Here is a 72089-nt window from a genome sequence, read left to right as displayed (position 1 = left end):
TGAGACTAATGGGGAACTAGAATCCAACAATCTCTGGAGGGCACTAAGTTGGGGAAGGCTAAGGTTATGAGCTACCCTGAGATGGTGGGATATTTCACACAATGTCAGCCTCATCCCCGAGTACCTGGACTTTGGCAGATGTCTAGCCTGGGGCTTGCCTAACCCTTGGCCCTCCAGATGTAGTTAGATTAAATTACTATCAACCTATCTAGCATGGCCAAAATTTGGATGGTAACAGGTTAGCCAACGCAGCCAGGGATGAAATACATGTGGTCCTTCAGTTGTTTGAGGCTCCCATCAAACCCAGCCAACACAGTAACGGGTGATGGGAGTTACAGTCCAATGACATCTGGAGGACCAAGAGTTCCCCTTTCTGCTCTAATCAAAAGTTGAAAGGAAGCCACAAGAAATGTTCTGTCAGCTGCTGTCAAACCATAAGTATGGGTGGTAAAGAGGGCACTTCCAGGGAAATTAAATATATCAATGGGAACATAGGAGAGGCAGCAGTCTTTCAGGTTACAGTTTAAAGGTTTACAGGTCAAAACCTAGTTGAATTGAGCCCATCAAACAATAGTGAGCCAGTACAGAAAGCCAGAGCAGTGTAATATACAACCTGTGGCCTAGCCTTGGCAGGACCAGAGCCATAGCATTCAGTTAACAGTTCATGGTTCCAGACTCTCCAAGTGTCGCTATTTTCCAGGGAAAGTACTGGATTTAGAGAAGCCATCCCAGTTTCTGATTTAATCCCAGAATGTCCCACTTTTCCTTAGGACATCCCTATTTTCATCGGAAAAACGCTGGAGGGTATGGAGTTATATGACACCTAAGCCAAGAAGATAAATAACTATACAACCTTTAAAAGACATCAGAAGGCTGCCCTGTATAGAGAAGTTTTTTTAAAAAAAATTAATGTTTTATTATGTTTGTATGTGTTGGGAGCTGCCTAGAGTGGCTGGAGCAACCCAGTCAGATGGGCAGGGTACAAATAATTGCTGTTATTGTTAATACTTCTTCTTCTTCTTCTTCTTCTTCTTCTTCTTCTTCTTCTTATTACTATTATGCAGTCAGAGATTCCTATTTTCATTGAGAAAATGTTGGAGGATATGTGGTTCTGAATTACCATGACAGGCAGCCCCACAAAGATTATATTCCAGTAGTCTAGCTTCAGGTTTATGAAGGTATTAATGACAATACCAAGGTGTGAGTCTGAGAGAAAAAACCTGCAGCTTGAGTCAATGACTTTATTCCAGTCATGTTGGAAAACAAATGTGCAAGAAGAAGCAGCAGCTTGAAGCCTTTAGTACTTTGGGGGAGAGGCAGGGACAGGTCAACACTGATATAAGAACACCAAATGGAACAAAATATTTATAGCCCCATCAGACATTTAGGATCTCAGTGTCTGAAAGATTTCATCACATGCACGCTTGACTGCTAGGCAGTTTAATTGGATGCAGGAAGGAAAGAAACAATATATGGTTTATGGCAAAACCTTCAATATCTTTCAATTTTTTAAAGCAAAAGTAATTGCCTTTGAAGAAGTGGCTTTCAGTAATTCACCAACATGAGTTGCAAACCCACCCCACCCCCCAAAAATAAGCATGCCTCAATCCCATGGAAATCAATCACATAAATTCCATTGGTGTATGGAGGACTAAAATGCACTTAATGGTTTATGGGCTGCATCCACTATTATCCAACAGGCCCAGTGGTAGTTTTCAAATGTCTCATGGAAGTGTAATGGAAATAATAGCTCTGGAGAGGCTGGAGTGCCCAGACTATTCATACATTGTGTCAAGTACTACTTCAGTTTTTTCATAGACAAGGAACAAAGAGCAACCAACTTGGCAGCGTACTAGTAAAGCAAGTCACAGGACTCAATCTTTATTTTTCTGTAATTTTTTCTTGGCTTTTTCAAGCCAAGTCACCCAGTGTTGCTCTTGGCTGGCTATTACTTTTTGTTAACGTCCACACACACAAACACACAGCCCTGGGACATTCTTTTCCTATGTGCCTGATTGCCTATATTTTTCACCAAGCACATTCGCGATCACTCCTGTAATATAAATAAATACATGAACAATGAGGGCATTTAATCAACCTACTGCAGAAGTCGTTCCCTTTATTGCATCGGTGGGGCTATTGCATGAGCTGCCATTGATCCAGTAAAGGTAATTGGTTCACTTCAAAAATGCACGTCTACATGCCATTTGCAACATGTCAAAGGCTACCATCCAATGGGACTTAGCATTTGAATAGAAAGTTGCCTGTACAGGATCATCTCCCTTCCTGGGAATTTATTCACCACTATCAGCACCTACATGTGCAATGCACACACAGCAGGAACCTCCTACATATAGCATGGTGTGGTTCATTAATGTGATCTATCATTACTTAAGTATTACAGTTATTTAAAGGTGGTACACATTGTGTACACTGAATATGTGCAGAGGAAAGAGAATGGCTGCCTGTGTGTCCTGGCCCTGGCCCACATTATATGCACACAGCGTAATTCCTAAATAAGCCTCTGCTTTCTAAATGTACATTCAACTAGGGATCCTCCTTTTTAGTATGGCTTGGAAGTGCACAGGCTTTTTAAGAAGTTGTTCTGAATATGTACAGGGAGTGTCCCCCCCAGTGGGTGTAATCTTACTCCAGTTTATTTGTTTGTGAAGTGTGCACACTGTCAACTGAATTTGTGAATTATCTCCAGAGGAAAGAATTGTCTCTGAGCTAGCATCTGAAGATATTAATATGTCCTGATTAATCTTTGATGGCTCATTCACTTTTGGAAGTCATCGCTTGATGTCATGATCAGCTGGTAACAAACATGCCCATGGAAACCATCTCCTTAAAAGGTTTAAGGATTTTCATATTTCAACATGTATGCATACACTGACTATGGAATAACATGCAGTGTCCCAACTGGGCACTGACCCAAGCGAGCCTGTTCAGCTTCAGCAAGGTGACTACATAATATGCATTCAGACCATGCATTGGGACTTACATGCTGGATTTGTGTGTACGTACGCTGTATATACCAGCAGTGAACAGCAAATTGAGCAAGATTATGAATTCCAGTATGGGCACATGCTGTCACCCACACTAAATCAAACTACAGTGAGTTTATGTTAACTTTCATAGAATCACAGAATTGTGAGTTGGAAGGGACACCAAGGGTCATCTAGTCCAACCTCCTGCAATGCACACATGACAAATGGCCATCCAACCTCTGCTTATAAACCTCCGAGGAAGGAAAGTTCACCACTTCCCAAGGGACTCTGTTCCACTATCAAACAGTAGTCAGACTCTCCTTTCTTATAACTTGAAGCCATTGGTTCAGGTCCTAGCCTCCAGAGCAGGAGAAAACATGCTTGCTCTATCTTCCATGTGGCAGCCCTTCAGATATTTGAAGTTGGCTGTCATATCTCCTCTTAGTCTCTTCTTTACCAGGCTAGACATACCCAACTCCCTGAACCATTCCTTATAAGGCTTGGTTTCCAGAACATCTTGGTTGCCCCCCTCTACACACATTCCAGCTTGTCAACAGCCTTCTTAAATCGTGGTGCCCAGAATTGGACATAGTACTCTAGGTGTGGTCTGACCAATACAGAATAATGTGGTACTATGACTTCCCTTGTAGACGCTAGGCTTCTGTTGATGCAGCCTAGAATAGCATTAGCTTTTTTTGCTGCTACATTACACTGTTGACTCAAGTTAAGCATGTCGTTTACTAAGACCCTGAGATCCTTTTCACATGTACTATTGGCAATCCAGGTGTTCCCCGCTCTATTTTTTACATTTGTACAGCTGGTTCTTCCTGACCTTTCACAGCAGTGTTGTCAGTTGTTATAGGTTACCTGGACTGTTCAGTCTCCCAAACTGAGGGGAAACCTGACTGAGGTTTTCAGGACAATGGCTGCCACAAGTTGCTGTGCACTTTACAGATTGACAATGGGCTATGCTGGGCCCAGATCAGGGAGCTTTGTATAAGGATATCATCATAGAAAATTATGCAAAATAGTTAGTTTAGGATTTCTGCTGTGCAAGCTGGACCTTATTGCCTGGATGGAATGAGGGAGAAAGCTGTGGGTGCCGGACTCTCTGGGATTTCCAGGTGACAAGCCTGACCTTGTTGCCTACCTGAAATGAGGGGCCAAGCCTTGGGTGCCAAACGCTCAAGGTTCAGATGAAATGCAGACTCCTGGCCCCAGTTCAGTGGACTTTATACTCTGACAAGGAGCCAGGAACTTAGTGGCAGGGCTAGTCTTGCATACTTCTTTACTAAAATGACAAAGGAACTGAAAACTGCTGTCCACGGTGCTCCTGGCTGTTGATTGGATGTTGATTGGAAAAGTCCAAACAAAAGAAAACCTACAGAGAGACTCTAAAATGATCCAGCAGAAGTCAGCTTCCTCAGCAAGGGAGTGCGAAGAAGGGAGAAAGAGCCTTGCCTTCCCCACTCTCAGTCAAGTCCAGCCGAGCAATAGCCTCTCCCAGGCCATGACTTTAGCAGCTGGGAAGTGAGAAGAGGATTTGAGGGTTTGTTTGTTTTTTAAAAAATATTAAGTTGTGTGTCTCTGTTTCTCAATTTGATCTTTTTACATGCTTTTGAATACCGTATATTGTGGTATTTTACACATTGTGACTTGCAGTTATAGTTTAGTAATTTTTTAATTGTAATTGATAAGAGTGAATTTCTGTTTCATTATTATTTGCTGATGTGTTCAAAGTTAATATCATTGCGCACTATTATATTCTATTGGATTATTGAATATTACTTTATTTGATAGAAGTTGTTTCCATTTTAAAATTATTTTTTGTATTGATTATTATAAGGTGCGTGATCTTTGCTGTATATTTTTTTGCTGCAAACTGCCTTGTGTATAGTAATATAGAAAGGCGGTCTACAAATTAAAAGTGAAATGAAATGATAAATGGCATGAAGAAAAGGGTTGCATCCTGTGGCAATGGGGATAATGACTGGCCTCAGTGGCATAGCTAGCCACTTAGGTGCCTGGTGTGTTGCGTGTGTCCTGCAGCCGGGGGTGGGGCAAGCCAACCACGGGGGTGGGGGGTGCTGAGTGGAGCCTCTCCGCAGCATCCCCCTCAGCTGTAGGGTAGCTGAGGGAGAGGCGATGGGCAGACCAGTGGCGTAGCGTGGGGGGTGCCAGGGGGGCCGGCCACACCGGGCGCAACATGGGCGGGGGGCGCGCTCGCACTAGCAGCTCTCTGCCCCTACTAAAATCCACGGGTTAGGGAGCCCGCGCTCGCTCGGCTTGGCGAGGAGGTCGCGGAAGGGGGAGAGCGAAGCCTTCTGCCGCGGGCAAAAAAAGGAGAGGAAGCCGGGTGGGCGGGCGGGCGGGCTGGCTGGTGGGGGTCTGGCTGCGCCTGCTGCCGCCGGTGCAGGGCAAGGCAAGCAGAGCGAGGAGGAGAGAGAGGGGAAGGGGGGGGGAAGCAGCTAGGAAACGCTGCGGTGTGGAGGAGGAATCAATTAAGGAGAGAAAGCGAAAAGCCTTGGAGAAAGGGAAAAAAGGAAAGAAAAGAGGCAGCTCCAGGAGAGCGCGGGGGAAAGAGAAGCCTCGCTGCTGCTGCTGCTTGGGAGAGTAAATTACTGTACTTGCCTTGCCCCGGGTTAGGGGGCGCAAATTATTTGCCTTGCCCCGGGTTAGGGGGCGCAAATTACTTGCCTTGCCCCGGGTGCTGATAACCCACGCTACGCCGCTGGGGCAAACACAAGCTCCACACTGCCGTTTCAGGCAGTGCCGAGCCTGCAGGCGCCCAAGCCACCACGTCACTCCCAGAAGAGACGCGTGGCTCAGGCATGCTGCAGGCCCCGCAGTAAGTGCCGACCCCTGCGGTGTGGTGCACAATGCTAGCCACATTTCGTTGTGTTTGTTGACTGAACTAAAAAGTTTCGTGAGCCCAACTTTATTATTTATTTTTTTAAAACCTCATATTTTTGTTATTTTGTCACACCCCTCAGTGATGACACCCGGGGCAGCCACGCCCACCGCACCCCCCTTCCTCCGCCACCGACTGGCCTCTCAGTGGGCTTCATGGTTGTGCTGATATGCGGACCTAGGTGCCTCACACACATTCTGATCCATGCAACACACTAGCACACAACATGGGCTATAACATTTTGCATACAGAATGGCTGGTACTGAAGCACACGTCACAGTTTAAGAATATATTTCTAAAAAAAAACCCAGACTTGATCAGAAATTAGCAACAGCATGACTACTCTGGCGAACTTAACATTAACTGAAGAGTGGTAAATCTGGGCAGTTGCATACTTTTGGATCAAGGAGTCATAAAAAGCCAGCCAACAATTACATTCAAGCAAGAATGGTTATTTACCTTGTGCAGTCTTGCATTCAGTTAGGAATATAAGCACTTGTAATGACATTTCCCTTGGAAAACAATGGTTTGGCCAATTCCTTTCATAATGAGTCTGATGAAATTTGGAAGCGTTTGCAGAAATCCAAAGCATACAGAGTAAGTGAATTAGATGAAACCCAAAGAAAAATGCCCAACCTCAGTCCTCAGTAGTAAAATTGTGTAATGACCACAATTAGATGAATGGAATAAGAAATCTGAATCCTGAAACAGAATGCTACCTTAAATTGCTGGGTGGCTAATGCCACGTTTCACACAGACAGAAACAAATGAGACTTGATGCTGTGTTGTTGTCAATAAAACCTGACTAGGGATGGGAAAATCTGTCATATTTGGTACCTCACTTTTCTAATCTGAAATTCAGTTCTCTTTTTCGCGGCAGCAACTTGAACTTTTTTAAAAAAAGCTCCTCATAAAAATTCTCATCATTGAGCAGGTTTCTCCTAATAAACACATTTTTGGATGCAGGGCTGACTAATATGCACAATTCTGCAAGCAATTTCCTTTAATAACATGCATTTTTGTGTTATTTTCACTAGTAAATCTATGTGTGTGCGCGCGCGCGTGTGTGCATTCCCAAGTATATCAATTTTTGGCTGGAGAACTGCCTTGCAAAATTCAGAAAAGAGCAATTTTTGAAGGTTTACATATTGGTTCAAGCAGTGCAAACTAGGTTGTTTCTCAATAAAATGCAAACAAAATCAAATACCCCTTCACAGGGCAGTATTCAGACACACACACAGAGTGAGAAAAAGCACTTGCTTGTTATTTCTTGTTGGCTCCAAGTGGCTTGGCTTTGCTTTGCCTGAGCAAACATGATTTTGGAGGCAAGAAATGGGAAGGAAAGGGCTAAGCACACCTCCACTGTTCTTTGCTGATTCTCTGCTCTAAATCTCCTGTCCCAGAAACATCACACACACACACACACACACACACACACACACAGACACACACCAGAACTGAGTTAAATGTATCCCAGAACAGATTGCAGCCTGCTGGGTTTTTGAAATGCAAGAACAAATCTAAAATGATGAATTCGAGACGAGAGTTTGCACCTAACTTAGGCACTCTGAAGCCTGTCATAACTGAAGAGGCAAAACTGAAAATGCTTCACATCCTGCAAGCACCAGTTGAGCATTTAGCACAAATAAATGCACGCTGTCTAAAAGTGAAGGGCACTCTCGGAGAGGTTATGAGATGATGAGACCTTGTAGCCAATGTCACCAAAAGCCTTAAAAAGCTGAAAAGCGAACACATTTCCCACTTAGTAACAGACATGAGTAAGAATTGATATAGTCTGCAGGAGACAGAAAGAGAATGTGAAAGTATCTCTAACGTTGACAGGATGTTCCATTGCAGAATTTTAACAAGGGTTTCTAACGCAAGGGGGGAGAAACCTTTTCCCCTTGTAGGCATCTTTCCAGAGATCTATGCCAGTGCTGGGTAGGGACAGAGGCAAAATCAAGCATGGCAATGGATGCAAAGCTTATAGTCATGCAGAAGGCAACATTTCACCCACCCCAAATCCAAATATTTCTATGCTTGACTACCCCATACCAGCAACATCCACACACCTCTCTATCCAAGCAAGCAAAAGGCATTATCAAGGAGACCTTCTAGCCAAACTAAAGCACTCAAGGGAGGTTCAGAAGAGGCTGGTCAGAAAGTCCTTGGCTTACAGACCACTGTTCTAAAGCTGTTCAAAAAGTTTCTGTGGGATTCGATAGGGGAAAGGGAGAGGAAGGGAGGCGTTAAATAAAGCACCATTGTAAATAAAATATGGCTAATAACTTATATAAGTGAAGCTGATTTGGTATTATGATTTTATTCCTCATGCCAGAATGTAATTTGTCAAAGAGACTAAATTGAGACAGATGGGAGAGCAACTGGTAATGTATAGCTTATTCAAGTGGATTTGAAAAGACATGAAAGGAAAATACTTTTTACAGTAAAAAGCATGAAAGTAAAATGCTAGCTGTGATTATGTTTGCTCTTAGTGGCACATAGATGGGATTTTGGATAACTTGTCTTCACAAGAGCAGATCTGTATGCTAATAGTATGCAAAGCAAGCAAAGCAACTTCTTGATTAGAATGGTCAAAAGTTCAAAATGAGATAGAGTTAGCATGCTTTAGAGACATTCCCCCCACTTTAAAAAAAATAAAAATAAAGGGAGTTTTGAAAGGGCCATGCCTTGCCCACATAGCTGAAGACAAGAAGGGTAAACAAAACAGAGTGGATATCAAATCCAGTCAACTAAACAACATGAATGGTAAATGTGATCTCTTTCTTTTTCTTTTCTTTTTTTCATTCTTCCAAGTGTGTGGATTCTACTGAGCTAAATCTCGGCTGAGGAAATAGGCTAGCTAATCATACATTGATTTGTGCATTGATTTATGCATTTATGGAGGCTTTTAGCCTTTACTTTTTGTGGCAAACGTGTCCTATCTGGAACCTAAATCTGGAGTAGGACCAATATACCAAAATAGAAGCTAAAGAAGTTAGAGCTAAAGCTCAGGGGTTGAAACCAGGACTTTCAAAGGGGCTGGGTGGGCTGTGATTGATGGGATGATGTTTCCTCCTCTGAACAGGTCTAGAAATACTCTCCCCCCCCCCCCGCACTACTTTTTGTTAAAGACACAGCTGCAATATATTTCCCCCACCCATCATATCTATTGCATACCACCAATTATTGGATAGTGTGCATCTTATCACACTGATCACACCTTTGTGACTTTCAGGCTTGTTGTCTCTGACATGTTCTGTGCTGGAACTGCTCCTTGACAGTTTCTGGCAGTGCAATGGGGAAATTTGGACAGCCCCTTGTTGTGTTTTCTCACAGTGCCTACCACTATCCAAGAGGAATTCAAGGTGACTTCTGAAGGCCTTCACAGTGTGGGGAAACCTCAGTATTTTAGAGGCTGCCTTTGCCCTGCATGCCACCACCCCGCTTCCTACATTCTCCCATTCAGGCAGGCACCTACTATAAGGTGTTTCCGTCACAAATTCAACGTGCACATTAGTACTGGTACCTGGTGTCAGTATACAGAGAGCAGAAGTCATTTTGTGCTCTGTTACTGCTCTGATGGCACTGAGAATGAGTCCAAGGTTAACTGGTAACAACAAAAAAGCAGGTTTGGCCTGAAAACCATTTTAAGAATTCCACATTTTTATTTACCTACCTATATTTACTACTTGATGAAACTGAAAAAGAAAAAAAATGTGATACAAAGTAGGTAACACAATCAACAAACATGAAGAATGAAAAGTAAACTGGTATTTCGAACCAAAATAGTGAAGCACTATGATGCTCCAATAAATGACCCACTTTAAAAACACAACTTTTTGGCTACGGGCAGGGCTTTTTTAAAGCCACGGATCAAAAGGCACAACCCATAAAGCAATAACTCAATTCTGGAGTATTTTGAAATTGCAGTAAAGAGTTCTGCTTCTGATTATATGCAGCACATCATTTCATAAACTCTTAATAGCTGTCATCCATTCACATACTGATACTTCTAGGATTAAGAGTCAAGTGCTTTAGGCCGAGAAACATAGAAGGCTGAGCCACCTCAGTTTTCTGTTCAGCCATTTGCCTCTAGTTACTCCTTTTCCAATGAAAATTGACCCATGCAGCATTTTAACAGCTGTTTGTTGATTTAAGGAAGCTGATGGGTATTGTATATATTTCCATAGAAAATTCATCAGTGTGTGGTCATGAGAAACCCCCTGTTAGAAACAGACAAATCTATCAACTTCAGTTTCTCCCAGTTTCTCATTTTCCCAGCCTTAGATTCTGTGCACATTTCTGCAACAGTCTGTGATTTTTAAAAAAAAGTCCTAATGAATATTCATCAGTGTTCCAGTGCAGTTTTTTTGAAATATGCACATTTTGGTATGCATTTTTGTGTATTATACACAGTAATATATACATTTTTCTGCAACCTTCCCCCAGTTATACACATTTTTGCATATATTGCTTGGCTGTAGAACTGCACTACAAAATTTGGAGAAGTGCAAATTCTGAAGGATAGCCTTTAGGATCACTTATTGTTTAGGAAACTGCAAATTAAGCAGACTTTAGGAATTGTAAAACTTGTGCTGTTGAACTTCACTTTTTTGATTCTTATTAATTTCATAGCCTAATGATCATCCCCCTTTTTTTTTACTAAAAATAAATAAATATTGCCTCACTATATACTTACACAGTGACTGACAAATGTGTGAGTGGTAAGGAAAACAAATGAAAAATGAATGATCTGCTACCACATGACTGATAAATGGCCTGGCTGACATTTTTTAAATCTGTCTTCCAGTTTTCATTTTAAGAAGTTCTAATTTTTTAAACAGGAAGTAAAATTAGATTAAATGTAGGGGAAAATGTTTAAAGAGGAAGAAGTGGCAGAATATTAACTTCTTATCCTCCACTTTACCCACACAGTGCAGTGTAGGGATAATCGCGGAGTGGGCAGTGGAGTCCGGAGGGAGCACACTCCCCACCAGCAGGCAGCCACAATCTGCCTGCACGCGTGACCCTGGGGTGCGGTGTACACCCCCCCTCAGACAAGCCATGGCTGTTGGAACATCGTTCCCTCTGTCTAACCTTTTGCGGTCTCAGTAGTCGGCGGTGTCCTGTCTGTAACCTTTGTCCCTGAGACCTTTTGTCTCCTTCGTCATACACTGTGCAAGGGGAAAATGACGCTGTGGAAACAGGTGCCAAAATAACTTTGTACTACCTCTCGATCTTGGGACGGAAGATGTGTAAAGGTCACAGCCCAAAATGTATTTGCCTGACTTGCATATTTGTCTCAGTAAAAGGAGGCTCCACCATCAGAGCACTCCTCACATCAGCCCACCTGTGCGCAGCTCACATGATGATCAACATCTGTCTTGTGCCTTCACTTCAGCTCAGCATCTTTCAGTTTGCTTTTCAACTACCATTTATTTTTAGGTCCCTGAAAAGTGCTTAATCCAGCTTCATGTCTCTGTCTCTGTCTCTGTCTCTCTCTCTCTCTCTCTCTCTCTGTGTGTGTGTGTGTGTGTGTGTAGGGAGAGAGAGAGTTATGCTACCCCAATTGCTGAGTGGTGTGAGATTTTAGGGGTCCAGGAGCATTCATGTTTCCTTTGGCATGAGGTACAATGGAGACTGTGGTGTCTTTATGATATATGGTTTATTTACACATATATGACCCTACGATGGAGGGGTTCACAGCAACACCACAAAAGGGTATTGCCTCTTCCTTAGCCATAGCTAGAAGAAATCAAGCATGGCTCTGAATTTCTGCCTTCCCAGCCTGCTGCCTTGCTTCCAGCTTCTAGTTTCTGCCTTCTAGCTCACATCATTCCACTCTCCACTCTGGCCTTTGTCTTTCTAACTACGAGTGACTTTGCTATCTGGCACAGAGCCACTCCCTTTGTTTCCCCAATGGCTCATGACCTCACCAGGAATCTAGTCTGGCTATTCCAGGAATTAGAAGGGTCTCTGCACACAGTTTAACCCCCAGACTCCAAAATCATAACAATATATGTATTTATGACCAGATTAATAAAAACCCTGGATGTAGTCTAACTCTTTCACAGTGGTATCCATTTTTTGATTATTTCATGAAGACAGCATTTGCACAAAAATTGCATTTCTAGCTAAGAGAGAACCATTAAAATGCTGTAAGGTAGCATATCTGTGTCAGCCAGTCCACAGCCAATGTCTCTGTTTGAGCCAATTTAGCCTCATTGAAAAGAAAGAGGTTTAAATCAACTTAACTGGCCTGTGGAGCAGGCTGTAAAAATGATGATAAACGTAATAAACAACCACTGTCTAGTAAGCCTATGGGCTACCGATTGCCTTTCTTGCTTCAATGTGTAAAACTACAGAGAAGTGTGTTTATGTGGAGGGTTTTGGGGTGGAAGAGACGAAGGAAATACTGAATAATTTCTTAACAGCAGGACATATATAATATTACTTTGCTGAATTTAGCTATAAACCTATAGCAATTCCCTGTCTCCACACATTAAGAAATCATTTGTCTTTGAGTGTGCCTATGTAGCATGGTATGCAGATTGGTTTTAAACTTTTCTGTCTGCAAGCAAACATTTATGCTGAGTTAAGCATTAATATGCTTTCTTTTATAGATAGGGCTATGGCATAGTTATGCGCTTTAGCCGGGGGGAATCTCCCCCTCCCCCCCAAAAAGGTACTTGGCAATTTGGATATGTACTCATAAGATTTATAGTATTAAAATCAATTGAGTCCCTTCCTTTGTGCTACTTAATGAAGGCAACTCTATTGTGAGTTAAAGTAAAAGTTCCAGCTCGAAAGCTATTTGCAAATGGGAGAGCTTCATTAAGCAGGCATGGGCAGTCATTAGGAAAGACACCCATTTTCACCCCCTGCCTGGGCATTTAACTCACTTTCATCAGCCCTAGAGGGCAACTGATGTATACAAGGTAGCAAGTGCACCATTTCAAATTTTAGTGTGTTGCTGGAACATGGGATCTGGTGTTAAACCAAGACAGTCCATTGGTCAGTCCAGCTCAGGACTGCCTGGGTGGGCTAGGTGGCTGGGTGGCAGTATCTCTCTGGGGTTTCTGACTTTCCTGGATCTACCAGGAGATGCCAAGGATTGTTCCTTCATGCAAAATGGGTATTATATCCTATTGAATTATATGACCCTTCCCCAAGGGGACAGGTTGAGTTTTGTGGCAGACACAAAGAGTTTTCAGAAGGGGACACATATAATTTTGTTTAGATGTAAGCAAAGAACATTGTTAAGATAGATATATTCAAGATTACATGGGTGGGGATTAAGAGCATTTACGGTGGCTATTTTTATACTTCATAATACGTTTAGCAATGTCATACCCTCCAACATTTCTCCGATGAAAATAATATTTTTACTACTTATAGCCACACATTTCATTGGGTTGCCCCAGCACTCTGGGCACCTTCCAACAAATATAAAAACATAATAAAACATTAAACTTTTTTTAAAAAAAACTTCCCTATACAGGATTGCCTTCAGACAGCTCGGGGGTTGGATAACACCATACCCTCCAACATTTCTCCAGTAAAAATAGGGACATCCTAAGGAAAAGTGGGACATTCTGGGATCAAATCAGAAACCGGGATGGCTTCTCTAAATTCATGGAAAACAGGGACACTTGGAGAGTCTGCAATGTTATCACAACAAATGGATCTTTGGCATATCTAGTACTGTGCCTGCTTAATAATCTGTAACAGCATTTACTTAGGCCATGATTCTTTCTTGTGTGCAGCTTCACCCAGAGATCTCCTGAGGGCTCAATATATTCTCATTTCCCCCTGCTCCCCTTGGCATGTGTACACATTACTGTACAATATGGCACTAAATATGTCTATGAAATGGGTCGTCTGTTCACACTTCCCATCTGCATATCTAGCACCCTGTCTAGGTGTGTACTGAAAGTTACTTGAGCCCCAAATTCTGTGCATAATGGGCAAAGATGTGAAATGGGTTTGCTTTAAGTTCTATAAGAGATGCCCTCAAAAATTACAACCAGTGTGTTGATCAGCTATGGAAGTGTTCCTGAGTGATAATGAGATGTGGCCCAAATCATGGGATCCGAGCGTGGGGTTGGGCCTTTTTAAATGGCAGCCCTACCATGCATTACTCAAGAGGGAGGGAAGTTCTGGTAGTTTTTCAAAGCTATCAGCTTTCAGCTTTCACTCAACTTCCCAAGCACTGACTGGAACACAGGAACTGGAACATGCAAATCAGCCCACACTGCACAGCAGAAGTTTAAGAATCGGCATTACTTTTATTTTCATATCTGAATATCAAATAGGAAGGCTGAGCAGGCTTTACCACAGGAGTTAACCAACTGAAAGGAATATGCAAACACAGAGAACTCTGGAATGGTGGTACGTGCTCAGCATCCTCTGCCTCCAAGCCTCTCTCCTGCACCCTGCAGAGTTTGGCATGAGGTTCAAATATAGATTGCATTTGACCGAGGGAATTACAAAATGCAGCAGAATGGTAGAATGAAACATACAAGACAAAATCCAACAGGAACACTTCAGTCACCAAAGGACTGTAACTACCCACAACTGTAGTCTAGGGACAAAGATGCAACACCTTCTGTGCAGCTGTAGCAATATGTACAAGTTGCACAAGGTGAGAAGGTCTCATTGGAGTAAAATTGGAGGATCAGAATTAAAGAACACTAGTCTACTCACCCGCTCCTCTCAGAAACTCTGGAGGGAGGGTGGAGCCTTGCTGATGGAGCAATAAGGGCATAGGATCCAAAAAGATTGAAATATTCACCTACGAAACACTCTTTAGGCTTGTTCCTGCTGATCTCATCCTCCCTGTCTGCCCCACAGAAGCATGAAGAGCCCAACATGTGCAGCAAAGGGCAGAAGGCATATGGGTCTGAGCAAAACATATGCAAACATTCATTTTCCTAAATGAATAAAGCAGATCCATTAACCTGGCTAAAATGAATCTGGGCAGCCCAAGGATAAACTAAACATAGAGTTGTCCCATGGCACAAACCTTTGCCTGGGGAATTCTGAACTAAGTCTATGTAAACTTCCATTTCTTTCCTTTGCTCTTTGTATACAGGATGCCAAGAGCCCTGTTCTCTCCTCACTTTGCTGTATCCAGAATAGAGCCAATGCCTTTATGCAGAAAAGTCACACACAGTCCGAGGGTGTGGGAAGGATTTGCACAACTGCTCCAAAGGTAGCATCTGCAACAACACTGAGACAATTTATTAGCGTCCACTGCTGCCAGAGAAAACCTTCATCTTGTTGGTTCTATGTGTTTAGATGAAACAGCAATTCAACTGGGAGATAAGTCCTCAAATGCATCAGGTCTTGTTAATGATCTCATGGGAGAGAAAGAACAGCCAAAATGGAATGGATTAAAAACACACACACACTCCCACAACAACAAAACACCAAAAGTGCCAAACTGGGGGGGGGGGGGGAGGAATCAAGATCCCTTTTGTATGACAATTGGCCAGTTCAAACAGAGAACTGAGCAAGTGAAACATCTGTCCACCCGGCAGCAGTCATCACAACAGGTGGTGACAGAGGAAGAAAAAGAAGGTGTAATGTTATCTGCTTAAGTGATGAGTAGGTCAGAGAAGCTGAACAAAAAATAGTTTATTGTAGAGCTGTGTACAACAGGTCTTCTCTCCTTTAGCTACTTTCTCTCCTGCTTGGGCCTAAACTAGATGTTGGAGGTGCCCTTGAAATTATACTCACATTTATCCTTAAAGAAGGGATGGAAGGCCACCCAGCAGAAGCTCTGCTGAGAAGCAAGGCTCCTCCACCCATCACCTGTCACCTTTCATAGACCATTACATCAGGCTACAGCAAAGAAAAGCTGGTCCATTAGAGTGAATGGGGAGCTTTCCCACCAAAGCTAGTCTGCTTGCAGCCAGCCCCATCTGCCTGCCTTCTTACTTACAACCAATCCAGGTGTGGAACTGCCTGCCAGCTTCCTCCTTCTCCTCCTTAGTCTCAGAGTTCTGCAGCAAGGAGGAGGAGGAGGAGGAGGAGGAGGAGGAGGAGGACAAAACTGGAATTAGTTGGCTCTGCCTGTGATTGGCTGTGATCCCACCTACTGTCAGAGGAACAAGGAACAGACCCAGCAGCCTTGGGCTTCTCTCTTTGGTTTTCTACTCCAGCTGATCATTAGGAAAAACCTTGTAACTAAGAACTTGTATCCAAGCCCGTTTATTTCATTCTCCCTCCCAATCCGTTTCTCTTTCCCATCATGTCTTTTTTAGATTGTAAGCTTGTAGTGATCTGCAAGCCACTGTGGGACCCTTTGTCTCTCTCTGTGTGTAGCAAAAATTATTTAAACAAATAAATAAAATTCTTAGGTGCTTCAGATTTGTTTTTCTTCATTGTATATGGGATTCAGCCAAATCTATTCCAGTCCCGCCCCCCCCCCCCTTTCCATAGCTTTGTTCCGCACTGTCTCTGACGTCTTCAGCTTTTTCTAGGAGAATGACATTGATTTGTCTGGTGTGTTCTTTTCTCTCCCACGTATCCTGATAATCACTAAGTCTTTGAAAGGAGGAACAGGAATAAATCCTAACAGACGAGGAGTTTACCTAAACTAGTTAATGTTATACCACAAGGGAATAAGAATGACACGCAGTCTCTCTTTCTCTCCAACAGATAACTTCCCTGTAACTCCCACTACCTCTTGTGAAACCTTAAGCATGTATGGCTATTAATTCTGTTGTGTTCTCTTCTGAACCTCTAATGAAACATCTGCTCTGCTTTGCCCAGTGTGGAGAAGGAGAAGTGTGCCATGTCCCAACACATTAATAATGCTCCATTCTGTCTAGGAGGAGGATATCTACCCTTTGATTCACACCATTAAATAACCTCCTAATCTGCGCCTCAGAATGACAACCAATACTTTGAGATCAGTCTTAAGGATATTGGTTGGCCGAAGTGGGGGAGGGAGGTAAGGCACATTCTTTTGTGGGTTTATTTTTCTTAAGGATTAGTTTTACATTGGCTCGTCTCAATGTCTGTAGTAAATTGCTTTTCTCTCAGGAATTTGTAGATAATTTAGCCAGGGGATTGCTAACCATATGTGTAATTTTTTTCTATTAACTCCTGGCTCGGCGCCAGCAGTCATAGAGCTATATTGTTTTAGATATTTCATATGGCCGACCTGTCACTGAAAATAGAATAAAATTTGCTTCTCTTTTGGCTCATGTTTCTTTTGGCAATGTGAGCAGTTTGAACGGGGTCTCGGAACGCCCAATATCATGTAATGACGGAGAAAAGTCAGTCATTAAAGGTTTATGATGGCACTTTTTTCCATGGGACAAGGATGTAGATATTATCTTTAAACCTATGGAAATGTTGCCCTTTTGTTAAGTTGTGTCAGCAGACATCTCTCTCGTGTGCAATTTATAATTCAAATTTAGTTTAAATTAAAACATACACACATACACTGCATCCGATAGGCTTGACTGGTAGAACTCTTAGCCTCTGGGTTCATTTTCCACAGTCAAATTTGATGATTACAGATGTTGAAAGAATCCTCAATACAAATAGTGCTTGTTTATTGCATCAATATCCCACCTTTTCCCTCCAAGGAGCTCAGTGTGGCATATATAGTTCTCCCTCTCCCCATTTTCTCTTTACAACAACAACCACCACCACCCTGTAAAGTAGGTTAGGCTGAGAGGCAGTGACTGGCCCAAGGTCAGTTAGCTTTATGGCTGAGCGGGGATTTGTACCTTTGTCTCCCAGGTCCTCATCTGACACTCAACATGACACCATACTGATTGGAAGTGTGGTCTGGGAAGAAACAATTGACTCATCTGAAGAGAAGCCACTTGGGTTGGGAGAGATCGGAACGTAGGAAGCTGCCCTTATACTACCTCAGGGTTTGAGGCAGGGGTCTTTCCCGGTTTTGCTTGGAGGTGCCTTTGGGGACTGAATCTGGGACTTACTACATGCAAGGCAGATGCTCTACCCCCAAACCATGCTGCTTCCAAATACGTTTGGCTTAGATTTCAATACGAAACAATCTAATTTGCACTTCCCAAACTTGAACTGAAATAAAGCTATCCTTCTCCAGTTTTTGTGATGTGGTTCTCCAACAACAACAATATGTATTAAGAGACATTATTGAGGGGAAAGTACACATATGATGCATATTGTAGTGTAGCAGCATACGAAAAGGGAAAGTTGCTTGCACAAAATATTAGGTAAAATTGCATATGGAAATATGTATGGGTTTTTTTGTGCCTACCTGTTTGTAAAAAAAAGGGGGGGAGCAGCAAGGTGATGTAGAAATGGGCTAAACCAGAAAGCGGAACAACAAGAAACTGAGAGAAATTAAACCTGATAAATTTGTTCATCCTAATGAATCGCCAGGGAAAACAGCATTGGCTGGGTGTCTCAAGAATTAGGAAAGTGATACTTTTTAAAATGGAAAGATCCAGAAACAATGCTGCATTGTTAAAGTCTTATTTACCAGTATGCTGTACTGTATATAGTTCAGGCAACCAGAAGAGTGAAATAAAACTGAAACAAGTGCAGTGAGTTTGAAGGATAATAAAACAATGGAGAATAGAACCAATTAAAATTTGATGTTGAAAGAAATATGCTCTTCACCTTACCCAGAAGCAAACCAAAAAATATAATTGCTCTCTACAAATGCATCAGAATGAAAGGAATGAAGCATTTGTTTGGGGCAGGGCAGGGAAGATATTCATTAAAGAAAATCATGACACAAGACCAGATAGATATATGCATCTCATGACTAAACACATTTCAGTTGGATGCCAGAAGGATTCATGCAATGTGATACAGTAATGGGAATTCTAAATACTTGCCACCAAATATTAACAGGATCAGATAACCTGATACTGAGTTAGCTACATCTGTCTTGTTTCCAATTTGTGTAAGTGATCCTGGTTTGTTTGAACAAAGCCTATTTCCTCCTAATACAGATATAGCAAAGTAATGACTACTTTGAAATTGAATGCAAAAGTTCTGATCACCTCCTCATGGGCTATGCTCGATATGAAAGTGTGAGAGAGCCTGAGGTTTGTTGCTGCTTGCACATGGGTCAGTGCCCAAAGTACCTACTTTACCTCCAATGTATTCAGACAGGAGTCTTCCCACTGTGGCCATAAATTAAAACAGTAACCCATAGTTATTTACTTATTGTATATTCTTTAATTCACACCCAGCTCAATAACTTCAAATCCAATTTCCTGTTGGATTTTTCCTGTTGAAAAAATTAAAAATTGGAAGGATACCTAAATTAGAAAAAAAGGTATCCTTCCATTTCCTCCTCTTCCACTCTTTTTCCAGACGTGTTGCAAAAGGCTTGGTAGCTTTCTCCACCAGATATACTCCACGTTGTACACAGAGTCCCCCCTCTCTTAGCAATTTCTCTGCCAGCTCAGAATATTTCTTAATCTCTCCACCCATGGTTTCATTCCACTCCTCCAACACCACAACTCCACTGCCCAACCTCCTCACTCTTCCAGACACCAGTATGAAGGTCCTCTCCATTTTGTCATCCACTACCTCCCTTACCACTCTACTCTCCTGCTGTAGTGCTCATTTTTCTCTGACCCATTTTCATTCTCTATTTTATGCATCTCACAGAAAGTCTCCAGAGTCACTGGCAGAGGTATCTCCCATCACCTGATGTTGATTGAACATGAGACTTTCTAGATGTAAAGCATATGCTCCACCACTGAACTACAACCCCTTACATCAGAATTATATACTGCATGACTTGTATTCATAAGAGCAATTTTCAATGGGGTTATACGACACACCTTCTGTTAACCAAAAGTCCTGTATTGCTGCAGGTAGTAATTGAAGATTATGTTTGACACAGAGTTAACATAGTGTTATCTTCATTTCTTTTCTTATGGACCTGGTACTGCTAAGAGCATGAACCATGGGCTGGAAATCCCAAGTCCAAAACATCAACTTAGGTTCCCTTATGCAAGCCTCTATTCATTCTCAGGCCTCCATTAACATCCTGGAAGGTTTGGTGCATAGAGAAAAAGAAATTAGGAAAGAAGTCTGGAAAATGCTATCCCCAATGTATTATTTTTATAAACCATATAACATATGCCTAATAATCAAACAGATAATAATTACTTAAGTTGTAACAGAGGATAACGCCAACATGATCATTTAAGATTTTATACATAAAGATTATATATTGACATTTTGCTGGACATGAAATTAATTCCCGCCAAGTTTTGCAGGGCAGATGCTTCTGCAATTCTGTCAGATGCCAGATTCACACAGAGGCCATTGTCAATAACAGCACTATGAACTTTGCCATGCCTTTGTATGTTTGTCATCTTAAAGACCGATTCTAATCATGGCAAAACTGTATATAGGCTTGACAATGAGTGACCCCATTTTGCTGAATGCTGAAATGTGAAATCTGACCTTCTGTATCTATGAGCTGCACTAAAGTAGGACAATCAACAAAGGAAATGTGATGCACCCTTCAATTTTTGTGACATTACTTACGATCTGGAGACTACTGAACACACAAAGGCAAAGAGACAAACAACAGGGACAACCTTTTGTTTTAGTTTCTTTACACATTCCATAGGAATGAGAGACCACAATTTCATAAACTGTACGCAAAACAGGTAACAACTTCACTTTCTCTTTAACCACACATCTAATGTGAAGTGACAGCCTCTTTTAGGATGGATAAATCTGTCAATTTCCGATTCTCTCAGTTTCTCATTTTTCCAGCCCACCCCATTTGTGCATAAGTTTGTGATTATTAAAATTAAAACACACCCACATGAAGATTTGAAAGCATGTTCATCTGCATTGCTCCTAATAGATGCATTTTTCTATGCACATTTCCCCAGTATAATACATTCCTGTAGGTCAGTGGTTCCCAATTAGCCAAGTACTGTGGAGCCCCTGAGTTGCAAAAGCCAAGCCATGGACCCCCTACTTTTGAAAATTTTGATATTTCTATGATAGTTTTTGTTATGTGGGTGGTACCACGGACCAGGGTCTGCAGGCAGACACTCTACCAATCCATAAATACAGCACATGAGGTGGGAATGCAGTAGTTCCCACCACCACCACTGCCTCAGTTACCATCTCAATGAGTTAGAAGGTGACTATCTGAAGCAGGGAACTTGCATCTACTTGTGTAGGCTCCCTGTGTGATGTAGAAGCCAGATTCCCCAGGGTTCTGCAATGCCTCCATGAGCACAGGAGGCTCCCTGCTTCAGTCATTTGCCCTTCTAAATCATGCAGAGAAATAGGGATGGCAAGATTGGGGTGTGTGGATGAGCTACATTCTCCACATTTCTGTGTTTTATTATCAGATATGTACAATGTCTGAATAGGACTTAACTATGACATAGGAACAGGGAGAGGAGGCACAGGGAAGTGCAATGGGGTGTCATCTGGGAAGGGACATGAAGGGCTCCCTGTTTAGGCAAGTTTTAAATGTTTGATGTTATTGCTTTTTATTATTGTTATTGGTGTTCTGTTGGAAGCCACGCAGAGTGGCTGGAGAAACTCAGCCAGATGGGCGGGGTATAAATAAATTTATTATTATTATTATTATTATTACTACTACTACTACTACTATTACTGTTTCTTTACAGAGAAGAAAGAAGAAGTGGGTCAGAGAAGCAAGAGTGGGTATTGGGATGAGGAGACACATGTTTGAGACTGCGGTGGTGGAAGCAGAAGTGAATTATTAATTTGTGGGGTGCAGCGAGAGAAATGGAGTCAGGGAGTAGAGAAGGGTATGAGGTTGGAGGGCTGGAGTCATCTTTTCGCCCCATGTCTCTCACACTCGCAAACATATCACTTACAAAATGTTATGGGTTCTCCCCTAGATTCTACAATAATTGTTGTCTTCCAATAACCTTGGCATTAGTGTTTTGGCAACTTCTTTCAGGGATCCCTGGAAAAGCAACAGAAATGTATGCTATGATAGCAGGATATGTCATGATTACTAAACGCTAGTCTCATGCTTCGTCAGATACTTCATCACCTGTGCCGATTTGAGGGAATTCATCCCTGCCAGACAATACTAGCATTGATTTAGCTATTTCCATCCTTAAATACTGTTGTAAGGCTCATTATCTGTGAAGTTTTGGAGACGTGTGCCATCCTAAAGAAAGGTTAAACTGTTATATACACACCACTATTTACCTCCGGCCTATATCCAGAATACTGAAATATGCCATGAATTTTCCAACTAAACTGATTTTAGGATAGATGTGTGTTAATTTTCTGAACCCCAAGCTGCAATATTGGAAAACTTTTGTCACTATGTCACTTCCTGATAGTGAAATACAGATGAATAGTAAAGCAGTGCCAATGCACACTCCTTTTGGCTCTATAAACACACCCAATCAATAATGGCTTTGCCCATAACCATATATTTGGAACACATAAACAATAACACACATAGATGTTGCCATGCCCCATGTGGCAGGAGGTGGCATAAGTTGAGAGCCATTAACATATTGAGTATCGGTGGACACCTTTTAAAAGTCAGGTGGATAAAGGCATATATCACCCAGCATGGGGTACTTTGACCTGAGCCATTTGAGGTGGCATAACCCACCCTGGGTGTTGTTTGAGAGCTCATGAATTACTGAAATGCTATAGCGAAGATGGTAACAGGAACCTCACTTTTTAACAAAGCTTTATTATCACCAGTGTTGCATTAACCGGCTCACTATCGGGTAGCCCTACCCCATATGAACCTTAGAATTTTAGGTCAGTCTGGAGTGGGACAGAGCCTCTCCTGACAGGAAATTGAATCCAATTCAGCCTTTCAGGCACTTCATCAGAGGGAAAGCACAACATTCTCCTTCACCCCTAATAATTACAAAACTCTTCAGCATCAGCTGAAGTGTAAAGAAAATACACGACACCGGGGAAAAACAACAACTCACTGTGACCCATACATTTTTGAGACTTGCTGCTTTCATTGAACAACCCCAGAGATGAATTTGGTGGTGTTTCCAGTTAAACGAATTCTCCTCAAACAGTGCCAGTTGCACAGACATCAGAAAAACTGAAGCAAATCAAGAAAGGGTGCATTGTTTGCTTTTTAAAAACAAAACAAAACTGTTGTTTATGTGCAGCAGTAGCCTTAAGAGGATTTAACACTGCAGTGGATCAGATTTCTCTAAACCTTCTCTCTCCTGATAAGAGCCGCCTCTGTGAGGTGACACACCAAACAGCATAAATTACCTTAAGCTGCAGATAAGCAAAAGGCCATTTGGGGGTTCTGAGTGCCATACAGGGAGATGCAAAGCAGCTAACAGTAGGAGAGTTGGCACTCATCTGGAACCTCCCAAGGATTAAATGTGAAAGCTCACATTTCCTTGCTGCTCTGAATCATGATTTCAGACAGTGACTAAGAACAACCCAGTGCCTTTGATAATGTGATGGGTTTTAATGGCAGTCCTTTTATCTGGGGGTCATAATTAAACATGTTTGATCAGGGCCTTAACAAGCACCTAACCAACATTTGTAGCCCCTTCTGGTAAATGAGCTATCGGTCACTGATTGTTAACAACATTGTTGTTGCTAGCGGTGATTAGTAATAATGAGGATACGAGTGTTACTTAAATACGTTTAGGGAAAGCCAAGTTGGGAGGCAAACAACGTCAACACAGTAGATCTGAATAATTGGCAGGCAATTTAGGAAGGATGACATTCCGGCTTCAAGATGTTAAGTTATGATATATAGAATAAAATGCCTTCACAAGTGAGAGGAGCCATAGCTTAATAGTAGAATACAGTGGTACCTCGGGTTACAGACGCTTCAGGTTAGACTCCGCTAACCCAGAAATAGTACCTCGGGTTAAGAACAGGTTCAGGTTAAGAATGGACCTCCGGAACAAATTAAGTTCTTAACCTGAGGTACCACTGTATATGTCCTAAAGGCAGATTTCAGTTTAAAGGACTCAACTCCCGTTTAGGCAGGCAGAAAGAACATAGCATGGAAAACTGCTTCTGCCCTGTATAAACAGTATTGGCCTGGTGTTAAGAAAGTCATTAAAATAACCCAGATGGAGTCCAGAGAGAAAAGTCCTGGTAAGACTTCATGAGCAAACCAAACAAAAACATTGTATAATTTGAGGAGAAAGGAACCACTTTGTTGTTGTCTTTCTAACTTCAGGCTCGGGTTACAGATGCTTCAGGTTACAGACTCCGCTAACCCAGAAATAGTACCTCGGGTTAAGAACTTTGCTTCAGGATGAGAACAGAAATTGTGCAGCAGTGGTGCGGTGGCAGCAGCAGGAGGCCCCATTAGCTAAAGTGGTGTTTCAGGTTAAGAACAGTTTCAGGTTAAGAATGGACCTCCGGAATGAATTAAGTTCTTCACCCGAGGTACCACTGTACTCGTGTATAGCAGGCAGACATTCAATCAAACACACAGAGGAAAACTCCCTCAAAACTACACAGTTGATTACAGCATGCGCTACCTCAGCAAGGATCCTGGTTGCTAAGATTCATCTCCACCCAACCCCGCTCTTGGCTAGTTGACTTTCTTGGAATCCTGGAAGCCAAGACCCAAGTTCAGGGCAAGTAGTCTTTGGTGAGAGAACCCCAGCAGAGATTTATCATCACAAAACATGCAGCAAAGAAAAGTGTGGAAATGTAGGCTGTAAAACCTTTAGAATGTGCCCTTCCTATGACTCCAAAATGTCCCCTTTTAAAAGTCCTTTCCTAATTATCCCAGTTCCTTGGCACAGAGACAGACTACACATTTGGTAAGTCATAAAATGGATTACTCACAAAACTCGTCAAAGGTCAGCTTCATGTGCATTTCCATACAGCAGTCAGAAAAGATGCACAGGTGTAAGAGTATCCAAACTATTGGTATCGAAAAATGCTGGTTTCATAGTCCATTCTGCTCTGAAACAAAACAGGCTAGTTAAGGCCATGTGCTGGAGCAACCAGCTCAGAGCTCCTTACATACTAAAGTCCACATGCAGAGTGAGCACAACAAAGGCTTGATTACACTAAGCCTGGCAGAACAGCTCACTCTCCTCGAAAATCTTTAGTAAAAGGAGAAAGATTTATATGATCTGAAGAGAAGCTATGGTGTTAACCTCTTCAGACATGAATTAGATCCAAGCATGCTGGTTATGCTACATACTTTAACACTAACAGAATTAACCCTTAAGTTCACTCTTTCCAATTGCTAGATGGGTCTATTGTTTGCAGAAATTAGTAGCCTTATCTTTGCTGTAACTTTAGCTGTGGGTACAATCAGATGGTTTGCTCCCCCTCTCCTGTGTAAAGGCTGTTTATTATTAAAAATAAACACAGATAATAATGAGCACAAATATGCATCTTACACTAAAAATCCACAATACTAATACAATAGATTGATATAAAAAATATTTAAAGGTAAAGGGACCCTTGACCATTAGGTCCAGTCGCGGACGACTCGGGTTGCGGCGCTCATCTCGCTTTATTGGCCGAGGGAGCCGGCGTACAGCTTCCGGGTCATGTGGCCAGCATGAATAAGCCGCTTCTGGCGAAACCAAAGCAGCACACAGAAACGCCGTTCACCTTCCCGCCGGAGCGGTACCTATTTATCTACTTGCACTGCATGCTTTCAAACTGCTAGGTTGGCAGGAGCAGGGACCAAGTAACAGGAGCTCACCCCATCACGGGGATTCGAACCACCGACCTTCTGATCGGCAAGCCCTAGACTCTGAGTTTAACCCACAGCACCACCTGTGTCCCATAAAAATATTTAAATTATGTCTAAAAGATCTTAAATTACTCTGACTTCAATCAAATATAAAAAACTGCTGCGTTTTTGAATTAATTAATAAAAATAGACCAATTTTTGATAAACTTGTCATTTTCTGTTCTCTCTTAATCTTGCGAGCTGCATGTTTAACTATTAAGGCCAACTCACACATTTTTTTCCTAGCCACTTCCTTAGCAGTTTGTTGTCTTCATTTGTTTTCATATAAAATCCTTAAGGTAGCATCCACATAGCAAGCTATTTCTTTCTGTTCTGTTTTTACCAAGCCATTAATGTAATTTAGTAGAGGCGGGGGAAATGGGGTCTCATGGGGTCACATATCCTAATGTCTTTTCCATTTGATATTTAACTAAATCACAATACTTTCGTGCTGCTTTGCAACCTCACCACATACCATAATACCCCCCTTTGCTTTTTGCCATATCCAATACTTGTTTTCCCCTGTACAGCATTGCAAATATACAGTTCTTACTGTCAGAAAGTTCTTCCTCATCTTTAGTCAGAATCTCCTTTCTCAAAACTTGAAACTCCCAAACAGAAGTTATTCCCACTGTGGCCAGTCTTTCAATAAGCACACACCTTTTCCAGTTCTAAATCAGTAACCTTTGAACAAGACACACAACAGGTGTTAACAATAACTGGGATGAGAGGATTGTTGCAAGGGAGAAGTTTAATGGGATGTGAGTAGGTGGGAGATGTGGGGGAAAACATTTAGCTCAAGCGGTGCAGCTGCATCTGTGTGCTCTTTTAACAAAGATCTCTTGTTAGATGGGGAAAGCACCTTTAAAGCTTGTAAGACTGTAAGCTTGTCTATTGGCAAGCAGGTTAAGGAAGGAGGTTTAGGTCTGTGAGGAATCTGCCAGTTTTGGGTTTCTCTGTTCCTCATTTTTCCCATCTTAACTTCAGTTTATCACAGTTATGCATCAGTTTGGGAATTTCCTATTTTAAGTCCTCGTGACAATTTGTCATCATTTAAGTAAAGATTTCTCCAAATAAACTTTATTTTGCAAAGCAGTTTCACTTAATGCAATGCATGTTTGTCCATTGTTCTCATCAATTGTTATGCACACACTTTCCTCTAATATGGACATTTTGGTAAACATTTTTTTGGTTTGGAGAACTGTATTGCAGAATTCAGAGAAAGGTTAGCTGTGTTTTATTTATTTATCTATTTCTAAGCTTTCTTACCCACTCTCTTCACAGCAAGGTCCCATAGCAGTTTACAACATAGAATATGCAATTGTAAAAATAGGTAAAACTATTGTGATTCTAAAGCAAGTCAAACCATTCCAAGTGGAACAGAACAGTATGAATTCAGCAAAAGGGGTGGGTCCCACAAAACAAAATACCTAACTGTGAAAGCCTAAAAAGGTTCCTCTTCACCAAAAGGCAAAAGCTGCATGATGAAGATACCAGACACACCTTTGGTGGTGGTGGGGAATCTGACTTCCATAGAGAAAGCCCTCTTCTGGGTGGCCACTCCTTGCAATTTTGAAGATGGTGGAACTACCAAAAGAACCCCCTCTGCAGATCTTAACACTCAAGGAGGTCAGCAGGGATGAAGGTGGTATTTCAGATATTTGGAGCCTAAGTATTTTACGGCTTGAAATATAGATGTGAGCATCTTGAATTAGGCCCAGAAACCAACTGGCAACCAGTGCAGCTGTTTTAGGGGGCTACTGTAGGAGGCCTAAGCAGAACCCAAGTTTGTAATCCAGCTGCTGTATTCTGGACTAGTGGAAGTTTCTGAATCTTCTCCGAGGGCAGCCCCACTTGAATGCATTGCAGCAGTCCAGTCAGATCACATATTGTTCCACATGGTAGTTTTACTTTAAAATGAAAAAAAGGAAGAAATTTGTGCCTTATCTCTTCCAATGTGAGTGTTGTATGAATGGTCTAATTTTTAGTCATCTCTGGGCAGTGACACAACAGACTAGAATAAGCCAGGACACTGAATTAAGACATAATAAGAAACCACATTTAGCGCAAGCAAATATTTTGAAACCTGATTTATTGGCCCCAAATAAACTGCAGTGTATGAGCCAGTTTCAGTTTAGATGTGCACCCAGCAAGCGCGAGTTAAGGTAAACCAGCCGTATTCCTGTTCCTACTAGGAGTGCACGAGACAAATGTGTGACAGTTGATTCCCCCCACCCCTCCATCACTGGAACAAATTGGGGAGGACTGATAAAACATGAATCCCTGCCCAGAGAGAACAAAGGCAGTGTCATGTAGTCAGCACCGTGCTGTGTTGTCAGCTGCATTCTGACTGTTGCCAAATGTAATAGAGCCATATGAATCCGAAAGAATGAAAAACACCATCAAACTCTTAATATTTTACCCTGCTTTTGTTGTTGACATGCACCCCAGCCTCAGCCTGAGCCTGAGTATTGTTTTCCAAAGGTCAGAGCCATTTGGGTACGGCATGCATATAATGTACTCAGGGGGTAAGAGACGCACACCCTTTCCAGAAAGCAATAATTGGATGGATGAAATAAAACAGTTATAAGCAGCAGGCCTTGGAAAACAACCTAATGAACACAAGGGTGCTGTGGCAGCATATGAACAAATGGAACTGTTAACAGGCAGATACATGAAAGGGGTTATGGCTCTATCACACGCAGTAGGATAGGCCATAGCTCAGTAGTAAAGCAATGATTTGAAAGCAAAAGGTTGCCAGTTCAGTCCTTGGCATGTCCAGCCACAATGTATTGGGTGCTATAACTGGGAAAACGCTCTGCCTGGAACTGGAGAACCATTCCGCATCATATTGGAGTGGAGAGACCAACTGCCTGGCACGGCATGAAGCAAGTTTGTATGTCCACTTGGCTGAGCATGCCTTCTGCTGTGATATGGGCCATAGCTCAGAGGTGTAGCATATTCCACACAAGCAGAAGGCTCCAGTTGCAGTCCCTCCCTGTTAAGCATCTCAAGATAAGGCTCTTGCATAGCAATACTCTGACAGAGTCTTCTGATTGCTTGAGAACTTGGCGACCAGTTGTAACAGACAATAGCAGGCTAGATGGACCAATGGCCTGGTTCAGTATGAAGCAGTTTCAGGTGACCATTCTCCCCGATTGGCTGACCCCGATTGACTGACCATTCTCCCCGATTGTCTGTGACATGGAACTGCCCTGTGGCTGTGTGGATGTCGCTGCCCCCAGCTATTTCTACTGAGAAACTACATCCTGGCAATGGAGACTGGTCCACTAGGGTTACTGAGGCATAGCACCCCCAAGGAGAATGTGGAGCAATAGACAAATTAATACCTCAAAATCTCACACTCTTCCCTGTTCCACACACTTTTTATCCTTCTATTGAAACTCAGAGAAGCCCTGCAAGCAATTCTGCCAATCTGATGTTATCAGGTCAATCAGCTCTCTGCAAGCCTCAGCCAATCCCCATCCAAAGTACAGCCATATGATTAAACAATGTGCTGTGTATACAAAGGATGCCTATTGTGGTATCACCTTATTATTTGTGATGCAGGTGCACTCTGAGCATGCTCATGCCATTTATTCCTGTAGCTTATAGTTTAGGGTTGCCATATATCAAAATTTGAAAATCCGGAGCTTTTCCTGTTCCTGCTAGCATGACTTGCTTCCTGATTTCTGCTGAGAATGCATAAGAACTCAGTTCTGGAACATAATGCTATCAGAGTGGCCCTATGGCTTTGAGCTGTCCAATGCTTAAAGGTACTTTGTCTATAAAACACTTTCCTTCTGTTTCCTGTAGGCACCTCAGTGACTATTTGATTAAATTAAATGCACACACAAAATTGCAACAAAGATCTTCAACACAATGTGCTGCATATCCCACATACTGGGACTGTCATGAACTGCAACTGGGTGTTCCAAACACTCCTTAATATCTTGAACTGTATGACAATAACTATGCTTACCATTTGGGCTAAACATCAGGCTAATTTATCACATCCAAAAACATCTGTCCCAGAAAAATCCTGTCGCAATCTCCTCCTCTTTTGTGCATTTTTCAGCTGTGGTCACAAATCGGAGCACTCTTCTGGCTTGATGCCAAGCTGTAACTGCTGACCTGTGAAATTGCAGATAGGATCCTGGTGACACAAGTGTCCTCCTATGAGTGAGCTTAGTGATTTGGTTTTCTTAATTTTATTTTCAGGGCAGGCCTTCAATAAATGAACACAATTAGTCAACCCATTGCAATGTTACCGTCATGTTTAATGGCTAGCCACAGACAACAGATTAAGTCCTGGGCTTTATTATTCCTTTAATAATAAAAAAAAAATGTATTTCATAAGAATTTCAGCTTCTTGGGGAAACCACCCACTTTTATGGGTGCAGAGCAAATTTTGCCCTCACTGCAGGGACATTCTAAGGGCAGTGCTGATTTCCTGAGTCCTGCTGGATGCCATTGTTTCCAGGACCTGCTGCTGATAGGCATCACTTTTCCTTTTCTGGCCAGAGCATTTTTCTCTTTCCTGAATCACTCCCATGGGTAATCACAGCTAATCATTAGCATGTTGATATCATGACACAGCACAGTCAATCAAACCTGCCTACGTGCTGAAAGCACAGAGGGCAAACGAAGCCAATGCAGAGTGAAAGCAAATGTTTCCTGAATGAGTCACAAGACTTATACTAGCCAATGTGACGATATAAGAGTGCTATGTAAGTGCTGATGCCACTAAGGGCAAATGAAGCTGTTTTGAGGGAGGGTTTTCTGCATATGCAAACACTTCCCAAGCAATTGCTTTAAAAATTGTTAAAAAGTGGCAGGTAGGGGGATCTTTTTGATGCTGCTGAAAATGTTCTCATAAAACAGTGACTATTTTTGGCTCAGCTCTAGGACTAAATAATTCAGAATACTTTCGGCTCCACACTCTCAGATATCATGTAAATGACTGTTTTGACAAACTGGTATATTGGACAGAATAAGTAATGTTATCTGACACCATGTAAGTGGGAAGGCTTTTCCTTTTTGGGGTATTGTGTGCTAGATAGGCTTAAGCTGTGTATGAAGGCATCTCTTTTAAGTTGCCTGGAGGTGCAGGGGGAGCAGGGGAGCAAAAGCAAATCTTGGCAGGTTCTCTACTAACTGATCCAGCAAAGCACTTAATGTGAAATCCAGACCCTACTGAACTCAAGAAGAATGTAGAAGGGCTTTGCCCTAGGCAATAACAGAAGAAGGTCCCTCTTGGAAAAGGCTGTCCACATACACAGTGATTTGGCACAGCTAGAAGCTCTAAATCAGCTGCAAGAGCAATCTGAAAACCCGGTATAATGTCTCATTGGGGAGGCCACCAGAAAGCAGAACTTGTAGCAATGAAGCTGATCTGCAGAAGGGGGAGAAGAAGCATCCTAGGTATGAAGGAACTAAGCAGAAGGATTAAGGCTTAGTGGTGGGATATGAACTGTTGCAAAAGCAGTAAGATAACTTGAGAGCATTCTCTACTTCAGTGCATTACAAGGGCAGAGTACAAATCTCCAGTTCTGTTTTTTTAATCTGTGGTGACAGGTGGCATGGCTTTTTCTGGATCTAAAACAAGCACGAACCATTGGTAGGCTGAAGTCCTGGGAATGGCTAGATTGCAAGAAGCACAGCCCTCCTGTTGAAAGTAAATGCTGGGGCATCTAATTGGGAATGGGGGGGTGAAATAGGGGGACAATGTGCTCCTTAACCATCTTCTTCTATGTACCTGTGGGCGATGAGTTGCACAGTTGTTCTACTGGCCACACACATTTTATTATTATCGTTATTACTTCGATTGAGAAGGCATAACTATTTCTGACTAGAAGTAACCTTGTCAACAAAGTACATAGGTTTGCAGTGCCACAGCTTTCCCATCTCTGCCCTAGGGAGGAAAGCTAACCCCACTGTAAAGCTGGTTGTGGGGTGTTAGGAAGAAGTTCAAGTGGGATAGATGGAGGATGACTGATTGGATAACCTGTATGCTGCTGGAGGTCTTCTAGTAAGCCAACAGAAAGTTCACTGACATAGATATTTTGGTGGTGCTGTGGTGAAACGTGGGGGGTGTTATGGCAGGCATGGGCCCATCAGCTCCAAATTCCACTAGTCCCTACGAAATGCCAAAGAAACAGCTCAATGCCATGTTAGCTCTCATACTGGCCTAGTTGTTTTCACCCAGTTGCAGTCAATGGGAGGGAATAATAATAATAATAATAATAATAATAATAATAATAATTTATTTATACCCCGCCCATCTGGCTGGGTTTCCCCAGGAACTCCATGTGGCTCCCAATTGAATATTAAAACTACAAATACAGCATTAAACATTAAAAACTTCCATAAACACGGCTGCCTTCAGATGTTAAAATTAGGACAGTTGCTTATTTCCTTGACATCTGATGGGAGGGTGTTCCACAGGACAGGTGCCACAGAAGGCCCTCTGCCTGGTTCCCTGTGACCTCACTTTTCGCAGTGAGGGAACTGCCAGAAGGCCCTTGGCGCTGGACCTCAGTGTCTGGGCAGAACAATGGGGGTGGAGACGTTCCTTCAGGTATACATCCTAGCTCCCACCCTAGTGGCTGTAAATAGCAAGGCACAGGATGCAGTGGTGGCTGGTGAGACTGGAGGGTCGGAAGGCAGGGAAACCAACGGTGGGTATAGCCAAAGCCAATGACTTGAATCAACAGATTCTAGTTTTGTTCCTATCCTCTTCCATGCTAGGATAACACTGAGACTAAGGAGGTTGTAAGAAAGCAGATGGAAAGTTGAGGGCTACATGAAAGTAGAGTGTAGTTTGCAGGGCAGGGCCCCATTTGCTCTCATGGACTGGCAAGATGTGGTAATTTGTTATCCCAATAGATCTCACCACCATAATTTCAAGGTAGGCTTGTTCTGCTTGTCAGTTGATTTCAATGGGCTTTAATACACCTAACTCTGTATTGATTTATAGCCATTGTGTATTAATAAACCCACTTAGATTCAGGTAACACAGACTCCTAAAATGTGCTCTACTGCTAATAGAATATATTTGACAAGAGGAATAATTTGGAAGCTCATTACATAATACTGATGACATTGTTGATAATGAGGATAACAGTAGGAGGGCTTTTCCTATTGCAAATCATGACATTTTTCTGGGAAAATGTCAGTTCTTCACCTTTTAGGGCCAATGTGGAAAGCATCGTAAATTGGCAGCAAAATTAAAGTTGGTTCCTATTCTGAAAAGCTGTGTGGAATTGAAGAAGCTTTCCTCTCATCCAGGAGGTCTGTGAAACATGAAAATTGATACACAGCTCTGGCTATTATAAATGAAAATAAAATGCCAGTGCCAGGCAGAAAGACTGATGTTCAGAGGCCAGAATGTTGCCTTTTAAAAAAGAAAGTGACTAGAAGATATTAATAGAGCCCATATAAAAACAAAAGATTCCTCAGTACTGTGATAAGAGATGACAGAGATGAGCCCTCACAGCAAGATCTTTGTATTATTCAAACACTCGTTTATAAAAGCCAGCCCTACTATCCATCTTTTTTCCTCTTATTTCCAACAGAGTTGGAGCAAAGGCTCAGCATCCTCGCCAAATTGCAACTTGGCAATTATATTGAGCTTAATGCTCAATAAATGCATGATCATTCACTTTGGTTCATGGCAGCTGCCATTTGAAGACCTGTGCCAAGAGCTCAACTACATACTTTCTTTTAGTATGAGAAGTATCGCCACAACAGCGATGATGACTCCTGGGAATGGGAGCCATTTTTGCCTCCCCTTGCTCATTAGGACTTTTTATGGATGCGCTACCTCACTGCTTTCTCACATGCATCCCAGTCTCAATCCCTGTTTTATTTCAGTCACTGCTGAGTGCTGAGAGACTCCCCATCTTCACGGTCAGGGTGGAAGGTGTGAAACAACCTTCTCTTAACTTGTGAGCCACCAAACCAAACACAGCCCACTAGCCATGTATGGTGATCCAGCAGGGGCTCAATAAAACTTCCATCTTTTCTGAATGTCTCCACCTACTGAAACACAGTGTATTGGCAAGCACCTGCCAGGCCACAACACACAGTTTAGTATCTTATATCAGGTCTGTGGGGAACGCATGTTGTGTAGGTATGGAGCAGAAACTGCCTTTTAAGATGCAAAACTTCCATTTGCAAAAAGAACCATCTGGAATATACTATGACATATCATGTGGAATGATATTCTCTCAGATGCACCTGCAAAGGTAGATATTGGCTCTCCTCATTGAGTAACCATGCAGCGCCAGTGCCAGACCCCAGGGATCATAAGAAAGGAATAAAGACTCTGACATGTTATGGAATTAAAATTAGGCCACAACTTTATTAAACTTTCAAATGTAGGAAGACCTTGGCAAATTCAGCATACATTATAAAATGGCGGCCTCACACTTCAGTGAAGGACCTGTTTAAAAAGACAAGTCTTCAGTAGGCGCTTAAATGAAAGGAGGACAATTTCTAAACCCTCTCTTCCTTCAGTTATTTAGGAGTTTCTATTGGGCATGGTGCTGTCTGCTGCCTTGTTTTGCAGCTGAATAAATGGTTAAGGAGAAGGCTGTCCAAAGAAAAATTAGGCTGCTGTAATGTGTACTTTGGAACACTCAGAGTATAGCAGCAGAATCAAACATCATAGAAGCACAGAGACACAGATGACTTGTAAAAAGGCCCATTTTCTGTAATTACATGGTTAGATTCATTCAGTGCCACCGATCACTTCAGATACATGTGCCGGTCTATTGATCACAAATCCGCTTCTCCCTTAAACTAACAGATGTACAGTTATTAATCTTGGAAGGGTTCCATATCCATTTTTGTTGTTGTTGTTGAAAGATCAGAAAAGCCCATTATAGGATGATATGGCATCCAGCATGCAGGAATTTCTTCTGCACTCCCGCACTAGACAGATTCAAACAATGCCAAAAAGAGGGGAAATGATGTGTTCTGTCTCCAGGATTTCTCTTCAGTGTTTCTCTCTTCCATTTTAAAACAATAGTGTTCTTCAGTGTTTAAGCATTTACACATCTGTGTACTTTTTAGAAATGGGTAAATGCACCACACCTGTTTTTTCAGTTGCCTCTTCCAACTATCCTCAGCCAGGCCCTTATCTCTCCTAAGAGTTTCAGTGAAATTTGATGCTATACATTAATACCAAAATGAGCAAGTATGTCAAGCAAAAAAATAAATATTAAAAAATAGGGGAGGTGGAAGAAGAAAAAGGCAGGATATTAAGCAATGCCCTGGGCCATTAGGAGGGAGGGCATCTAATAAATAATGAAGGGAATAAATGGAAGACATTTTCCAAAGAACATTATATTTAAATCATTAGGGCACAGTAATTAGCTGGAGGAATTAATACAGATAGCATGGAAAGATGCTAGAAGTACTAACAGAACTATGATGATGTGCAAGGAAATCAAATCTGCCCCTACTCCAAAGATACAACAAAATGCTAAATAGTATAATTGTACCATAAAGCACTGGATTAATTGGATGGCTGCCTAATATCTCACAGATGTTTATCACACATTGAAGACAGTTGGAACAACCAGCAATGGGGCCCATGGGCCAAATGTAGCCCACTGAAGCTTTCACCAGCTTGCACAGCAAAGTGTACTTACTTTCCCTCTTAGTTTCCATGTTGCCTGCTACAGGATGAGCAGGCGAGAAGAAGCGAAATAACTGAAATCAACAGGAGAAGACATCTAGGTCCTGCAGGTCTAGGATCAGCTTCTTCAGGCACTAACAGAACTGTGATCTGTTATGATTCAAGGCATCTGCAGGGACACTATAAATCCTTCTTCTTCTGAATCATCTCAAACAATGTTGCATTGCAATGGTCTATACCATGTTGTATTGTAATGGTCTATACAGTGGTACCTCGGGTTACAAACACCTTGGGTTATAAACACTTCCGGTTACAGACTCCGCTAACCCAGAAGTAGTACCTCAGGTTAAGAAATTTACCTCAAGATGAGAACAGAAATCGTGCGACGGCAGCGGGAGGCCCCATTAGCTAAAGTAGTACCTCAGGTTAAGAACAGTTTCAGGTTAAGAACAGACCTCCGGAACGAATTAAGTTCGTAACCAGAGGTACCACTGTACTAAGTGCCCAAGCCGGGGGAGGAGATGGGGGACGTGATGTGACATTCTTTCCAGTCATATCATATCATTTTCATATCATTTTCATATCATTATTGTGATGCATCATAGTTTGGTGCTAGGAGCTGAGGCTGAGTATTATTTTCGATTTAAATGGTAATTTATACTGTACTTGTCCAGTTTCACCACCTGAGGCAAAATGGAAATGTGCTGTTGCCTGTACCCCCATGCAGTGCCCTTCCACTACATACTGGAATGTCCCCATCGGTGAGAGGAGGAGTTTTCCACAAGCCCTTGATACTCATGTTCTCTGCCCCATGGACCTGTATCTTGAAAGTATAAGTGCTTTGACTTGTTTCAAAGGAAGATTTGGCTGGCTTAACATTGGTTTCACATTCAGTCTGCCATAATATATAAAATTTCTAGCATTTTAAACCAATGTAAAGACACAATTTATCTGTGCAACAGCACCTGTGGCTGTTCTTTCTCTGCAAAGCGGAACACTCCTCAGGGTCACCTGGTGAAACGCTCTTCAGCTCAAAATCACCTTTTGACACTGAAGTCATTATTGACTTCCCTTTGATGTTTTCAATTAATTTGCGGCAGTATTTGTCTGACGATATTGGTACTCCACAGTTCTGGATGAAGGGGTGAGGAGAATTACTTAAAGCAAAACAATTTGCTCTTTCTTTATTCCACAAATTGAGGTGGGGGTGGAGAGGGTCTCAGGAGTCAAGAGAGGCTGGGTAGCATCTTAATAATGGGAGGGTAAACAGAAGGTGGCAAAGACATGCCTGTAACCAAATGCAAGAATGACTAATAACAAGGAGATGCTGTCTAATCTAGGTGCCAGATTCTTGAAATGCTGAGTCTGGCAACTTCTGTGAAGGAAGCCTCTAGCAATAGGATCATCAGGAAAAAATGTGCCCTTTTGTTTGAGATACAGCTTGGCAATTGTCTTGAGGGCAGCACAATGAACTAAAACAGGCAGACTCATTACGGTTATATGTACATCGCTCAAAACAAAAGATCACATATTGTTAGGAGAGTTTTATTGTGTTGTGTCACACAAAGAGATTACCATTTTGATTGGCATTTGTACAGCCTGATTGTTTCATGGACTTTGATGGCTATGGGAATTTGTAGGCCACACATTTCATGCCTCTAAGGCCATTTCAACCTATTGGATGCCAGGAAGGTTTTTCAAAAAGAACCTCAAAAATCCCAAACATTTCCAAAAACCCCACAAAAAACCTTGTCCCCCAAATGAGGGCAGCGGGATTAAGCTGCGTATGCATAATAACGTCAACATCACTCTTCAAAGGGCATCAATGGTGATCCTTCTTCCCTGCAGCTTTAACAATTTACAAACTGGTGGTTAGAAAGAAATACCAATTTACACTCCTGGAATGAAACACCACCATGACAAACATTTTAGTAAGAACAATTTTTAATAATTTAAGTCCTCTATTGGAAGAGGAAAGTAAAAGAGAAAATTGCATGTAGCCAATTAAGAATTTATGAACAGCTGAATACACACAGTTTATTTATTTACTAGAAATTGGAGTGGGATATTTTGCTGCCTCTGTCACTAAATTAATCACTTTCTGTCTCACCTACAATCAATCTTGATAATTATAGTTCAAGGTAATGATGCAAGGCAAGTTAGAAACAGAATTACCATCACAAGGGTGTGTGTGCTTCTCAGATCCCAAATGTTTCGATTTAATTGTGTTGGGTTTTATTTCCATTTTTGGGGTACGCGTAAATTGCTTCTTCCTCAGAACAATGAGGTCATGTGGAAAATATACAAAGACATGAGTAAATGCAGCAAAACATCTCCATTAACAACTCCAGTCAAATAGAAATGATAAAAGAAGAGGTAAAAGAAACATTAAGCGATAATATGACTAGTTCTTTCCAAAAAAACAGGTATGTTTTAAGACTCCTGGTGCATGATATGTCCAGTGATAGACAGCCATTGATAAGAAAAAGAAGAGAAGAGTTTGGATTTGATATCCCGCTTTATCACTACCCGAAGGAGTCTCAAAGCGGCTAACATTCTCCTTTCCCTTCCTCCCCCACAACAAACACTCTGTGAGGTGAGTGGCGCTGAGAGACTTCAGAGAAGTGTGACTAGCCCAAGGTCACCCAGCAGCTGCATGTGGAGGAGCGGAGACGCGAACCCGGTTCCCCAGATTACGAGACTACCGCTCTTAACCACTACACCACACTGGCTCTCATATCATTCAGTAGTGGTCTATTTACTTTCTTTCTTAAAAATGATTGTTAATAATGATCATAAGACTCCATTGCGACTGATTCAGTATTTTACCTGGAAGCCGTAAGGAAAAGAAATTCTGCTTCAGGCACCTTTGAGGACAGCATAGACTTCGCAGGTGAAGACAGAAGGTCTATTATTCCTTTATTTTATTTTGTTTCAAACTATTGGAGTGGGGAAGCAAAACAGGGAATTTAGGAATGTGGATAATTTGTGCTGCCTCTTCCATATTAACTGTACAACAGAGAAATGATTTGTGATAGATGCACATCACCAAAAATGCTGACATTCCATCAGGGTAAAAGGCCATTGTGATTGTGAAGGAATATCTGAACCAAAGGTGGATTTCAGTTGTGAGAAATAATCTCTTTTAGGGCAGATAACTGGCCTTGCAATCTCATTTCCTAACTGCTTACTTGAAGAAAAGAAAAGTAGGTAAGCTGTTTTAAGACCAATTGACTAAGCAAGTTCATTCCTCCTGTGTACCATTTGATCACCCATGACTTTGCATGTCTAGAGTTTAGAGCAGTTTTCAGCCCACTGTCCACTTAGTTCTGTAAATTCATCCCTAGTGCCCATTATCCTAGCCTAGTGGTTTGCACAACCCATTGAGGAAGTTAACACACACAAAATGCAGAGCAGTAACAATTAATTGCACATTTATTCAAAATCCAATTAAAATAATTTACTGTAATTAATTCAACAAAACTGATAAACTTGATCCATTGATACCAGTTTGTCAAAGTCTGGTAGTCATTTACATTTCCAGTGTCTCTAGCTCTCCTCTTGCCTTTTCTCACCCCCTAGGTAATCCTACTGCCCCCACTTTGGGAACCACTGGTTTAAAGTATGAAGATGACACAGATTAAATCCTGAGGGTTTTTAAATGTAATTTCTTCACCTCAACTCCCTCATAGTTACTATAGATTTACTTGAGGTGCTCAGATGACTAGCTGAAATAGCCTTGTCTACTAATACTTGCTTTCTGATTACCTCTCAGCCTTGTGGCCTCAGTGAGTGAACCAGATGGCCTCAGATTCTTTCCTACTTTCCTGCATTCCAGGTCCTGTCCTCAGCAATAGAGGCAGCCACTTGTACAAATGCATAACCCCACACCCAAGAGCCTTCCTATCTTTGCTTATGCTCAGCAAGACCAAGACACTTAGGCATTACCCACTAAGTTCTGTTGATAACTAAACTTTTAATGCAAGAATTTAATCTATAAATGCAAATTCATTCACATGCCAGTTCATCCCAGATTGCAACCAAAGTGGCATATTGGCAGAAATCTGCTCGTGCAAAAGACCTTTTGAATCTAAGCTAATCATTTTTTCATTTATGCACTTCCTAAAATATACTGAAGGCTTTGCAAAAGAATGAAATAAACATGCTGCTCTCTGCAGTCAGTTACAATCTAAACATGAAATAGGCCAAAGGCAAGAGGAATAGGGAAAGTCAAGCAAATATGGAATGAGGATATTCAGAAATGTTACATTTCAAGCTTTAGATTTTTGAGAGACTTGCACTGTGAAATCGACCATGCATCTCAGGTCAAATTATGGAACAGTTTATCAATGTGTAGTGTAGGCTAGAGAGACAATATTCAGAACTGTTTTCTGATGGCATCTTATGTCTTGATCTTTCCTACATTGCTAGAACATCCTCTCAGGCTTATTGGTGATCTAGTGAAGAAAAGGGTATGCATTTCCACCTTTGGTGGAAAAGTCGACACCTTCTGGAGTCAAATATTTGAGGAAATCAATCGGATCACTCAGAGGCATACCTAGGCTCCCTTGCGCCCTTGGCAAGCAGCTGTAGCAGTGCCTCTGAGAGCATGAGGCCAGAAACTCAAAAGGTTTGCTTTTTGTCACCTTTCACTGCTTCCCCTCCTAGCCACTCCAAGCCAAAGTGGAGAGGTGCTATTTTTGCGCATCCCTGGGTCTGTGCCATTGGCAGGGGCTAAACTGGTCAAGGACTGTTAATATGAAAAGAAATAAAGATGTTACTTGACTAAGTAAATTTTATGAGAAATTAGTTTTGGAAAACTGTTACAGTGATATACATTGAAACTCAGCCAGGGGGGTTCGAGGAAGTCACTTAATAAAGTTAACAAAAGTGGAAATATTACAGTTAGGAATTATGTTTGTCTGTTTGTTTATAAATTTGGAAAATCAATAAAAATTCTTGGGAAAAAACACACACCACAAACAGGTCAAGCACTAGGTACACACCCCTGGGAGACAGACTAAAGAGTGGGAGTTGACAGAATATGTCAACACAAGAAGTTAGCTTTCTTCTGATGGTTGCAAGGCTGGTCATTACATGGCTTTGGAAGTATCTAGAGAGAGCTGCAACAGAGGTTTGATATGAAATTACGGTTCATGGCTATGCTGGAAAAGATCACTCAAGTTTGTCTTCATAGGAGGACAAACAAAAAGGACACATTCTGTACATTTTGGTTTGATTTATTAAATATATATATGAGGGGCTAAATGCCCCCAGCACTCCATCAATATATGCACACCTGTGAAATCCCCAATGTAATTTTTGGAATTACATGCTGAATCACTCTGATCCTTGCAGGGGAATATGATGACAAAACTAGAATATGCTATTGTGAATGCTGATCTTTTAATTTTTATTTGCTGTAATCTTATTTTGTATACTCTTTAGAGGAAAACCTATATAAGAATTACTTTTTTAAAAGGTTTTTTTAAAAAACAACAGCAACAAACATTGATTCCTTTTTTGCCTTTATCTCAATAAAGGTCTTTGATGCAAATATTTGGCGGCTTGTGATTTCTGAAGTAGGACTTCAGAGGACTGAAGTGGAGAAACAAAGGGTGCTTGCCAGACTAGCTAAGCTTCCCTGGCAGCACCTGCATCTGAGAAGTATCTGGGATGCTTGGATGTGCTTCTGAATAATCTTTCCAGATAGAACCACCTTCTGACCACATGCGAGAGAGGGGAAGCATCTGTAAAGTGATACCAGCTGGCAAACAAAGTGAATGGGTTACATGCTGGGCATGATCATGCCTGTTGTCTGTCTTTTTTCTTTGACCTTATCAAGTTCTTGACGGCTTGTGTGGGCAGCAAATCTCAAACTCCAGATTAAACTGAAATGCGGTGGTTCGTAAGTCAACAGAAGACTTTATCTCAAAACATGAATCCAACATTCAAGTACAGGATATGAAATTTAACAGCAGGGAGTTGGATTAAGGCCAACTGCTATGTACAGTGTTAAAAAAAAGCATATCCCCATCTACAGACATCAGGCAGCTTTTCTTCTTCTCATGCCAACTGCGCCAGAGGACTTGAACTTTTATGTGGCAGGAACGTTCTGATTATTTGGGCGCAGACAATGGCTCGGCTTAGGCTGAATATAATAATGGAGTAAGACTGCATTTCTATGCAGGTTTACCTAGGAATATGTTTCTTTTAACTCAGTGGAGTTTACTTCTGAGTAGACTGTCTCTCTCTCATACACACATCCATATAGAAGTATGTCTCTCTGTGTGTGTCTGAGCTATGATAGGATGGCTCTGTGAAAGTTTTATTTTAAAGGTTCAATGCTTGTATCCAATGCGGTGTGCCTGGAGTTCATGCAGTGGGCTTTCAGCTTCCAATCCTCCAATCCTATCCCCATGCACCCACAAAATCTCCACTACAGGGGTCCTCCAGAGCTGATTTTAAAAGTGTGCATGGGTGGGTGGCTGCAGGGGAGAGGAAGGGAAAGTTCTGCTGCACCCATGGACATGCTTTTTTACCTTCGTCTTTGACACTAGAGAGGTATCTTTCTAGGCTTCCCTCTATATTTGGTATTCTTGTATTCTTTGCATTTTAAAAAATGGCTCTTAATGTTATATTTTAAATACCCTGCCCCTTCTATCATTGAGTGGGGGCAAATTTGCCACACCCCAACTCCCCTGGGAAGAAGACTCAAGAAGGTTTTGTCCTGGAGAGTTGTGGAAGGGTCAGGTGAGCCATCAGGTCCATCAGGTAGAGTAATAAGTCATGTTTTATAAGTTGGCTTTGCCACTCCACTCTTTTCTTTGCAGGACCCCCTCCCTCAGCAGTATGGGCTTAACTAGTTGCCTGTTTGAAGGTTGAGGATTTTTGAGGGGCAGCCCCTCACTGGCCCTGGGACTCCTCTTTTTCACCTACTCCATGCTTCTGGAAGTCCTGTTCTTGAAGTGGTGTTCTTGACTGGTTTAACTGGCTTTCTATCTGGTGGGGAAGGCAAGTTAAGAACTGGTTTGGGAAATACCTAAGGCATTATAGAGTTAAGGACATTCTTTGTGACTCCACAATGCCTTGACATTGAGTTATTTGTGGTGCTTTTTGAGCTTTGCTTGACAAGTACACCGGGGTGGTTCAAATTCCTCCCAATCTTTAGCTGCAGGGCCCCAGGTGGAGCTTGTAAACATGCCCAGGAGTGGGGAGGCATCTGATTCCTGCCAACTTAGAGAACTTCCCTGATGAGGCAATATTTTGATTCTGCTAATTATGTTCATTTGGTTGTTTGCAGATCCTCTATGATGTTATATTTGAAAAAATATAACCTTTTACACCACAGTTATGGTTTCTTGACTCTGTAATGTATAGAGACTTTCAGATTGTGGCAAACCTATGTCCATAGCAACTGTCTGATTAGTACAATTTTGTGGAAGGAGATTGCAGGGTTGACAATCCATTTATATATTTATTTTATGAACCTCTAAACCACTCTTCATCAAAATAGATCCCAGGGAATTTGCAAACATTAAATAAACAGTTAAAATTATAAAACCTGCAGCCAAACAACCAATCAACATTTCCAAACCCCCCTCAGAAACAGTAAAGCAATAAAACAGCAGCAGTTCATATAAACCGGAGGATCTTGGACAATCCAATTAAATTCTGCCAGATGTGACTTAACTTGGTGCCAGAAACCCAATAATGTAGTGGCATATGTCCCTCCAGGGGAGAGAATTCCACAGTCAGACCACCACTATGGAGAAAGCCCAACCCATGTTACTATGCAGCAATCCACTTCCATGGGTGGGACAATGAAAATAACTTTCCCTGGTGATGTGTGGGCTGGGGCTGGCTGATACGTGAAGAGGTGCTCCATCAAATACTTGGGTCCTGAATCATTTAGTACTTTGTAGGCCAACACTAACACCTTGAATTGGGCCCAGTGACATATATAGGCAGTCAATGCAGATCACACAGAATGGGTGTTATATGACTCCATATAGATGGTCCTGTCAACGTTCTGGCTGCAGTCTAAAGATCCCAAGCTGTCTTCAAGGATAGTTCCATTTAAAGTGCATTACCATAGCCAAGAGATGAGCTTACTAGAATGTGTAGTACTACAGAAAGGCTGTCTTAGTCCAGGGACACCAGGGACATGCTGGTGCTGGAACAAGGCACTTTTTGTTTTTAACTGTGCACTGGCACCACCAGGACCACAAGTAACAATGTACTCTAAGAGTACGGGCAGCATTCAAAACTGCTCCTTCAGGAGAGTGTGACTCTGGTTGGAATATGTCATGCATCTAACTTCCAGACACAAGAATAGCTTGCCAATAGTGCCTCTGTCTTGCCAGGATGCGGCTTCAGTTGTTATATAGTAGTTTGCTTGAGATCATAGAAACTGTACCTTGCCTTGAGCATTTCATGATGGAGAGGTGCTTAATACATTTGAACATAATAATAATGATAGAGTAATAGAGTTCTGGTTAAACAATTTCAGGCAGCAAGATAGGAAATAACCTGTCCTGTTCTCAGTAAGCCAATGGCCTGACTCGAAATAGAGTAGACTTTTGTAATTATGAATATGATATCCATTTCATCCATGGAATTGCACAATTAAAATGCAGTGCTTTCTCTGTGTAATCTGGCAAATTAACATGTGCACTGACTGGCAAATTATCTCTAAACAGCATACAATTCTTAGGAGGGTCCAAATACAAGAGATGGAGTGAAATGGGTTGACAATTCTTAGAGACATTGGAACAAACTTCACTTCCTTGGTTTTTCCAAAAGGTCCTTAGTTTAAAGAATACCTTCTGACAGTTCTCAAACCTCACACAAGAGAAATCCATTTTTACCTTCTAAGGATAAAATAAGCCTGTCAGATGAAAGTAGGTATGATTCATCCCATTTTTACCTGTCTTTACAAGAGTAGTTTTTACTCCATTTGAAACTGTCTGGATACTGAAAAGAAAGATCGTCATGAAATTGTTCAACAGACCCTGACATTATTTGGATGGCATTAAGACAATAGAGTGTAATGCAATGCTATGTCTGGGTCTTTGTTGTACTTCCATCGCTGTCCCTTTTCAAAGGATGGCTTACACCTTTAATACCTGTAAAAGCCTTTGTAACTTAGAACAGATCCTTCAAAAGAATCTGAGTCATGTTCTTTAACTGTTAAACAAAGTGTATTACTCTCCTCTTCACTTTCAAAGAATTCATCTTTCTTACAGGAAAGGCAAAATGGTTAATCTGTCAAATTTTCACTTAATTGATGTTTTAAATGTTTTTATGACTAATGCATTGCTTTAGATCACTTTCAGATCACTTGTCTATTAAACACACAAAGTTTTCAAATGTGATGGACATCTCTTTACTGAGCATTCATTCAGATTTGTTTAGGGGGAGATCATATGTCATTTCATCATGCAATTGTTATCCCAAACTTTTGGGTGGGTTGTCCATCACTTTCCTTACTGCAAAAGTCCTTTAAAAAGAGAACAAGTTTGTTGAACAAGACCATCAACCCCATTTGAATTGTGCAACTTGAATTGTGTGGTTAGCATTGAATAGGAGACTGAGAGAAGATATGATAGGCATCTTCAAATATCTAAAGGGCTGTCACAAAGAAGATGGAGCCAGATTGTTTTTACAAGCTTCAAGATTCTGACTAAATACCAGGAAGAACTTTCTGACATTGAGAACTATTCAACAGTGGAACAGAACCCAAGAGAGGTGGTGGACTCTCCTTCATTGCAGGTTTTAAAGCATAGGTTCAATGGCCAACTGTCTTGGATGCTTTAGTTGAGATTCCCTTGGGGTCCCTTCCCTTCCAACTCTATGATTCTATGATCCCACTTGCAAAACAGTGACAATCTGAAAGCACCCTTAAATTGTTATCCACCCTGCACTCCCTTTTGGGAGGAAGGGTGAGTTATAAAAATAGCAAATAAGTCAATATTAATTTATTTTATTCTGGTACCAGATTAAAACCCTTCTATTCACCAAGACCTATAAGGATTCTAAAGGCTGGTTGTGATCTACTGTGAAGCCAAATTTGTATATGAAAAGGGCTGCCTATTTTCATGCTTTCTCTATCTTTAAAAATGATTTGTATTAACAGTAGGGGTGTGCATTTGGTTAAAACTTAACATTTGGTTCAACTTTCAACTGTACCAAAACAAATTCCCACTTTGAAGCTAAGGACAACAGAACACCTTGCACCCAAAGGTATGCCTAATCTCACCACTTCTTGCATTTTGCCAGCTGCTTTTATCTGGTTGTGAACTTCCCCCACCTTTTGCCATCAAGGCAGGTTGTTATAGGTTTGAAAGATTTGTTATAGATGTTATGTTCTATGTATATGTTTCCTATTTCTTATTTTTAAAATTTGATATGAGAATCAAAATATATAGATATCAAAACAAATACATTCTCTCTTTTTTAAAACAAAACAAAACAAAACCTACAGTTTTGTAAGATGAAATATATTTATTCTGGGTAGAATATTAACCTTTATAGTTTAGCCATTGAAATGAATTCTGACCAAATGACAAATACAGTGGACTTCCGGGTTGGCGCCTCTGGCAATGGCGGATTTCCTCCGATCGGGAGGAATCCACTCCGTGGAAAACAGGGTCTTAACCACCACGGCGAGGCGGAGACCCATCAAAAACCACAGGCGGGAGAAGCCTGTGGACGTGGGATTCGGCTGGCACCTTTGGGCCCCCCCTACTCGTGGGGAAACCCGATTTTGGGGATCCGGAGCGACGTGGGGTGAGTGGCGCGGTGCTTTGAATCAACTGCTTCTTTCACAGAGTGAAGCCGCATTGCTGTTGCCAGAGAGCGCTGACTTTTTCCTGTGGACAATTGGATTTTAAACAACTGCCTGTGAGTAGAACGGAAAATTGGATTAAGAAACTTTTTAATTTGGCACTGAAGCGGGAAGGTCTAAACAGGAAGTCTGCCTTCCGCTTTTGTAGATAGATTGAAGCAAAGACACGGCAAGCTAGAGTTTAGAAAGTTGTCTGTAAAGGATCAAATTTTCATCATTTAAAATTACTGAACCCCCCTTGGAAGCAGGAGAAGAGGGGGGAACCTTTTTTTAAGACTGTTTAAACCTGCAGAAGAGAGAGTAAAGAAAGGCAATTTTCCACCGTCTTGAACCTGGGAGCGGGGTGTCAGGACAGACGTTTTGGGGAAGTTCATTGACTATGGACAAACGTTTTTGACAGATAGTTAAAAGAAGAGAAACATATTGATTCCATTGTTCCCCTTCGCATTTAAAAGGAACAAAATATTGACAAAATATCCGAAAAAGGAAAACTTTGTTGCTAGATCTGCTTTAAAAAAAAAAAAAAAAGATGGCTAAAAATAGAGATTGTTTCCCCTAGAGGGAGCTTGTGAAACTGTTATTAAAGTCGAACTGGGGAGCTTTGCAGCTGTAATAGATTAAGATCGTGGGACCAGACTTCGACCTTGAACAAGAATGTGCTCAGAGGCTCTCGTGCTTGCCTTTTGCAAGACAAGTGCTTTATTGGAACAGTTACATGAGAAGATGGATTTGATGACTGTTGCGATCGGAAACTTTGGACAAGCAGTGGGTACCTATATAGAACCCACTCAGGAATTAATCCAGGAATGTGCTTTGACAGATCAGATGAGGGAGGAGGTTGTTGCTGGACCTCGGGTGGCAGAGATGGAGGGAGCTGTGGCCCAGCAGGAACATGAGTTGTTGGATTTGACGAAAGAACCTGGAAAAAGTCAGATTTGGAGAGATGGAGTCCAGTTTGGCTTGGAGATGGGGGGCTGGATAGACCCCCCTATGCAGGGATGTTTTGACCTTTCAAGTCTGGCTTTGGGCAGGGGGGAGTTCGGAGTTGTGGGGGCCTTTAACTTTGGAGGGGCCTTTAAATATCACATGGATTTCAGTGTTGACTATGGAAAAGGGGCTGACTTGTCGAGAAGGGACAAAAATATTGTCAAGCTGGAGTCTACCCGAGTGAAAGGAGCAGAAGACAAAGTAAAGTACATGTATAAACATGAAGAAGACCTGCGGAAGGGACATGGAAAAGACTTAAGAGCACTCAGGAACACTCAGGATGAAACGGTGAAATCTGCTATGATTAAATGGGCACAAGATAACATAATGATGGCTGACTGGGAACAGTTATGGACCACAGGTATGAAGTTTACGGCATGTAATGCCTTAAGAGAGAATATTATGAAAATGGTACAGGTGGTACATGACCCCAGTCAAGCTTGCAAAAATCTATCATTTGCCCGAAAATAAATGTTGGAAATGTAAGGAAACTGAAGGTACATTCTTTCACCTTTGGTGGACGTGCCCAAAGATTAAGGCTTTCTGGGAGATGATCTATAATGAATTGAAAAAGGTATTTAAATATACCTTCCTGAAGAAACCAGAGGCCTTTCTCCTGGGCATAGTCGGCCAATTGGTACCAAAGAAGGACAGAACTTTCTTTATGTATGCCACAACAGCAGCAAGAATTCTTATTGCAAAGTACTGGAAGACACAAGATTTACCCACTCTGGAAGAATGGCAGATGAAGGTGATGGACTATATGGAACTGGCGGAAATGACTGGCAGAATCCGAGACCAGGGAGAAGAGCTGGTGGAAGAAGATTGGAAGATATTTAAAGACTATCTACAGAAATACTGCAAAATTAATGAATGTTAGAATGATGTTGGATTGAAGTTAAATGGTTTCTAGCAGCAATGTTATAAAGGAATATGTAAAAATGGATTGTTAACAGGTGATAATCTAAAGTTACAATATATTAAGATAAAAGATTAAGATAGAATCAAAGAGGGAAAGGATTTGCTGAATTAACTAATTTGAACTGGAATACAAAAAAGGAAGGTGTGAGGAGGTCGGGGAAACAAGCAAATGAAAGATAAGATATGGAAAGACTAATTTGTTTTTTAACTGTTTTTATTTTGTATTTTCATTTTCTATTTTTTTCTATTTTTCTTTTTTCATTTTTTCGCTTATTTTTGTAATATGTTGAAACTTTAATAAATATCTTATAAAAAAAAGAAAAATGTTGGAATGAAATTATTTGGCTTTAGCAGAAATGTTAAAAAGAATTATGTAAGAATATGTTATGGTTAAGAGAATTTGGTATAAATAAGATTTAAGTTTTAAGTTTTAGGGTTTTTTATGGTAAGATAAGGTTAAAATAGATTAAGGTAATTTAATGACAGAATATTGTGAAAGATGGACAGGATTTGCTGAGAAAATTAACAACTAGAATACAAAAATGGGAGATGTGAGGAGGTCGATGAAATAAGTTAATGACAGTTAAGGATCTGGGAATATTGGATTTGTTTTTAAATTTTTTGTTTATTTGTGCTTTTTGATTTTGATGTATTGTGTGTTTTGTTTTTTCTTTTTACTTTGGTTTTTATTGATTTGTATTGTTTAATTGTTACTTTTATCTACTTTTTTCTTTCTTTTTCTCTTTCTCTTGTTTTTTCCTTCTTTTTTCTTTGTAATTTTAAAATTCTCAATAAATATCTTTAAAAAACAAAAACAAATGACAAATACAGTGGAACTTCGGTTTTCGAGCATCTCGGAAGCCGAACGATTCAGAACCCAAACACCAAAAACCCAGTGAATGCTTCTATTATCGAACGCACCTCAGAAGTTGAATGGCTTCCGAGGTGCGTTTCTCCATTTTCTCAATGGAATTTGCCGACCGCCCATTGCTCCTCGGTTGTCGAATGTTTCAGAAGTCGAACGGTCTTCCAGAACAGATTATGTTTGACAAGCAAGGTTCCACTGTAGTTCTTTACAAGCACAAGTACTGGGCTCCATATTTCATTGACATGACCAAACCCATTTGGGTTTTCATGGTAAGTAATCAATTTTATCACTAAAGGAATATGCTTATCATTGGAAAGAAAAGGTGATAGCTTTGGAACAAGAATGACTGCTGGGTATGTAATATACCTTTTACTTGCATTTCTTTGCTGCCTTCAGTATAATTGTAAATGTGGGATAGAAGAAATAAATTATGTACTAAGGAGAAAGTCTCACTGAACATAGGACGGCTTTAATGTTGAGCAAAACCATGGAGCATTGTTCTATGCATTATGAGAATTCGCTCTAACTGCAGAAAAGTAACTAGATTTCTTTAAGAATAACAGGAAAAGTTTGGGAAAGCTTGTTAACCCGATTGCTTCCTTTTTAGTCATGAAATTGTTTCTTTGTAGCCCCCTCTTCATATTGGTTGGAAAATGTGAAAAGTACATTTTTGCACTATGAAAGAGCAACAGCAGACATAGGATTTGGTTTCATTTTATGCTAGCAGAGCTCATTGAAGATCAGGTTAACAGTCAGTACAGGAGGTGATGTAATTTCCACTGGTGTCTAGATAGCAGTACTATAACGGCAGGAGCCACAAAGTCTTCCTTTCTTTTTTATGACCAGCACAGATACACAATAATTTTTTTAAAACCACTGGAAATCAATTGCCATGTTCTGTCCCATTGCCCCCACCCTGCTTTAAGTAAAACCACAAACTACTGAGATAGCAGAGCAAAAGATACACAGAAAATGCCAGGTATTGTCTTTTGTTACACAGCAGTTATATCATAAATGGTATATTGAAAGTATTAAGTGTCAGCAGGGATGCATTCTCCATCAAATTATCTTTTATTTTATGGAAGGTAGAGCCTCTCCCTTAAGTCAGTATAAAACATTTACAGCACCTTTGCCATTTCTTTGTGTACCGCTGCATTTGGGAAAGATGCAAGCGACAAGTGAATAGAGACTTATAAATAAAAGATTATGGGCTCTATTGTAACTTTATAAGCCAGAGCTGCGCTTGTGTGTGTGTAAAAGCACTCGACCACTGGCAGCTCCTGCAGGCATTTGCCCTAAAACAGCCAGACAGAAATGCCGTCGGGAGGCAGGACCTATTAGACTTGAGAAACACCTCTTAAGGCTTTGCATTCTTGGAACTGCAGTATCTGTTTGCCCATTTCCTGCCAGTGCCAGAGTCTCCTCCCTACTAAGAAGTCCACCTTACTCTTTCTTTCTTTCTTTCTTTCTTTCTTTCTTTCTTTCTTTCTTTCTTTCTGTCTTTCTTTCTTTCTTTCTTTCTTTCTTTCTTTCTTTCTTTCTTTCTAAAAAAGGAAGTTCCCAATAACAGAAATACTAAACTTGTAGCACATACATTACCACAATACTCAGCATTCTCTAGTAGAGAAATATTGTCAAGGAATCATCAACATTAGCCCAAATCCAAGCATTTGATAATCAGGATTTTGTTATCAGGTGCATGATAGATCATTAGGAATGTAAAGTTAGGCCCACCACGTAGATACCAATGTGCACACTCCTGTCGGTGCCAGACAGAAGGTGGCCGGTGGGTGCGTGAAGGTGTACAAATAGATCTCCTTGCACATGGTCATGAACCATGACTGACCAGAGTTCATGTGCCTGTGAGGAGCCCTTCATCCATACATGGGTATGTCCTCTTCATGATGACACTGATTGTATGTCAGCTAGAGATTGTGGCAAGTATCCTTGAGGGAAGGGACGGACAGCCTTCAGGCTTACTGGATCTACTTTGCTATTTAATAGAATCCCAAGATCTGCCAACCAGAGCCAGCTGCTAAAGACATACAGTTAGAATTAAACAGCATAAAGACTCTGAGTACATTTTGAGTCCAGGCTGGCTTTCTTCACTTCAGCAGACTAATTCTGGTGAAGAAAGATGTTCTGTTGTCACTGTTGTCAAACAATTTGGAGACAGAAACTCTTGTCAGGATCTACTAGTAGATTCCAATGTACTCAATGGACTACTGTAATGTGCTCTGTGTAGGGCTTCCTCTGGGATTGGTGCTGAAGTTGGAGCTGGTGCAGAATACTGTGGCCACCTAGAGGTGCACCTCTGCTGAGGGAACTGCACTGGTGGCCAGTCAGATCCAGGACCATGTTCAAGGTCTTATTGTTAACATATAAAGCCTCAAACAACTCTGAATTAGGTTACCTGAAAAACTGTACAGACTTGTACATCCAGATAGATCATCTACTTGGAGCACCGCACCCTGCAAAATATGTTAGGACAGTGAAAACTGGAATTTTTTGCTGATGCCCTTGTACTGTGGAATGTCTTTCATTTTGCCACTAGTTACTTCAGACATCTTGTGAAGACTTATATTTTCCTGACCCACAAGATTGGACCCTGTTTTTATGGGACTGAATCCCTGAATGTTTTTGCTTCGTTCACTTTTAAATGCTTATACATGTTTTTATACTTCTGTTCTTTAAAAGTGTGAAACATTTCTTTTTTAAAAAAAAATGAAAGAAAGGACCAGGAGGACTAGTATTCATGGCCTTTGCAAGTTGTCCTTGCAAAGTCAAAACTTTTCTGTGCGTTTCCAGAAATACAGTGGGATCCATTTTTGTAAACACTATAGACTACTGGGGAAATGAAGGAGAAAAATATAAATAAGTACTAGGGAACTAGTTGTACTACATGAATATTTTATATCTGTCTATGTAATATGTCTGACAGTAACCAAGCTACATGTAGCTGGCATCTATCCATGTTGCTCCATCACAAGGGAGGTACAATGCTTTTAGAAACAAGAGTATAACTAGCAAATGGAAATTTATTCTGCACAATAGCAGTTGGTTTCAGGATGGTATTTTCTCACTAATGATGCCTGATTTGTCACAAAAAGTTGTACATATCTGGCATGAATATGGGTTTGTGAAGCTCCCCCATTTTTGAAGGATCTTGTCTGGGAACCTTTTTAAATCTCTCTGCATTATAAATAGATGACAATCAAGTACAAATATACTGCAACTATCCTTGATTCAGGGATGATCATGGTACATATGGGGCACATCCAAAGACACTGTTACAATGCCATAGCTAGATTTTTACCTAGAAATAGATGTTATTTTGTTGCCTTTGTCACTAAGTAGTACTTCTGCCATGTATTTAAGGCCCGCATAACAAGGTACATGAAACAAACGTCTGTGTGTCAGTCCCCACTTCGGCATGCCAGTCTCTCCTACCTCCCTTTGGTTGATGTTTGGGCCTCTTCTGACTAGCTGTGAGTTCTGGCTACTGTGAACCAATGGACCAGTAAGCAGTCGGCACTTGCATGCCAGCAAGGAAATAGACTCTGAGAGGATCTTCTTTGCTCCTGCCACTTTCTGTGGGAAAACCCACCATTTACTGCTAAATCTGAAGAAACGTCACTCCATAGAAAACCCAACTGAAAGCAATGGGACAAAAGAAAAAGCTCTTGGAACCATGCCTCTCGCCCAACAAATGGATTTGTGGGTGAGCCCTTTGTGACTTAACAGAGGGTCTTCTCAGCAATTGATCCCACCCCCAAGATCTGGCTGTCACCAACATTACCAAACTTTAGGCACCAGTTGAAATTTTCCTTTTTCATCAGGCCTTTGGTATTTTAAAAATTGGCCTATCAAAATTGGCCTATCTAGTGATACTTTACAGATGTCTGGGGTTTTACTGAACTGTCATGAACAGTAAACTTTGTTGATTTTTTTTTAAAATGATATTTATTGAAAGTTTTTTAGAATTACAAAAAAGAACAAAGCAGAGAAAAAGAAGAAAAAAGAAAGAACAAGGAAAAAACAAACCACAAACAAAAACAAATCCATCATTCTCGAATCCTCAACTGTCATTGCCTTCTTTCTTTGACCTCCTCCTCCTCCCTTTTTTGTATCCTAGTTGTTAATTATCGCAGCAAATCCTTTCCATATTTCATAATATTCTGTTGTTACATTACCTTAATCTATTTTAATCTTATCTTACTATAAAGAACCTTAAAACTTAAAACTTGAATCTTAATTTTACCAACTTCTCATAACCATAATATTCTTACATAATTCTTTAAACATTTTTGCTAAAGCCAAATAATTTCATTCCAACATTTTTCTAACATTCATCAATTTTATAAAACAATCCTAATAATAATAATAAAAATGAAATAAAGACAATCCAATCTTCATCCAGCGTCCCTTTCTCCTGGTCCCGGGTTTTGTCAGTCCTTATTATCCCATTGATCTAGCGCATTAACCTGGTAACCTTGTATCCGAGGCCCTTAAGTCTCTTCCATGTTCCTTCCGCAGCTCTTCTTCATATTTATAACTGTATTTTCCTTTGTCTCCTGCTCCTTTCACTCGTGGGAACTCCAGCTTAACAATGTTTTTAACCCTTCTCGACAAATCAGCCCCTTTTCCATAGTCCACACTAAACTCCATGTGGTATTTGAGAACATGTTTCAAAAACCCTCCAAAATTAAGAGCCCCCACAACCCCAAACATCTCACGGCCCATTGCCAGACTTGCCAAGTCCAAATATCCCTGCATAGGGGGGGTCTATCCAACCCCCCATTTCCAAACCAAACCAAACTTTATCTTTCCAAATCTGGCTTTTTCCAAGTTCATTTGTCAAATCCGAAAGCTCATGTTCCTGCTGGGCCACAACTCCCTCCGTCTCTGGCTCCCAAGATTCAGCAGCATCCTCTTCCCTCATCTGTTCCGTCAGGGCACACTCCTGATTTAATTCCTGGGTGGGCTCCATATAATTTCCCACTGCCTGGTCAAAATTTCTAATCGCATCAGTCATCAAATCCGTCTTCTCATGTAGCTGTTCCAGTAGGGCATTTGTTTTAGAGAAAGCACACAACAGAGCTTCTGAATACATTGTCCTGCAAGGTCAGAAGTCTTTTCCCACGATTGTAATCTGTAACAGCTGCAAGCTCCCCGGAGTTGGTTACAGTTTCACAGTCTCCCTCTAGGGGGAAAATTTCTATTTGTTCTTTCTTTTAAAGACAGGTCTATCAACAAAGTTTCCTTTTTCAGATATTTTGTCAATATTTGTTCCTTTAAAAAGTGAAGGTGGACAATGGAATCAATGTTTCTCTTCTTATAGCTATCTGTCAAAAACGTTTGTCTCTGGTCAATGAGCTTCAAAAAAAAACGTCAGTCCTGACACCCCGCTCCAGGATCAGGACGGTGGAAAGTTACTTTACTTTACACTCACTTCTGCAGGTTTAAACAGTCCAAAAAAATCCCCCCTCTTCCCCTGCTTCCGAAGGGGGTTCAACAATTTTAAATGGTGAAAGTTAATCTTTTGCAAGCGATTTTCTGAGCTGTAGTTTGCCATGTCTTTGCTTTAATCTATCTACAAAGAAACGGAAGGCTGACTTCCTGTTTAGACCTTCCCGTTTCATGGCCAAATTAAGGTAAACTTTTAAGTCCAATTTTCTTTTCTGCTCACAAGTCCTTATTTAAAGTACAATTGCCCAAATTTAAGTACTCATGGGTGATTATTTTAGAAGCCAAATTGTCCCAGGAAAAAGGCAGCGTTCTCCGGCAACGGCTGTGCGGCTTCGCTCCACGGAAGAAGCAGTTGACTCTCAGCACCGCGCCACTTCCCCCTCTTCGCTCCGGAGCCTGTTAGTGGGTTCCTTTGCGGGTTGGGGGGGCGCTAAAGGTGCCCGCCGAGTCCCATGGTCACAGGCTTCATCCGCCTGTGATTTTTGAAAGGGTCCCCGCTTCGCCGTAGCGGAAAAGACCCGTTTCGCGTGGAGCTAGTCCCTCCAGATCAGAGGGAGTCCACCATTGCCAATGGCGCCACCTCAGAAGTGGGACTAGCAGCTTGCCCTGATATAAGACGTAGGGTAGGATATAAGTTTTAAAAATAAATCTATTTATAAACTACACTGGATACTTGTTTGATTCTGGTCTTCTGAGAAGATGCTAGGACATTTCCTTTTGGGGGGAATATTTTTATTAAGAAGAAATTCTGCACAAGAACACGAGGGTGCTGGTTTTGACCTTTAAATATGATTTTGCATTACAAAATATTTAAGTAATGCTAGAAGCCTAGGTGAGTTTAACTTAAAGCCTCACTTCAATTAGCCAATAAATAATTAGCCACTTTCATTTCATATGCAATAGCCATTAACTATGATGCTTCAAGAGACTTGAAAAGATCACCTAAACAGGTAAATCAGCAAGTATTGGAAGAAGTAGATATTGGCAGGATTTTTAGAGTTTCAGTAATTGGAAGAATATAGCCTATCTCTGCTAGGTCTTCTTCACATCATGAGCATTTATATAAAATCTTTGGAAGCACCAGGATAAAATCAGTTTCTCTTCTGAAGCATGCCAATCAAGTTTGCATGCATTTCTTCTTCTTATCTGTATTTGATAGAGCTCATTAAGGAAGGAAATAGTTAGTGATTTTTGGATTTAGTGAGAAAGAACTGTTTCATTTCTTTGCTAATTCTTGCCAGCATTGGTTAAATTAATTCTCAGCCTCTTGGTAAAATATAGGTTTACTGAAAGACAAACAAAAAATCGCACGGTAGGCATGAGAACAAGACTTAATTCTGGTGTACATATTCAAAATGACAGCAGCAGAACACTTTTGGAAATCCAGCTGAGCAACAGTTGTTGGAACCCTACTGAGACCTCTCCATCAATTTCTAGTGATTCTCAGAAGGAATGCATGAGTCAAACTGCAGCTGAATTTTGTGAAAAGGAAAAAGAAACAGCCTGAAGTACTGCCTAATTTTACATACCAAATAAGTTGTTAGGATGGAGAGCACAATGAATTTACTTTGCCAGTACAAGCTATGATGTCATATGCTGGCATCGCAAACCAGTCCAAGGTGCCATACAAATGAAACAGTGGGAGTCAGAGCTGGTATTCCGATAACATCCCCCCAATATCAAATGTGACACACAAACATAAGGCAAAGTACAGGACAGAACTGAACTGATAACAAGGCCAAGGAATGATGATGGTGAGTGAGGCAACTAGAGAGTTTCCTCTAAGGTGCTTTGATTACCCTTGAATCACACACAGTGGTACAATCCTAGGAACTGTACCACTTCAATCATGGAGGTAGGGCAGCATATACAAACAAAAGGCCATCACATCTATGCTCCCTGCATAAAATCAATGGAGGAAGCCATTGCAAGGGTATCAGTTCTTGTGTCCAAAACAGGGCACTATACTTGATAATGATGTTTAATGGATCATTAGCTGAGGGATCAAAAATAGAGCTACCCATAGAATAATGCTGTTATATAAATCTATGCTGAGGCTGCAGTTGGAATACTATGTACAGTCCTGGTCACCTCACCTGAAAAATGATATTGTACAGTTAGAAAAGGGCAAGCAGAGTGATCAAGGGCAATTCCTCTGTGATGAACGTCACAGCATTTAGAACTTTTTAGTTGAGAGAAAAGGTGAGTAAGAGGAGACAGGATACAGGTTTATAAAATTATGCATGGTGTGGAGAGAAAGTGGATGGATAAAAGTTTTTCTTCCTGTCTCTCACAATACTAGGACATCCAATGACACTGAATTTTGGAAGATTCACAGTATATAAAAAAGTATTTCTCCACATCATGAAACTATGGCACTTGCTCCCACAGGAGGCAGTGTGGCCACCAGCTGGAGTGGCTTTAACAGAGTGTTTGACAAATTCATGAAGAATAGGGCTATTAATGGCTTCTAGCCACAATAGAGATGCTCTACCTCCACTGTTGGAGGTAGCATGCTTTGGAAAAGTGAATTCTAATGGCTGAGAATCACAAATGGAGAGACTGCTGTTATGCTTGCAGGCTTCTAATAGATATCTGGTTGGCCATTGGCCTGATCCAGCACACTCTTCTTACGTTCTTACAATGAGTGTAAAATTGCAGAGCCTTCTAGGGGCTAGCCAGGTTTTTGCTCCGGGTGAAGCCTCCAGATGGGTGCCAAAGACACCCCGAGCCTTTGTGTGTGTGTGCAAATGCACATGGGGGGGGGGTAAACTGGGACTTTGACCAGGGTGAAATAAAGCCTAGTTTCGTCCCTAAAATTGACAGGATGAAATCCACAAAATTACTAAGCACAGAAGGTACAGTACTGAAGTGCTATTTTTCTAGGGGGGGGGGAGGGAATGTGTCGGAAGTGCATCATGAATACCTCCCTTGTTTTCTTATAATGACAATGGCTGAAAAAAGTCCTGGTTACACTGATATATGCCACAAGTGGGGCATGCTTCTGTGAAAGGAGCTTTGGTGCCTGTATCTCTGATTAGACCAGGCATTGCATACAGGTGGATGCTATATACATAGCTCCAGACAGCTAATCAGTAATAGTGTCCATCAGATGTCCAGAAGGAGGAGGTGGAAGCTGGTTTTAGTCTTCTCCTAGGGCCACCCCAGTACATTTTGGCACCCGAGGTAAACCACAAAATGGTGCTCCCTACCCACCAGGGAAGAAGGGGTGAGTGAAGATCTCCATTGGGATCTGCTGTCCCTGTGGAACTAGCCGCCTAAGGCAGTCCCCTCACCTTTCCTCATGGGTGGGCCGGCCCTGTCTCCCACTCTTCCTTCCCACTGAACAACTGCTAGAATTGTTGCTGATGAAGTGACTGAAGCTGTGAGTGAACAGATCTTTCTGAACTGGAACAATGCATTGCAGTGCCAGGCTGGAGCTTAGCTTTGTCGTTCAAATTAATTTGGAAAAGGAAGAGATATTTTAAGATGGAACAGCAAGTAGGCAGTGGGACCATGAGGTAGCTGATTCCATAGAGTCTTATGGCAACATACAGCAACTGGCTGGGAAAGTCAATATTTCCTAGAAGTTCAGGTGTGCAACCTTATAAAGCGTGCCTTATGACCTCAAGGATTCTCTCACCCTAGCAGGATTTAGAAAGGCCACACTTCACAGCAGTGTGGCTTTCTATGAATATATTCTCTTTTTATTGCCAGGATCACTTCTAGGATTGAAGTCTGCTAGAATCATCAGCATGATACAAGAATACATTGATTGTATGTGATAAACCACTTTTTCAGTCTTAAACTACCTACAGTAAGTAATCCTGCTGGACATCACTTAATAGCATGGATACTCCCAGTGTTTCAAGTTATGTGAAATGTGCAGCTCTTTGTGTCATGTTACTTTGGATTTTGTGTTTAAGAATAAAGAAGGGAGAAGACAGGGAGGGGCAGAAGACTCTTGCTACAGTACTGCTTTAAGATTTTCAAATAGCCAACTTCCAACCGTGACAAGCTTAGCACAGCTATTAGTCTGGTTGATGGCAGGTTCCCTCTTTTTTGATTCAGTTGCTAAACCTGCTTTCAATACTCCCCGTGGGTTCTAGTTCAAGGACTGGCTGAGTGCACAAACAACAAGTTCAGTTACCAGATTTAATCTGTCAGGTGCAAACAGCTGTCAGATCCATCTGTGGGACTTTCTCAAAGGGGGCAGACATTTTAAAAAAAAACCCAACAACACCAAGATTCTTTAGTGTCACTCTTGTATTCCCCAAAATGCATGAGAACTTCACAGTGAAGCTTAAGTGACTAGCAATATGGTGAAATGTTTGCATCATAAGATAAATAGCAAGATGCAAGTGACAAAGCCAGCCATTCCTGGTGCCATCGCTAGTGCTGTGCTGTGCCTTCCACAAGGGCATTTGTTGTCACTTTCCCTTTGATCATCTCTGACATTCCTGCGATGGAAACTACCAAGCCATTGCCAACTTAGTCTTGTACATGTTGCATGAATTAAAATGTATTCACTCTGTCATTTCCCTTGGATCGCTCACTAGCTGCTGATATTAAAAAAACCCCAGCGTCTCTAGTGCCTGAGCCGATTACCCTCCTTTTTAAAGTTTTACTGCTCTTACATGAATCTACACATTGACATTAGTTTAGAAATTGAATTAAAAGGACAATATTTGTTTAACGTCTACTAAAGGTTTAAGGCAAATTGCTAAACCATGTCACTAATGGCCTAAAACTAATGCAAATGCTAGAAACACAGAATAGAACGATCAAAGCTGCAGGGAGCAAACTAATGATCTGAGGGAGTTCTTCTGGGCAGAATATGCTCTGCATAATCAGGAGCTGTCCTCTGCAGTTTCATGTCAGCAAGTAGTCAACTGGCACAAGTCTAGTTTGCAGATGGACTATTCCCCATCATTAAGGGAATGGGGGAAGTCCTTGGCTGTGCAGAGAAGCACTGCCTATTATAGCTCCTGAGTGCACACTGGAATTGTTGGCTGAGTGACAGACTGCAATTCACAAACCCACTTATGCAAACAGATTGGTCTCTCTGGAGTCCTTAGGGGTGGGGAACTGCACAGCCATAGAATCTCTTGTGCAGCAACCAGTGGATGACATTGCAGACAGTCTAGACATAGATCACAACCAGTACAATGTGGCATCTGAGGAGTTGGGAAAGACCAGTTTTAACAGTGTGTGCACAGATATAAAGGTTTATTTATCTTTTTACCAGGTTGGTGGTTGAAGACCAGGCCCCTCTTTATCTATCTGAGGTAGTTGGCATCACAACAAGCATCAGCTCACCTTAAATCTCAAATTGGATGACAACAAAATAAAACCTCTGTCTATATTTATTGGTGAGGGCATTTCCCATACTAAGCTCCACAGCTACTTTTGACCAGGCCCCACTGGAAACTGCTTAGATCAGCAGTTCTCAACCTGTGGGTCCCCAGATGTTGTTGGACTACAACTCCCATCACCCCTAGCTAGCAAGGCTAGAGCTCAGGGATTATGGGAGTTGTAGTCCAACAATATCTGGGGACCCACAGGTTGAGAAGCGTTGGCTTAGATGTTTTAATGGGAATTGCTACTGCAACTTCCCTTGAAGACTTCCATAGAAATGATTTTATGGCTCACACAAGTAGATCACTGACATATCAGCCGGCTGAGATACTATATTTTATCAACCAGTTCAAGGGCTGCAATCCTATACTGTACACACCTGGAAGTAAGTTCCACTGAACTTAATGGGACTTACTTCTGTGTTGACATACACAGGGTTGTGTTCTCATTGTTCCTAGGCGAAGGACACCAGGAATGCTTAGCTAAGTAGTTGACTTACCAAAGTTCATCAAAATGTTCCTCAAACTATGGAGACAGTTCTGTGGTTTGTCCCATCTGGTTTCTCCTGTTTTAGTTGCTCAGGATGTGGTGTGTGGGCACTTTTGAATAATGTTTCTAGTCTGGAGATTTTCTCTCTTTTAACAAACAATAGGGCTGATGTTGAATAAGACAATCACGTCTAAGTCAAAAGGCACCAAATGTGATTGTAGCTAGTCTTGTATTACAAAATGGATTTCTGATTTGCTCTTGTTAAATTACACATTAACCAAACATTAGGTCATCTTGTAGCTCTGATTTTCTTTGCATGTAGGTTACAGACTTGAAAGACCAAGACAGCTCTCTGTCAGGCAAGAACCTTGCCACACATTATTTTTGGCTGGGCTTGCAAGATTTCTTCCCTCTTCTCTCATTCGTCTTCAACCAACACAAATAAAAGAGACATAACAATATTTATGTTCCTCAATTTCCACCCCTCAAAATGACCAAACTGGTGGGGGTGGGATGAAGGGGAAGACCGCTTGCCCCATGCAGACAATTTATAGAGCTGAGCAGATGTCCGAAACAGCTGACAGGACGTGAACATTTTTAAACAGTAACAATGCAACAAACAAGTGGAACAGAATTTTCTTCCCGGCAACGAGTCTGCTCAGCCAGAAAGTTCAAGGAGTTAACAGCAAAACTGCTGCATATATTTAAACTTTGTGCTGAGGGTCATGTAAACATTCCTTTCCCAGACACTCTGCTGTGAATACAGAATCTCACTGACCCTGCTGTGTCTTCCCCTATAAGATTTACCACAACGCCATAACAAAGCTACACATTGTATCTGTCAAAAAGGAAAGGATATTTAAAGGGGGGGGGGGGGGAGAGAGACACCATCTTGCTATTTAAGGAAACCCAGCCTGTTTTTTTTTATTATTATCAGTGGCATGTGAAGCAAAATAACTGAGTGACCAATCCTCTATTCAAAACATTTCCCATCTTTTTAAGTACACATCATGTGGAAATTTCTGCAAACTCCAAGCTGTCTTCTATTCTCCAGTAAAAGAGCGCCTTAATATATATGAGTTGTCATGGACTGTTATGTGGGAGCAGCATGTATCGCAAGGCTTGTAGGAAAGGAACCATCTTGAACCATTAGGAGTAAAGTAAATTGTACCATTAGGTTGTCTGCATGTTCAAGGCAATATATCGCTCTTCAGATGGAAAGCAGGGATGAAGAGGTGGGTGGAGGGAAGGAAAGAAATGGAAGATTATGATTTAAAATTCTAGTCATTTCGCTGTTGTCCTGAAGAGATATGTCATTGTCAGGCACTTCATCCATCAAACTGTATTCTTGTGTTAGACAGCAGTGGGCCTGTGGGAGATTTCATAGTGTAGGAATTTGGGGCAGGGGTTGTTGTTCTCTTTCCATGGTCAGGCTGCGGTAGCAGCAGGTGCAAAGTCATCACAACTCTATTAGCTCAACCATGGATGGCTATAAAGACACGCTATTGTCCTCAAATTGCATGTCAGCTCATTACCGGGGGAAGCGACTTGTTTCAGGCTTTGCCCTTTCTCTAGGAAAGTTGCATGTCCCTGCCAGGTCTCTTTCACAAAAGACCTCAACACAGAGAGAGAAAGAGAGAGAGACAGAGAGAAGGAGAGAGACACCAAACACTTAGCTGGATTCCAACCACATTCCACTCCTCTAGCCTCATAGAGAGGACCTGAAAGGCTCTTCTGCTCTTATTTCACTCCTGACAAAAGCTGAACAATGGAGTGGCTGTTGGCAAGGCCCCCTTTCTTCCCCCTGTTAAGAGCTATATGCATTATCTCAGGAATCTCCATTCATATTAAGATAATGCCCAGTCACTCTCCCCTTGTTTAGATTACAGCTCAGCCTATCCCAGACCACCTCTCATTTTCTTTTCTTGCCTGATAATCCTGGGCTTTAGCCACTGAGCTACCCCAGAACTAAGCAGCCTAAATGGGAAGATAATTGCAGTAAAACTAATGCAGCAAAGCCCTACACACAGATGTTGTGCCTTTCTCCCGCCTTCTGATCCTAAGCTACAGATTTGGTTAGCCTTCCCAGAATGCATCAGTGAATACTATCCTGGATCCAAGGAAGGAAAAGGTTTTATTGAGAGCACCATTAACTATTCCCAAAGTGAGAATTCTTAATAATCAGCCTTTCTAGTGATCAGCTTTAAATGAATACTTGCATACCAACCATTTATCCTTATTCTTACTGTGAAGGATTGGCAACCTAGTTTGTCTGGAGAAGCCCAGTTTAGCACAGACTTTTCTAAGTCATTATGAAACTGGGGGCGGGGACTGACACTATGTATGGGGGGCCAGTTGTTGAGAAAGGCCATGGTTTGCCACTTGAATTTACATGTCTTGAATTAAAAAGAAAGGAAGAAGAAAGAAGGAAGTAAACAAAGGTTTCTGGATACAAATAAACAAAATATAACAACATATTTTGTTTGGGTTCCACATAATCCCAATAAGATTTCATTTGTAAACCTTAAATGCCAAGGAATTATGATGTTGACATCACTTCATTCCAGTTGAGGAGAAGTTAAAAATGTGTACTTGATTTCTTAGAATTCAAATGGAATAAAATACATAAACAGTGCAGTCCTATACATGCCTACTCAGAAGTAAGTCTAATTGAGTTCAATTACACTTGCTTCCAGGTGAGTATAAGATTGCAACCTAAGAGAGAAATAAAATTGCCTTTTAATTTAACATTGAAAATGCAAAAAATGTGCTTATTTAAATCATAGAAATACCTATTATAAATGAGAACTCTGGCTTGTCATAGAGGAGGAAAAATGGGCAGAATACTAACAGGAATGTACTGTAAATCATTTCCTACATAGTACGTGCAGAAGGATACAATCTACTTCCAGCATCTGACATGTTAGTAAATAACGTCAGCAGAGTCTATGCGATGCGGTTTGCAATCATTTACTTAATTACAAAAATATGTGCCACAGTTGCCAAACTTCGCTACTGTCATAACTTTCCCTGAAGTTCAACCAGCCAATGACAGTAAAGCTGTCAGGTAGATTAAAGAGGGCTGCTTGTCATTGCTTCTGGCATTTATATGTAAAAGCAAAATGCAAACAAGCATGTTGAATTATTAGTCATATTATTAGTGTTATCCCTGCACATCTTGGACATCTGCCTTTGCAATAGGGAAGAGAAACTAGATAGCCATATTGACATTGATGGGCCATAACTCCTCAGGTTCAGTTACTAGCTTTATTCGGGTGCCATTTCCTCCATGTAATAAGATCAAATGTTGAGAGAGCAGAGCTGCATTGGCTGGCCTGCTCCTACCATCCTATCCCACCCCTGTGTTTTGGACTTGCCTGCTGGATACTCATAGGCTCTTCCCGATTCAGATCCTGGAGTGCATGGATACTCAGGACAGGGCAGAACTCGTTACATACAGATTGGGAAGATACCTATCAATGTAGCCATTGGCCAAGCTGCTATGATGTAGATACCAGGAAGTGAAACACTACTAACTCTCCAGCTTCAGGGTTTTTTTGGGGGGGGGGTTGGAGTTGGGGGTTGGAATTGAACCTCTTGATCTGCATCATTGACTGGCTGAGCAGCTGACTTCGTGGAACATTCACAAACATTCACATGGAGAGAGACAGAGAGGTGTGGTCTTGGTAGGTAGCATGTACCAAGGCACAAACAGATGAATGACCAAAGTATTCTCAGCTTAGATTTTTAGTATTATGCATTGTATTCAATGAAGTTTTACTCAGAGTAGACCCACTGAAATTGATGCACATGACTAAATTACGTTATATTAAATTAATATTTCAATATACTACTCTAATAAAACTTAGTTGGATACCAGCCTACATCACTAGAGAAAAACGGAATAGAAATTAATTCAGGACAACAACCCAATATGCATGTGTTATATTATTGGTAAAAAATGTTGCTGAAATGTGACCCTAGAATAAATAGATTTTTAAAAACCTTACAATTATTTTTGTGGCATCTATTTATTTATTTTTATTCCAGGAGTGTGGAACCTGTCCCCCTCCCGGTGATGTTCTTTCTGACAAGGCACCCAAGGCAGTCCACAAATTTAAAGTACTAAAACAAAATACAGATATAATAAAACTTGTAAAGTTGGCTGGGCGATGGAGGTGAGGGGACAGTCTGAATGGAGCAGACCCTGATGTGGTCTTTGCTTCTGTCGCTCTCTTCTTCCATTTCACAAACCAGATGGTGTATGCTGGCTCTTTGTTGGGGGGAAGCGGGCAGTCTGACTTGAGCAGGCTCTGGTGCTGTTCTTATCTCCCTCGCTCATTCTTTTCCTTCCAATGCTGCCTATTGGCCCTGTGGGAGGGGGGCAGTTTGACTACAGCAGGTTCTGATGTTGCCTCTGCCTCCTTCCTTCACTCTCTGCCTTCACAGGCAGATGGCATCCATTAACTCTGCAGTGCTGCTGGGGAACCATCTTGGTGGAGCAGGTCCTGGTGTTGTCTTTGCCTGCTTCCCTTGCTTTCTTCCACAGGGGATAATGCAAATGGGAGTCCAGCAACATCTGGGGCCCCAAAAATTCCTCACACCTTTATTTATTACAAAATAAAAGGTGTCTAGGTGGAGATCATCCAGCAGGTGCATCTAATTCTTCACCATGAGCCAGGCAATGCCAACGAAGAAATGGAGGTGGGGGAGTTCTGCAATAAGTATGGTTGCTAGATTTCTTAGTCTTCAGTATACAGATACATTGCAAATAATAGACCTGTGACTGAAAGTAGCCATTTTTGGTCTAGCTTTTCTTAATTATATTTTAAAATAAATTGGAATAGATACGTACTAGCAAGGATTTTCTGGCTCCCCCCCCCAAAAAAAATAATTATTAGAGTTTCTCCATGTACCACCATTCTAATCCTTGAGGGGAGAAATGGAATTTTGATGATTGCTTTCTATTAGATCCCGAATATGTCTTTCTACAGGCTATGCCTTTATAAAGCTTATGGAAATACTTAAACCAGTATGTGAAGTGGTTTCATCGGCAAATGGCATAAGTAGCTGTACGGTGCATTAAATAGTGAGCATAAGACTGATTGATGTCTGCATTGGCTTCCCTGAGCTTGACAGTAGTTTTTGTGTTATATTTTAGTTCCCCGTGAGACAACTTTCTCTCTCTCTCTGCCTTAGAAGAGTGTCTCTCCAGATCCCACACCATGAATTTGGAGCTTGACGGGGGAGTGAACTGATGTCTTAACAGTAAATTGTGACAGAAAACACAGTAAACTCTTGACCCCGGCAGCTCTTATCACAGGCAAGTGGAAGGAGGTGTTTTATTTTTATAGTTAAAAGCAAGTTATCTGAAATCTCAATAGGGCTGAAAAGGGAAATGGATACTAAATTATTTTGGATTTAAACTGGCCATGATTCTACGTTATTGTGTAGGCTTAGATCATTTGCCTTTGCAAAGCAAAAGTGTGGGATGCTGAAGGATTGGGATGGGAACTAATGTCACAGTAGTGGCTGCCAAAAGCAGCTGACTGTCTCCTTCTCATTTCCTCGCCCTAGTAACATTTAGTAAGACAAAATGCATGACATGTTCCGAATATGCTTCAACTTGACACCACTGAGTGTCACTTGTGGGGAGCTCACCATGGTGTTCTTGCTGTTGCCATACTAAACTTTGTGGGGGAAATAGGAGGCATGGGACTGCTTTCTTTAGTCATTGTCCACAGGGATGCCGGGAACATAAAAAACAAGTGCCCATATTCCAAAGCTCACAAGCAAGACGGAAATGAGTGGGACAAACAAGTTGATTGCTTCAATACTGTGAGAACCCACTGCCTTCAAGGTCCATGCTATCTACTGGGATAGAGGAAGGAGAGAAGAGGCAGAAATGATACTGACAGTAAAAACTCAGCCCTGTTGTGTTGAATGTTGGGGTGCACAAGATGGCTGTAACATCTGGTTTCAGCATAGGACCTCTTTATATTGCAGTGCAGCCTTTCCAAACCTGGCACACTGCAGATGGTTTGGACTCCAACTCCCATAAGCCCCGGGCAAAATGGAATGGTGGGAGTTGGGACTCCAACACTATCTGGAAGGCACCCTGTTGGGAAAGGCTGCTGCATTGTGATATTGTTCAGTTATACACAGTCTCAGATTGTGCATGTTTCCTGGAGAATGTAGAAGCCATATCAAGATATACAGATTACTCAAAGCCCGTTGGAGATTATGCTTATTTCCTGGAGAATGTACAATATGCATTGGTCTGTTGGGCTGTATGTATACCAGCCAGGAAAAGAGCCCAATTCCTTCTTTGAGGAAGGTTGTATTATAATGTGCATGTTTTCTGGACAATATGCATTGTTTCTAAGAAACAGTCCCTTGGTTTCTATTTCTAGTTCACACAGTCTTTTCAGGACTCCGGCACTGGATGTAAGGCCAATAAGAAATCCCTCTAGCTAGCACAGTCTCATAAGTGAAGCCAGAAAATGTGAATTTATATTTATTTATTTTAAAGCAAAAAGGGCAATTTTGAACAGCAGTGGCAGAATGATCTCTTTTGTCTTATATTTTTAGATCATTTTCAAAAACTATAATGGAAACCTATATGTGAAAAAAGAAGCTGGCCAAACAAAATAGAGTTGTGCATTCCCACTGGGGATGGGGAATGTGATGTTTCCAGTCGCTAAGAGCCAAAAGTACTAATGGGGGTAAATCGTAAAGCTACTAACATAGAAAGCCTTGACTTTCGTTGACATGTTTGATGTGCGTTTTCACATGACCTTTTGTGGAACAGGTCTCAAACTTAAGCAGTTTTACAAACAGGGAGAAAGAAAAGAGGCGTGTAGAAGAACAAAGCAGAAGTGTAAACAGAGGGAACAAAGATATTTGAATCTGAATATCCAGTTAATGATTCAATTAGTTTTGCACTTTGTTAAACCAGGGTAATCCTTCTTTACCACCTCCCCATACTGAATACTGCTGAATGGAAGAATGCAAAGGTTCCTAAGAAAAACCATCCTATAAAAGTAAAATCTTTTGTAAAGTATTACAGCCCCCCAACCAAAGGTTGTTTTTTTGTTAGCTGAAACTGATTATAGCAGATAGATAGATAGCTAGATAGATACAGGGGTACAAATACATTATTCAGTCTCATCTAAATTCCTTTCACTATAAGCTGTTGAATGAACACAGTTCGTTTTAGGATTAGAGAGTGGGGAGTGAGCAATATTGCTTCCCCCTTGAAAGATATGTAAGAACTTCATAAACTCTGCTCAGACCTTCTCCTATTGCCTTTTATCTATCAGTTATACATAATACCTAAGCATTTTGCATTTTTCTTCAGTTTTCTTGCCTCATCTTCAGAATAAGGACTAGATTTTGCAAGCACTGTTTAAATTTGGGCTCATTGTAAACATGTGGAGAATATTCTGGGTGGGTTAGACACAGGCTTGCCTTTCCATAATTTTTGGATTCCTTCTATTCAGGCCAAAAACAAAGACTCTGCAGAAGCTGTTACTAAGGGAAAAGGAGAGAAGTGGGTGAATATAATTTTTTTTATTTGCTGGGTTCCCGGTTCTGCCTACCCCCCCCCCCCCCAAAAAAAAAAATCAAGAAGGTGATCCAACTGCGTAGAGCAGGCTTTAAGTGGGCTGTAGGAGAACCAGCAAAAAATTGTTCCCCTTCTTCTAGAGGAACATCTCATGAACAGAGTTCTCTACTATGAGTACTCTGGATCCAACCCACTAAAATGATAAATTTATGGACAGCTGTGACAAGCTCCTTGTTTCCCAAGGGCAAGTCTCACAAAAGAGTTTCTCATAAAAGTTTCTTGGAAGGTTGGGAAGCAATGCAAGAATAAATAAATAACCAATTTGCTATAAATGAAATATCATGATAGCAATAATGACGATGGATAAATCAGGAAGAAATGAAATTTGTTGCTGTTAATATTATAAAATAATAATAGTGCATAAATCAAAAATCAATTTGCTATGAATGAAATATATCATTATTATTAATTGTTGTTGTTGCTACAGCAGTGACCAGAGAAATAATGACCATTGGGAGCAGCACAGAAAGAATAAACGCCATGCTGTACCTGTAGCAATGAAACACATTTATCTGCCCCACCTGCAATAAAAAATGTCTCTCCTGTATTGGTCTCACAGCAGGCACTGTAACTCTCCAGGGGTTTGACTTTATCCCCAAACATGTATTCTTCCATTCACTCTCGATAAAGGTGGATGCAAAGTCCAATTAAAAACAACAGCAATACCAATAAAAATGCAACAGTTGTCTGCAGACTCATTGGCTGTCCAGTGTGTTGCACTGACTAGTGGAGATCAGTGCAGGAACTGCTCACTGGGTCTGAAGTAAGCTCAGAGTGACATGACCATTTCTGAAGAATGCTGTCTGCTGACTGTGAGATAAAGTAAACCTTGTCAGGCCAGGAAGGAAGCCCAACTCTGATGCATCTTAAGTATAGCCAAGGTTATTTCATACAAGGCTATGATGCCTGCTAAGTTGAGAGTTAACACCGCTCATTTGTATAACCACTAAGTAATGACACCGAGCAATTATTAAATCATAAGTGATGAGACAAAGTTAATGAATAGGTAGGTGTATGTAATGAAACAACTTGCTTATGTTAATGGATTACAAGAATACATCTCTAGAAATAATTAGATTAGTTTTCATCTCCTGTATTGGCAGTATTTCTTTGCTTCACAGTCCCATCGCTCCAAGCCTTGTCAGTGATACCATGGCAGAATTCATTACACCGATAAAGTACACCATAAGTCCAGTCTAGCTGCTCTGCTTGATAAGGATAGCTCACTGGACTAACAGCATTTAGTGCAACTACCCTAGTTTGATCTGCATGCTCAGTGCAAATGACATTAGACGTTTGGGAGCTTGTTAGAGAAAACAATTGCCAGAACGTAATTAGTAATGGTGAAACTTTCAGTGGTGTTTAATTGATAGAGAGTGTGGGCCACAAATAGCTCTGACAACTCTGCTTCCAATTAAACAGTCTTAATGAATGTCTGATTAAGTGTTTTGTGGATCACACTGAAAGGAGAGGAAACTCTACAAAGCAGATACATCTGGCAGTGAATGGAGTCCTGTATGTCTCCCATAGACTCATCCTTGTGCTTTATGTTATGACAATGGTGGGTAGCGTACTAGTTCAAATGGGCTTTTTATAGTTGGTTTATGTGCTTTTGCTACATGAGAGTTTAAATTGTATTTGTACATTCTTAATGTTACTTTAAGCCACTCAGAGAAATAAGTATTACAACTTGAACAAACGAATATTAGCTTTTAAGGATTGGTAAGAACTGATCATCTTATTTTGGTCTCTGCTTAATGGCACCCTTAGATTGAAAAGGATATTCTAGTTACAAATGGAATCTAGAATGGGGCCAAGCACTGTGCAAGAGCACATACATTGCATGCAGAGGATCCTAGATTCAATACCACACATTTCCAGCTTAGGAAGGAGAGCTGGGAAAGATCTCTACAAGACACCATTGAAATCTGATGCAAGGCAGCACTGAGATATATGGTTCAATGGTCAGACTTAGCCAATATAAGGCAACTCCATACGGGCCAAATATGTTTTGAATTTAAAACCTAAAAGAGCCTGCTGGATTAGATCAAAGGTGTATATAGGCAAGCATCATGTCCTCACATTGGCCAACCAGATGCCTATGGGGAGTCCACAAGCAGGACCTGAGTAGAAAAACACTCCCTGCATGGAATTCCCAGCCACAACTATTCAAAGGCATACTGTCTCTGAAAGTAGAACACAGCCATTGATAGCTATGAATTTGTGCTCTGCACTGCTTATCGTGTCTGTCTTAAACATCATATTTCTGTGTCCCTTACCCTTTTGTTTTCTTTCCTCTTGTGTTACAGGTTTCCTCTTCTTGCTTTTCTGTGTATACTAGTATGTGTTTTCCAAATGCTGTATATGCAAACTTATTAATAAAACAATAATTCTTTAAAATGAGCAAACAACTCTATGATGGATCAGATATTTAAAGGGACGGGGAAGAAATCAAATCAGTTTGCATTTAAAGGTGAATATCTCATTTGTACTTTTGGAGACAACACACAAACCTAAACTCTGATTTCCATAAAATTCACACTTCTGAGTTTTGCAATGCAGTTCTCCATCCAAGTAATGTGTACAAAACAGCATACACGATGGTAAAGTATGAATAAAACACACTTTACCATAGGCAATAAGACATTAGTAATCTCTCTCTCTTGAAAGTTTGAAAGCTATTTGGAATTAACTCCACTAATGAAATCATTCTACAGCATAAAATCCCTGCCCTGTGTTGATAGTGGATTAATTCAAGTGCCTAATACACTTGTGAGCTATTATTAAATAAAACACCAACAATGGCAAACAAGAGCCGTACAGGAAATCACTAGCTCCTTGTCTCACATTGTCATTGGGGGTCTGAGTTTTTCAGCCCAATTTAACAGCACCAAAGTGAATGCCTCACAGAAAGGAGCTTCTCTTTTCCTGCCGTCTTGTTTCTTAAGACTGCAATTGTCTGATATTTGGTGCAGTAATGCTTTACATGCAAATGCCAGTTCACAAATGCTGGCAAATGCGACTAAATGCTTCTGACCCATTTTTAAATGCCTTTTGGTGCACTGCAGCATAGATAATTTAGACCCGAGCTGTTCTAAGTGCATACAATTAGATTTGATTTAGGTCAGCCACCCTACTGTAGGCCAATGAAACATTTTCGCTTTAAATCAAAACAGAATAACCTCTGGTGCCAAACCTGTCATCATAATGCGGATGCGCTGTAATTCCTTTGTTTGTGATATGGGGGGAAAAAAGATTTGGATCTATCAATCCTGGAGCAATTGTCTGGATTCTGTACTTTCCTGCCTTATTTACTGCAAAATTGCCTCTGTGATTAGGTTCTTCTCTTGCCCTATAATCTTTTGGTTATATCCTCAGGATCCTTGTCACTACTAAACTGGATTAAGTCCTTGATTCCAGATGAGATAAGACTAAGAAGCTTGAGGATATAAAGATAAACATGTAGTCGTGTGTGTGTGTGTGTGTGTGTGTGTGTGTGTGTTTCAGAAGGTGAAATGTGTGAAGCTTTAAGCACACAGAGATGTGGGACAAATATAGCTTGGCAGCTGTGTTAAGCTTGTAAAGACTGACAGAATCCAGTAAAGGAAGTAAGCCTTTTAACTGGTGGTTTGGACCATTTATATAGCACTGGATAATTTTTTTTTTAATCTTTTCCTGTGCCTTAAGGGCAATGACCTTGGCTGATAGAATGAGCCAAGCAACACAGCTCTGGCACTTTTCCTAAAATCCTTCTACAAAGTGACAGCCTGGTTAAAAGCAGAATCAGGAGGTGGGAGAGGAAGCAACAGCAGCAACTACCAAGAAAAGGGCAAAGATCATCTACTCATTCCATATTCATAGTTTTGTTTCTATATACCTTTTGTCACCACATTTGCACATACACAACAACAGAGTTTGGGATAAATGACAACAGCAAGAACATACAAATGCAAGGAGAGTCCTGCTTGATCACGCTAAAGGACCGTCCACTCCAGCATCCTGTTTTCCTAGTGGCTAAACAGATGCCTGTGAAAAGCCTGGACGCAGGACAAGCAAGACTTTCCTGAGCATGATCCTAAGCAACTGCAGTTTCTAATAGTGGAAACAGCACATAGCCACCATGACAAGCGGCCATTTGGCTCACCCTCTTGGAATGTGTCTAATCTCCCTTCAAAATTGTCCAAGAGGATGGCTTCCACTACATTTCGTAGCAGAACAATTCTGCAGTTTTACTATGTGTAGTGTGAAGAAGTACTTCCTTTT

Source organism: Podarcis pityusensis (genome assembly GCF_964106645.2).
Source record: "Podarcis pityusensis genome assembly, chromosome: 3".
Taxonomy (NCBI): domain Eukaryota; kingdom Metazoa; phylum Chordata; class Lepidosauria; order Squamata; family Lacertidae; genus Podarcis; species Podarcis pityusensis.
This window is presented reverse-complemented; position numbering follows the sequence as displayed.